The following is a 72,089-nucleotide window of genomic DNA, read 5'->3' on the forward strand; positions in this document are numbered from 1 at the left end:
AATATTTCTTCGGAAATACCTTTACAGGACCAATTCCGCAAAATAAAGAATACTATTTTTTTTAAATAAACATAAATAAAAGGTATTTCCTGACTGCGAAAAATGGGAATGTCACAAAAACAATAACAAAGTCTTACAATTTACATGAATTAGAAATCATATTAACACGAATCAGAAAATCATAAATCAAAATTGGTGAGCCGCTTGAAATTAGATTAATACAAATAGGAAATCGATTTTTATGAAGGATGCATGAAATTAGATTATCATAATCGATGTATTCAGAAAAATTGAAATAAAAAAATATAAAACCGAAATTGAAATCAAAAGTAAAAAACTAGAATCGATTTATTATGAATCCATTTTTTTGTTGGCATTGGTAAAATCAGAATTGATTTATAGAATCTCTCGATTAATTGTGGTAAGAAGCTTAATGTGATGATTATTACTGAAGAATTATATGTTCCTAAGTGGGTATGGTTGATTCTGTTTTGATTCGGTTTTCTTTCATTTTTCTGCTCCGCTATATATAATATATCGGTTTTTTTATACTATATATTAACATAATATATATATATATATATATATATATATATATATATATATATATATATATATATATATAGGTTCAGGTTCATTTGAGACCATTCTAATTTTGTGAGACCGTGAGACCAAATCTAAAAATAATTTTAAAATGCAAAATAAATGGAAAAATCCAAAAATTCTTTTTTTAAATGTTATTTTCGGAACTTGAATTAACTAAAAAAAATATTAAAAAAATATAAAAAAAATAAAAAAAAAATAAAAAAAAATCCGTTTTTTTTTTGAAAAATACGTGAAATATTCTAAATAGAATATTTCACTGACATATTCTAAAAAATAATTTTAAAATGCAAAATAAATGGAAAAATCTAAAAATTCTTTTTTTAAATATTATTTTCGGAACTTGAATTAACTAAAAAAAATTAAAAAAAATTAAAAAAAAAATTCTATTTTTTTTTGAAAAATACGTGAAATATTCTAAATAGAATATTACACTGTACATATTCTAAAAATAATTTTAAAATGCAAAATAAATGGAAAAATCAAAAAATTCTTTTTTTAAATATTATTTTCGGAACATGAATTAACTATAAAAAAATAAAAAAAAATAAAATAAAATAAAAAAAAATAAACAAATGCGTCTCACGGTCTCACAAAATATAAGTGGTCTCAAATGAACCTAACCCTATATATATATATATATATATATATATATATATATATATAAATGGATCATTTAGAAATTTAGAAGTCATAAGCCATCGCCCATATTGCCTCACCTATTTACACGACCAAGTGAATAATCTTTGTAAGCATTGAACAGCGCAATGTAACACTTCCATCCTTCCCGATTCTTTGAGCACCAACATTTGAAATAGCGGCCATTCCTGGCATACACTTAAGACATACAAATTACCAAGTTCTAAACCCACTTGTTGGAATTTAATGGTGCAAATATTGTATGCTAAAATGAAGAGTGAAATAATTTCTCATAACTTGTGTTTAAAAGCTATATAAATAAACAGGAAAGATTTAAATATATAGTGGAAGGAAATTTAGGTAAAACTTGAGACAATTTACTAAAGTATTTACTCTACTAAATGAAAAAACCGATTACAATCTGGATACATTACAAAGCTTGAAAACTAGTCATATATTTATAGCCCAACTTTGCTATTATTAAAGTGCTAAGTGACTCTACACCTAAGCATAATATCATTATTTAAATACAAAACGTATACAAATCTCCGAAAAACATGAAGGGGTATTAAAGATTTTGACAATAAAGGTTGGGCATTATTTTACTCAGGAAAGCTATCTAGCTCTCTTATCCAAGCCTTTCTATCATGCTATCTATATTCAAAAGATCATGACCAACTCTCCATTAAATCTATCCAACTATATCCTACCGAGCTATCCATCCGGTTTACATATCATACCTTATAACCAATATTTTCTCAAAATAATTTGCAGTACTACAAATTCAACATTTTAACGTTAGATACCGAGAACTAATTAAACTTCCCAAGTTGAGATGATAATATATTACATTTGTTTTGGTAGAAAACATGATTTTTTTTTATTGGAAAAAATGAATTTTCATCGGCTTTGAACACGTATAAATTTGAATATTTCTCATCTGTTTGTGTAATATTTACTTGGGTTACTTTTTTTAGAGCTAGACACGTTTAAATTAAAGTTGAGATAAAAGTGACAGTGACTCTCAAAATGAGATGGTTAGAATGGAAAAATGGAAGGAAGTTGATAGAGAAAGAAATATCGCCAGTATCACCAAGAAAACGCAAGTTTTTATGAATCGTTAAAATTACAAAAAGAAAAATAAAAATGCTAGTCTTTATAAACATAAGAATACAAAAAGTATCCGACAGCTAACATAAATCTAATAAAAGTAATTTAGTAAATTTAATTTTTTATCACATAACCCCAGTTTGCAAAAGAATGATTAGATTAGAAAAGGACATAATTTTCACTCATTTGATGGGATACACTTCTAACAAAATACATCACACAAACAAATAATAAAAAGTCACAAAAGATGGCTAAACATATTTGATGATCCTACTGCCATCTAAATATTTCCCTCTAAAATAAGAAATTACGATACAAAACTTAAAAAAGAAAAATTACAAGCAACTCGGATCAAAGAAAAGATCGACATCAAGATGATCTTGTCAGTGTTCTACTTCTTCTTCAACTACATACTTCGATAGCTGCTACCAGTGTTTGTCTTTCACAAACAGATTAATTAAACTACACTAAATTCAAAAGATTTGGCTTATTTCTCTCTTCCCACTATATCCATTAGGGAAGTTGTATGTACTTTGAATTGGTAGAGATTGAGATGGAGAAAAAAAGGATACAATTTAAGTTATCAAAAGACTCTAAGAAGGGACGACAGTGCCCACATAACCAAATCCAACGATCAAGAAAGTCACCACTTGGAGGAAAATGTATACGAAATATCGATGATTTCCATACATAAAATCATAGCATCCAATGAAGAACAAGAACACTGCAAATCCCAATTCTGTAAGATGAATCCTGAATCACTCAAAACATCAAAGAAGAAGTATTAAGATTATACAAGTACATGCACTTAATTTGGTAAGTTTTGGTATAATAAAACTCGTGAAAAGCATTAAAAAGCATCAACTTTACCTGTTACTAAGGTTAAATTTAAATGGTTTGGATATGGGATCGGGTTTGATTTGTTTAAGATTTGATTTTTTGTTCTTGACAGAATCTCCGAGCTTTTCAGTGACAACCCATTCGTTGGATCTCTTTGCATCAAGTAGACCAATGAAGGTTGCCTTAGTCCGATGCAATGACATCACGTTCTCAAAAAGAATCCAGTAGAATAATAAATGGATCGATCTAAAAGAAAAGTTACAAATTAAATCCACCTAGAACCATATAAACCATATATATAATAGTACAAAACTATATAAAAACCCTAATATAAGTGTTTTTGTACCTTGGTGTCCCCACCGAATTCAATGTGGTAATTATGCAAGGAATGTAGATGGCTCCCCATGTGGGGACTTTGACTTCGGGGACTAAAATGGTGACCGGAAGAACAATGCAAAAGAAGAAAAACGTGACCATGTGAGCGATGATTTTTCGCACAAAGAAAAAACTATAGATTACGTACACCTTCTTCCAAAATGTCACTTTCTGCAAAATAAAGAAAACATATATGATCATAAGGCACCATTTGTTATGCTTACACAATATATAGGACAACACACAAAAGGTTAAATTGCAATTTGGCATCCAATGGACTAAAGATATTTGAATTTTATAGATTTTTAATGGGTTGTCATGTCATAATTTTACTTTTCATACAACTTTATCATTTTTTTCGTTTAAGGGATTGAACTTTAGAAAATTTCAATGAGAAAATACTTTTAAAGAAAATCATTTGTATTGAAAAAAGTTTCATTTTCTCATTAAACAAATTAATGACTATTAGACTTTATATCCATCGAAATTTCAATGAGAAAATACTTTTAAAGAAAATCATTTGTATTGAAAAAAGTTTCATTTTCTCATTAAACAAATTAATGACTATTGGACTTCATATCCATCGAACCCTAACGTTACATTTTACTATGAATGATTTTAGTTTATTGGATGTCAATAACTATTTCATTAAATCTTACATTGTGGATGCTTTAAGGTTAACATAGATGTCAATAGAACAAAAATTACAATTTTTTTGTCTAATCCAAAATGATGAAACAAGGTTGGACAGAGACCAACTACTGATCTATCATATTTGCATAAAATGTGAATTTCTTCATCATTCTTATCAAAGATAGACATAGAACATTATATTTATATCCCATATAACAAAGATAACCTTACTGAACGAACCTTGTTCCTAATAATCTCAAGCACCATTTTCCTAAACAAATTGGCTGGACCGCAAGACCACCTATGTTGTTGGAAACGGAATGCTTTGAACGTACTAGGAAGTTCACTATTGACCTGTAACGTTATTCAAAAGTTAATACATAAAAAATTATGGAACACTATAACAGTAATGCACTTTAATACCATGTTAGATATGTGTAGATATTGATTTTTCTTTCATAAATGAGAGTTCAACATATATATAATTACATACAGAGGTATGTGGGACAATAACAATATAATTGTTCAAATAATTAAAAAAAAATCATTTTATATGATGACCTTTAAAATTACCTGAAGGTCACCGAGATAGAGAAATTTCCACCCCTTGAGACCGGCTCGGACTGCAAGATCCATGTCCTCGACGGTGGTCCGGTCCTTCCAACCACCGGCCTCGTTGATGGCGGCGATCCTCCACACACCGCCGGTTCCTGTGGTAAATTACGATAATGCCCCTAGGTTAGTTTTGGAAAATATGATTGTTAGTTAAAGAGTCATATTGAACTAATTTGTTACCGTTAAAACCGAAAAACGCATGAGTGGCTGATCCTACTTCTTGCTCCACTGTGAAATGGTAATCCAGTGACATTTCTTGCATTCTTGTCAATAAACATTCATCTGAATTTACTGCAAAACGTAATCCAAATATAATTAGCACGTTAATAGCATCTTCAAATAAACGTGATTCTATAAAATGTTTGTTTTTTTTAAACATCTATTTATGTAACAATGTAACTATATGTCTATATCCGAGTTTAGTTTACTAAATTAACAAAAAAAAAAGATTAGAGAAATCGTAAAAGTCCATAGATAATAAATGACAAACCTACCCCTGTAAACAAATCAAATATTCTGCAAGTATTACCTTAGGTGGTCCGTTAGCTAACGGGACATGTGCAGAGCATTTACGTCATTATACTTATTTCCGTTGGATCCTGTTTAATTCTCGATATTACTTTTCTTTTTACTATGAGACAAAGTAGGTCCGATTATTAAAGCATCTAAAAGAAGTATATACCCTTTTAATTATTCGTAAAGTACACACATCTATGCACACAGTACAAATCCACCTTACCCTTCTTCGAAAAAGGAACTATAAAAAATTCTCAATAATTAACTGATTATAAGGTAACACAATGATGGAACAAAAAGTTAAAACCTTTTTATCAACATAACTATTTATACGTCCGATTTTCTATTAATTTGTTACATTTTCATACATTATAATATGAAATAGATAAATTCAAATAATAATAATATAAATTAGTGTAAATTACCAAATCGCCACCGAGCTTGAACAAGGGCAATTTTAGGGTTGAACTCAAGGAACGGAATGGCTCGCCGGAGAAAATCCGGTTCCGGCCGGAAATCGGCGTCAAATATGGTGACGTATTTACAGTTCTTCACATAATCATGAGTTAATCCTTCTTTCAATGCACCAGCTTTATACCCTCCACGACTCTCTCTAATTTGGTACCAAATCTTTACTCCTTTGTTAGCCCATCGTCGACATTCTTTCTCAATCAAATCCTACAAAATCAGAAGTCAGAAAATTTAAGCTCTGTGATTTCAATGGTGAAATCCGGTACTATTCTGTCATTATAAACTGTACTTGATGCTTTAATAGTTGTACATTGCAGAGAAAGTAAACTAGAAACGTTGAAATCGTGGAAGATAATAAGGTCTGAAATTTGAATTTGATGAACAGTCATGGAATTTTTGTTTATGGGCTTTAGATGGTTGTACTTATGCGGCGTTGGTGAGTTGTACCTTGATGTTGACGTCGGTGGAATCATCGAGAACTTGAATCACAAGGCGGTCGGCCGGCCATGACAGGTTACATGCTGCACCGATTGAGATCTTGTATACCTGAAAAAGATTTAATCTTTTGAGTTTTTTAGAACATGAAAACGATGTAGGATTCAAGAACATGAATTGAACCTCTTTTTCGTTGAACATTGGGATTTGAATAAGAACCATTGGAAAAGATGAATTCCCACTCTCTGTATCTTCATCAATCGGTTGCCATTTGTATCGTTGTTCAGGTTTCTTCCAGAAGAGTTTTATGAGGATAATAACAACACCCATGTAAAGTCTTTCGATAAAAAGCATCAGAGTCATGGCTAAGCATATATAGACTGCTAATTGCAGCAATGGGACTATCAATGGCGTCTTTATAAGGTCCCACTGTATCCCAAATTGCATTCGTAAGTCCGCCATTTTCTCTCCTTCTCAAAAAGTTGAACTGAAACAGGGGAATGAGATGTATCAAGATTGATGAAATATGAAGGAAAGTAAGCTGTGATCTTTGTGGAAAAATGTTTATTTACACAAAATTGGATGATATTTGATTTTGTAAACAGTTATATGCTCAAATGCAGACTACTCTGTTTCCTTTCTTCTGTAATTGGCTATTGCGACATTGTTAAAAGAGAGGGTAGAAAATGGTGAAAGTGGGAGTAGAGATTAGAGAAAGAGAAGAGCGTAGCAAGTGATGCATAAAGAGAATTGAGGGTATTTTTATAGTCAATTTACAGTTTTTTACTATGTGTTCTTTCTTTTTTGGTAACCTATATTTATCAAAGGAGGAATTCAAACTTGATAAATATATCCAAGTTTTCATTTTTGTCATGGATTTCATATGGTTTAGGCCATATCTTTTTTATTATTAGTAAACCGAAATAATAAACTAAAGGGCATTTAGCCTTTTAATATCATAAATTCTCTTAGCTAAAGCTTTAGGTTAAGAGTTTAAAATTTTGTGAACGAAATGTGTATGTAGATTAGTTGATACGTGTGTAATCGTTCTAAACAAATCGAATGGATAATAATATTTGTATGGGTATTCTTTTTAACCAAATATATGGTGTGAATCTAAATAAATTTTACATTATTTAAAAATAACCTTAGCTTAAACATATTAAAGAACAAAATCACAAATAACCATTTAAATATTCGTTACTATAGATTAGTTATAATAAATTAGCAGTTTTATTGTGCTTATTAAATTTGATAAAAATTTCACAAAATTAAATAAAATCATCTCGAATATAATTCATACAAAACACTATCCATTTTGATCAAACTAATTTGTCACTTGAATATCCAATAAAAAAAAAAAAATCAAGGCCTTAAAGTATGTATAAGTAAATCCAGTTTTCGTTTTACTTAATATTTGAAGAACTATGAAACAATTACAGAAAAAAAAAAGCAAGTATATATGATCATTCATTATATGTATACTAACGGTTTTTGTGAATTTTTTTTATTATTTTATTTTTATTTTTATTTTTTTATAAGATATAATGTTAAATACAACGAAATTATAATTTGTGAATTTTTCTTTGAAATAGATAATTTTTAGGGAGAACTCTGTTTAAAATAAAGGAGAAATCTATATTTCGGAGGAAATGTAATTTGTTTTATGAGAAGATAAAGGTAATTTTAGAAAAGAAATATATAAAATCATTACTTAATGTTAAGAGTTTTTGTTTCCTAATTTAACTCATTATAATTTTTTGTTAGCAGTATAAATAAAAAAACAATCATATACTGCTTTTGTCCATTAAACTTTGGAAAATTAATTTATTAAGGTAATTATCTTTTCCTCATATCTAAGTAATTTTTTTTATCTATATCTAAATAACAAATTTTTTGGAAGTGTTTACATATGACCATTATGCCCAACTATAGCAGGTTAAATCTAATCATAATAGTCATATATGAACACCTTAATCAAGTTCGTTACCTAGATGCGTAGAAACAGAAAAAAAAATTATCTAAATATGAGCAAACCGAAAAGGTAATTGTCTTGATAAGGCAATTTTTTTTTTTTTTTTTCTATATTACCTTTTTAATTTTGATTTGGTATAAAATTTAACATAAATGATAAACATTAAAAACAACACCATTTTGGTAAATATCTTATTAAAATAAACTACTTTGTTAAAAAAACCTATAGGTTTAACAGAGAAGAAACACATCGTTGTTTTGTAGAATTTTATTGTTTTAAATATTAAATATAAAAATTTAAATTTATTAGAGACTAAAACTATTAAAGATTGAGATCAATAACATGAAGAAGAGCACCACCTTCAATGATCTTTACTCTATGTGTTATAGGAATTTAAAATATGAAAAATAGAAATAACTTTTATCTACATCAATAGTATTGCTCTTGTCTTATATATATATATATATATATATATATATATATATATATATATATATATATATATATATATATATAGAGAGAGAGAGAGAGAGAGAGAGAGAGAGAGAGAGAGTTGAGTTCAAATGTTTTCACTATCTATTGTGTGCCCGTATGATTGATTCTGGACCAATCATTTTAGTTATTTTAAGAAAGTAATTAATGCATATTAAATGCTGAAGATGTAATTAATACCTATTATATCTTCAACATGTAATATGCATTAATTACTTTCTTAAAATAACTAAAATGATTGGTCCAGAATCAATCATACATCACACAATAGATAGTGAAAACAAAATAACCTAACCCTATATATATATATATATATATATATATATATATATATATAACGATAGGACATAAAAATATAATAAGGACAACATTGTAACCATACAATATATTTTAATATTTTTGAAATTTTCATCCTTAATTATATCAACCTTTAAACTCAAAAATAAGTGTGTAAAAAGTCGCATCATTTGAGAGTAAGTTAGCATATGTAGACTCCTTAAGCCACCACTATTACATAAATATAAATTTCGTAAGAATCTGACACAGGGTGAGATAAGACTGGTAAATGAATATCAACCGTAATTAAAAAGTTACAATGACGAAAACTATAAGGAGATTGGTTGACTTTTAGAAAAAGTCACTAACTAGACAATCGTAGTACTAGTAGAAATTATGAGGCAATGAATGCCTAAAACAAATGTCATATGAGAGAGTTATGATTTTTATAACATCATAATGGTAATAAAAAAACATGTCGAAAAACAAAATTGAAAACTAGACAGAACGACCAAAAAGAAAAAAAATGTAGAGAATGAAGAGACCTACACAGATATATAAGAGTCCTTGAGAACGGAGTTCGTATGCGAGAGGTACGGAAATTCAAAGTTGAATTTTCATCGTCACGTGCACTCATTCGCAGTGTGCCACATACACCTGACACCCGATATGTCTAGATACGGGATGATGTGGCATGCTGAGGAGACGACATGTGTCATCATCATACAGTTCATGTACATTTGCGCGACACACACTCCAAAACTTGCTATAAAATTGCAAGTTTTTGCAGCTAATTTTCCTCACCCGTCTCTTCAATTCTCTCTGTAACACCCCGAATTCATGAGGTCTAGAAAGGAAAGAAAACCTTAAATTAAGGAAAGGACTTGTCGAGTAGATGGGTGACTCGACGAGTACGAGTGCGGATAGGGTCGCGAGTTAAGTAACCTACTCGATGAGTCAGAGGCCTGACTCGATGAGTTGGTCAGGTTTGGGGAAAACCCTAAATGTGGGTCTTGTACCCTATGTAAAGAACAATTTAGAGATGCACAAAACCCGAATCCGATCCGATCCGGTTTCGCTTACGTCATCAAAAATCCGATCCGGTCAAAATCCGATTCGGTTCCAACCAACATCCGAATCCGATTCTAATCCAATTTGGTCAAAATCCGATTCGGTTCCAACCAAAATCCGAATCCGATTCTAATCCGATTTGAAACCGGTTTAAACCGATTTTAGTGGGTTTTAATTGGATTTTAGGGCGGATTTGGATCCGGTTTTTAGCGAATCCGGTTTACGATCCAGTATCAAATCCGATTTGGAATATAGGGTTAGGATCCGATTGAAAATCCGGTTTTAAATCCGATCCGATCCGGTTTGGTCAAAACCGGTTTTGACCCAATCCGGTTTCGGATTGGATCCGGTTTTGAATAGTGAAACCGGTTTTTGTGTGCATCTCTAAAGAACATTATAACCCTTCATCAGCCTTCTTGATGCTCTCTCAACTCCAGAATGAAACCCTAGTGCCTCCTATGAGTTTGTGAGCCTTTGTGAGCATTCTTGAGTGTTGTGAAGCTTGAAGAAGAAGGTGAAGCCTTGGGGGTTCAAGAAGAGACTAGTAGATCCAGAAACCTCTTGCATTCTCCTCCATTTTCTAGTAAGAAAGTTTCCACCTTGATCATTATGCATGTAGATCTCTCTTCTTTTTCATTTTGGGGTTTTTTAGTCCAAGAACCCTAGCATGAGAGGAATAGACGTCCCAAGAGCTTGTGTTTTCAAATCTAGCACTACTAAGGGCTGTTATAGCATAAAGGTGCAAGCTTTATGCCATAGGAAATCCCCATGCAAGCATATGAAGTGTTCTTTTGGCCTTTTTAGCTCAAAAGGCCATGAATGGAGGAAAAGGCGGTAGCTTTGCATGGTTAGGAGTTGGTTGGGTCTAGATCTATGTTTTGGATGCCTTGAGCTTGTGTGAAATCGTCCGAATAGTGTTGGACATAGAGAGACTCGGCGAGTCAGTTGTGGGACTCGGTGAGTCAGGTCAGTTCTTGCCCCAAAACCCTTCTGTTAAGGGTATGAGTTGAGTTTGGAAAGGGACTCAGTCGAACCGAGTCCATGATGGTCATGAAGTTCATCGTACTCGACGAGTTCAAGGAAGAACTCGGCGAGTCTAAGGTAATTTCCTTAGTTCATGAAGATGGAGTCGACGAGTTATTCATACAACTCGGCGAGTCACAGACTAGGCACATTCATATGTGGAGGATGAACTCGACGAGTTTAGGGATGAACTCAACAAGTCGGTTGAAGATGGTCCCATTGTTGGACAAGGTGTCTAAGTCCATAACTATATTTGGTATGTACTTGACTCGACCCGGCATGGTCCATTTGGGTTGCATGGCATCATGCATTTGGATAGACTTAATGAGAGAAATAACACTTGTGGTTTATTAATATATTATAAGTTCTAATATATTAATAGTATTATTTAATTAGTATTGATCAAGAATTAATTTGGAATTAATTAAGTGATCAAAAAGATGACTAATTAAATATATGGGTTGATTATGTAAATCATCCATAACTTGTATAGTGGGCTAAAAGGCTCCATGGATTATCAAGTTGGGTTAAACTCATAGGATGCTCCATGGGAGTTACAAACCCATGGGTCATGGAAATGAAGAGTCATGTCACATTAGGGTTTACATGGAGTAACCCTAGATGTGACACACTATATAAGGATCATGATACACACCAAAATCGGTTACACTAAGTACAAGTGAGACCAAGCCTGTTTTTAGAGTGTCATACATTCTCTGATAGTCATTCTAAAGCATTTGGTGTTGTGTGAAGCATTTGAGGCATCACACTTGGGGTGCTAGGCTTTCAAGATTTTCAAGGAATCAAATCAACTACAAGGTATGTAATTCTAGCCATCTTTTAGTTTAAAAGTTCCCCATGTATGGTAGATAGGATTATGAACCTTGAAAATCATATTTCGCATGTATTTTAGACAAACATAGATCCAAGGTTTTCTAGGGTTACATGTACACTTAGGAGTGTTAGAATGCTCAAAACCCATCAACCATTGGTATGGTTGAAGGACAACCCATCGAGTTCTTGCTAGACTCGACGAGTAGAGTTGGGAATGTTTTAGGATTGGAGGAGTATGGACTCGACGAGTCAGGTCAACTGGATGTTGACTTTGACCAGTGTTGACTTTTGGATTATTATGGTCTAAATGTTGTTTTGGGTATTGATAGTTCGGGAAGCCGAAGGGTCAGTGGTTCAGAAGTTTCCGGTTAGCAGTCTGAAGTGTTCCGTGAGTTTTCAGCAATACGATGTGAGTCTCCTCACTATGTGCATGGGTCTACGGCCACAATGCTGGCCCATTATGTTTATGTTTATGTTTATGCTTATGTATAAAAGGAAGACCCGGGGGTTAGCCCTAGGCACTTATTGATATATGTTCCGGGTTACAAACTGATGCAGGCGAGGCCCATGGAATGTTAGGATGCTAGAGGTGTTTGTGATTCTTGCATGTGTCAATATGATAGGTTCCGGACCGAGGGTCCGATGTCGGGGAAGGCCCGAAGTACGTAAGATAATAGTATGTCTCCGAGCCGGGGGTCCGATGCCGGGGTAATCCCGAGGAAGATTCTTATGTAGTATGTTAGACTATATTTGTTGTCTTCGTGATGCTTGTATGTGCCTGGTAGGGAGGTGAGTGTAGGCGAGGTCCCGTATCTCATCACTAGCCGAGTATGGACGGGGTTCCATATCTCGATATTAGCAGAACAGGGGCGAGGCCCGTGGTAGGAAGGATGTGAGTGTGGGCGGGGGCCCGTATCTCACTACTAGTAGGAATGTGGACTGGGTTCCACTACTTCAGTAGCAGACCAGGGGCGGGGCCCAAGTTAGGCGAGGCCTTGGATCAGGGTATGGTTAGGGAATGTTTATGTATGTTTCAGTATGTTATTTGATCGTATGTATGTGTATGGCGGGAGAGGCCCATAGACAGGCAGGGCCTAAGGGAAATAGATCTATATACCGAGTAGGGCTCGATGCTAGGTGGGGCCTAATGACGGATGGGGTCCGATGGTGGGCGAGGCCCAATGCAGCGGGCGGGGGCCCAATATGTGATTATGTGCTCACGGTTGTATATGGTATGTTTGGATCAATAGATATGTATGGTATGTAGTAGGTTGGGGAACTCACTAAGCTTCATGCTTACAGTTTTCAGTTTTGGTTTCAGGTACTTTTGATAGCTGAAAGAAGAGTTCGGGATGATCGCATGGCACACACCAAGAAGTTTAGCCTGGGATGTTTACTATGATAAAATGAATAAGTGTTTTGGGAAAAATACCATGATTTGTGATATAACCCTTTTAGTGTGTTTGAAATGATTTAATGCTATGGTTTAGTAATGTTTTTAAAAGAAATTTTTGGGATGTTACACTCTCTCTATATCTTGTTTCGTGTTCCATCTCCTCGACCGACTATCGAAGTGTTAACTTGTGGTTTCTACCCTATACCAATGTTTTCATACTCACATATGACCTAAGCATCTAACCTTAGAACGAGCGACACATGTTTGGGTTGGAAACCCTAACTATGGTTTAGAAAACCCTAATGTCAAGAAAACCCTAGTTTTTGAGTTTGTTTTCGGGACCCGTGTTGAACTATTAATTGCACTTTAAGTTGTACTAGATAATACCCTACAATTAACTTAATGCAGTATTGGACTTAATGAATTAAGTCCTTAAGGGGTTAAGTGTGGAACACTAACCGTAATTATGATTTTATGTGGGAAACCCTAGAATCAGGAAGCCCTATTTTGGACAATGATCGGGGGCGCGTATTTGGTATATTGCTTGGATTATTATTATTATACCCAAGAATGACTAGGTCAAACCTTAATCGTTCCTACCCTTAGGCGGTTAAGTCCTTAATGGGTTAAGTGTCCTTACTGAACCTTAATTGTGATTTTATATGGAGCCCTAATTGTCATTTCATGTGAAGTAGTCATTGTTACAAGTGATTATGACCTGTGATCGGGGATTGACTCAAGTACCTTTGTATAGGTGATTGGAAGTGAGTTGAAGCTGGTAGAGTACCTTGTTGCTACTGTGGTGACCTACGCATATATCGAGGTGAGTCTTGCCTCACTGCACCTGTGGGTCGAAGGCACTGATGTCGACCCACTAGTTTTGGTTATCTGTTCTAGGGGGATGCCTAGGGACTGTACGTAGTCATGTAGGATAGACTAAGGAATCTTGATATAGGCTCTTTTACCTGTCCCTTGTTTGGTTGTGGTTCTAGAGTAGGATCACCTACCAGGTGTCTATCTCAACACTAATTTATATATGGTCATGCTGTAGTGATATGTTAGATATTTAGTATACTGCTATGCTGTAGTGATATGTTAGAATCTGTATCCTGGTATCGAGTATGTTGCATCGCTGTAGTGATCTGTAGAACTGTATGTTACATGTTCTTGCTCGTTATCATTTGGTGGAGTACCCTAGGGACTGTTTGTAGTCATCTAAGATAGCTTGGGGACTCTTGATCTAGGTTTTCTTACATGTTCCTTGTTTGGATGTGGCTGTAGAGTAGGATCATCTGTTTAGGTGGCTATCTCACCTCTTGTTACTTCTGGTTACACATTTTATGGAGTTTAGCTGGTAAGAGGATTGTATGATGTGAGATGACTAGTAGGTGGTAGTGAGTTGTATGATTGATGTTTGCATGTATTATGTGCATACTTGACCCTTGATTGTTTACATGTCGACATGTTATGTTTGGTTGGGTTGAGGCAGTCCTGCTTTCTGTTGTAGGCCAAAATACCTGGTGCGGGCTGACTGTAAGCCATAAGCATGGAGGCTCGGTATTAGTGGTTAGGTTGAGGCGGTAAGGCCAACAAACCCAGTATAGTTGCAAATTCCAGTTCGATGACTAACTGGGCCCGTTGCTCGTTTATTTGTTTGGTTATGTTCGGTATTTTGGGGAAACTCACTAAGTATATGCTTAATCAGTTGTTTATTATTTCAGGTATCATCAGTGTCTATGGGAAGGAAAAGGCAGGACTATAAACACTCATCAGTGGTATTGAGGATTCCGCATTTTCTATGGTACCATGATCTTAATAAATATACTTTGGAATAAAAGGTTTTCTTAATAATGCATTTATAAATTTGGAAGTTTTACTTTAATAAAAATAAAAATTTTGGGTTGTGAAAAATGGGATGTTACACGTTGGTATCAAACCCCTGGTTTGAGCGAATTATAGGAACACTTGTGTGAATCCAATCTCAAACTAGGATCATAGAGTTTTTGAAAAAGAATTTATAATACAATGGGTTGGGTTAGGGACATGGGCTCGGTCTCTTGTCATGTTCTTGTTTGATTATAGGTTTAGGATCGGAAACGTCAGCCTTGAATTAACTTTGGATTTTTCAGGAAGATCCGATGTGTACAATCAGCTAGAGCCTAAACATGAGAGTGGTTCCCAAAATACCCACACTTGTTATGTTTGCTGAGTTTTGATTTTTCTGATATACTAATTATTAGAAAAAACCATGCTAGTGGATAAGGGTCTTTTAGAAACTGTTGAATAGAAGTGCCTGAGTTCAATATTGCCTTATGATATAGGGAGTTGCTTGCTATATGCTACTTGATTGTGTGATTGCTATGTTTATGTTGATTAGTTGTATATAGTCGGGATTGAATAGCCCTAGAATGATCGACTTGACCTTACATCCTGTTCCTTGTTTGTTTATGGGTTTAGGGTAGAGTTGATTATTTGACAGTCTATCTGACCCCATATTGAGTACAACAATCATACACAAAAGCAACTAATGGTGCAGGAGCAAGGTTAATCCTAGGAGGAGTGCCTAAGAAGTTATTTGTAGATCGTAGGAGAAGTGGGTGTTAGCACACCTAGGAGTGGTTTAGTGTAGTAACTTAGGACCTTGGGATAAATTCTGAATCGACTATGGATAGGCGTGGAAGGTAGTATGGGCTCGTACTATTGTAAGCACAGGATCCATATGAGATCTAGGAGTACTTTCGAGGCTACTATGGAACTAATAGGAGTAGGTCCTGGTGTGTTGATCATTGTGTTGTGATGTATGATCTTTTCTTGGTGTATATTCATTATGGTGACTATTGAAGGTTCATGATTTGGAGTTGGCAGCACTGGGAGAGTAGGTCTGAGTGAGGAGGAGATTCGTGGGATCATTGTTGCAGAAGCGGCCGAGGCGATCAGGGAAGCTACTCCAGAGTTGTTCAGGATGGTCAAGGCTGCCATGATTGAGATATTTGATGATCGCTATGTTGCACTTTCTGAGGTTGTTGTTGTAGCTACTGCGGCTGTTGCTTCCATTGGGTCTCGAGGAGAGAGCTTTCCAGTATCGGGACTTCGATAATACGAAGCCCCCAAAGTTTGATGGTGTCTCGGACCTGATTATGGTGATGAGATGGTTGTTTGATGTGGATGGTTGTTTCTTCATGTGTTCTTGTCCGGATGACCAGAAGGTCAAGTGCGCCATGAACATTCTAGTAACACCCAAAGTTTTAAAGGCCAAGAAAGGAAAGAAAACCCTAACCTTAAGGGGGACTCGGCGAGTCCAAGCGGGATCCGGGTCGAGGAGTAAGTGACCTACTCGGCGAGTCGGCCAAGGAGACTCGGCGAGTCAGGTCTGTTCGAGGAAAACCCTAAATCCGGGACTTTGGGCGCTATTTAAGCTCCTTATTCTCTCCATTAGGGTTCCTTAGAGCCTCCCTCATACAGAAAACGAACCCTAAGCCTCCATTGTTGTGCATTCAAGCTTCCAAGCCATTTTTGGGTGATTTGAAGGAAGAAGAAAGAGGGGAATCAGTGAAGCTTCAAGGATTGGCTTCAGATCTGGAGTTTGTGGAGCCTTTCTAAGGTATTAAAGGTATTAAGTCATTTCCTTCCTTTAGATCTTCTATGGTTGTGAGATTTGGGGCTTTTTAAGCCATGATTAGTTGTCCATTTGAGTTAGAAGCCGGATCTGGAGTTGCTACTTTAGACCTAAGCCGATGTTGGTCTTGGGAAGCATAAAGTTTCAGCCCTTGAGTTGATTATGGAGCCTCCTTGCCTTAAACCCTAGTTTATGGTGTGTTTTGCCTAGATCTCCTTCTCTACACGTAAAGTTTGCAACTTTACGTGAGGAATGGCTTGGGAAGGGTAGATCTACAGTTTGGAGTCCATGCATGACTCAAAATTCCTCTGCATGTATAGAGATCTGAATGGACTCGGCGAGTCCTTTGAGTGGACTCGGCGAGTAGCATGAAGATGAGGAGGAACTCGACGAGTGGGATGAACAGCTCGTCGAGTCAGATGAAGTTGGGTAGGAACTCAGCGAGTTGGATGAACAACTCGGCGAGTCTGTTGAAGGTTGTTTTGGACTTGGCGAGTCAGCTCGCGAAACCCCAAACCCTTCAAGTTGAGACTCGAATCAGTGAGTCGAATGGAGACTCGGTGAGTTGGACAGGTTAGGACTCGGAAATCGGAAAACTCGGCGAGTCATGGACTGACTCGGCGAGTCGAGTCGCGAATAAAAGGACTCTGAAGATATGAACTCAGCGAGTCAATAGGGTGACTCAGCGAGTAGGGTTGACCTGGAAGGTTGACTTTGATCAGGACTTTGACTTTGACCAGAGTTGACTTGGTTGTCTTTCGGGGATCAGTTAGACTCAGTATTGCATTGATATTGGTAGCTCGGGGAGCGAGTGGAGCAGGAGTTCAGAGAGTGCCGGGCAGCAGCTAGGGGGTTCATCAGCCAGTTCAACCAGTGCAGGTGAGTTTCCCTTTGTATGAATGGGTCTACGGCCACAATGCCGGCCCATGTAGTTATGAGTAGAAGACCCGGGGGTTAGCCCTAGGCACAGTATGCTAGTATGATATTTGGGATGAGGTCCAATGCCAGAGGGCGGGTGCCCAAGGAATGGTTTATGTGATAGTTTATACTTGTTGTATGTGTGATACTTGTATGTGCCTGGTAGGGAGGTGAGTGTGGGCGAGGTCCCGTATCTCACCAATAGCAGAGTGTGGATGGTGTTCCACATCTCAGTAGCAGCAGATCAGGGGCGAGGCCCAAGTTAGGGAAGGAGTGAAGGTGGGCTGGGCCCGTACCTCACTATCAGTAGGAGTATGGACGGGGTTCCATGACTCATAAGCAGCAGGACAAGGGCGGGGCCCAGAGATAGGCGAGGCCTTAGGACAGGATTCGTTAGTATGTGTTTAGCTTATGTGATGAGATGTGATATGTTTATGTGCTATTATATGTTAGTGGGCGAGGCCCTGTGATAGGCAAGGCCTAAGTGAAACAGATCTGTATCCGAGCGGGGCTCGAAGCCAGGCGGGGCCTGGAGCGGCGGGGCTCGAGGTAGGTGGGTGAGGCCCAGGATAGCGGGCGTGGCCCAGTATGTGGTTATGCATGGTATGTAGTAGGGTGGGGAACTCAGTAAGCTTCGTGCTTACGGTTTTCAGTTTTGGTTTCGGGTACTTCCGGTAGCGGAGGGAAGAGCTCGGGGTGATCGCATGGCACACACCATAGATTAGATAGCTTGGGAATGTTTACTCTGATAACGAACATGTATTTTGGAAACTAATACTCTGCTTATGTTTTGAAATGATGAATTTTCTTTAAGTAATGTTTTATTAAAAGAAAGTTTTTAGTCTTAAATTTGGGACGTTACAATTCTCAGGTTGGGAGCAAGGGATTGGTGGAGACTAGTGACTAGTTATTATACTCCTGAGCAGAGGGCCGCAATGACTTGGGAGCAGTTCTAGAAGATGTTCCGTACATGGTATGTTCCCCTGGTAGAGAGGGAGAGACTGGCCTAGGAATACCTGGATCTGAGACAGACGACCGAGTCAACGACGAAGATCACCAAAATTTTCACTGAGAGGGTTTTGTTAAGTCATGAGTTCACTGCTTCAGAGCAGGCTCAGATGACTCGGTATTTGAGTATGCTCAAGAGGGACATTTGTCAGTTTTTATGTACCTGACAATATAGCACCCTCGCTGAGCTTTAGGATGCCACATGGAGATGGGAGATTGAGATAAAGGCCCGGAAGAAGGAGCATCGTCAGGCGTCGGTTCTGTCTCAACCCGCAGCGAAGCAGTTCAAGTCCGCCAGCCAGAGTTTGGGATCAGTTAGTGGGAGGCGCATATCTTTCTATGTTATAAATGTGGCGAGGAGGGCCATTTTGGTAGAGATTGCAGGCGGAGTGCGCAAGTTTGTTTCCATTGCAGCCAGGAAGGCCACATCAGAGCTTGTTGTCATTTTCTCGTTTTTTGTGGGGTGCTGGATCGTACACCCTTAGATTGGCAGTTACCTGACGGCCGTCATGGGACAACCGGATTCCCAAGGACCAATATTTAAGTTGGAAGATCTTCTATTAAACAATCGTAGTGGTATTGGTATTCATCTGTGTATTCTGTTTAAGTTTCGAAGTTTAGTTGTCATCTTGGATGATCATTTGAATTGAGTTATCTTAGTTAGCTCAATCAAATTTTATTTCTTGTTACGAATGGATTAATTACCTTTTTCATCATATTGTATGTGTATTGGGATTTACAAATGTTGTGTGGATTCTGATTCTCCTATGTATTTAGGTATTAGTGGTTGGGATCAAGTGATGGATTTTAGGTTAGTCTGGGTATCGAAGGACTGTGAAGTTATCAGATTCTAGCATATTTCAAGTGGGGGACAGTGGAGCCTCGCAACAAGAAGACTTTATGCCAAGGTCCAGTTCTCAATCGAATTTCTTCAAGTTTTAGACTTCCACGCAACTATTGAATCTTCTGATTTTGTAGCAAGATCATCATCAATTGTTGGATTTTCCGTTCAATTCGTATTACTTCTAGTGGTAATAGCATCCTTAGGGCCTGCTTATGCTTTAGACCCTAGGGTGTTAGGATCTCAGGTTGAGGGTTTCCTTGTCTATTATCGTCTGGTTGGGATTGGAAGCCCGAGTGCTGTTGTTTAGAAGATCGGGGGTGAGACCGAGTGCAGTTGTTGGTTAGTGGATTGGGGGTGAACCCGAGTGCTGGTTGTGGATAGCTTTGTTTGGTTGTTAGAGCCGATTAGGGGTGTGGTCCAGTTCAGTATGTGACCAGTTAGCTTTCACTCTGTTGGTGCCCTTTTGTGCGGGATTAGCATGCAAACATTTTTCCGAGAAACTCTTGGACTAATTAAATCCATGGATTTTTGTACATCTTGGTTGTTGTAGGGGAGGACATCATGAAGTGCATGCAAGAGCTGATTTCGAGGACGAAATCTAATTTAAGTGTGGGAAAATTGTAACATCCTGTTTAAATAAAATAAAATAACTAAATTAATTAATAAATAAATAATAAACCCTAAAATCCCAGGATGTATTTTTATATTTTTCTTTTAGCCCTAAATCCGTAATAATTCATCAGAGTGTTAGCGCAAGGAGTTAAATGTTATAAATTTTGGAAATCGGGGGTTAAAGTGTTACTTTTGGACTAGTTATGAATAGAATTTTGGAAGTTGGGGGCTGTTTGGTAATTATCGGGCTTAATCTGAACATGTTTGTGGCAGGTGGCTAAAAGTGGAAAACATGGACTTGAGTTTGAAGGATGGAGGCGGGACAAAAACCCGACCCCCCTATGTTGCCTCTCGTCTTTTATACAAGTACAAACCCCAACCCTAATAATGTTAGCAGCCTCCACCTTATCTCTCCACATATCTAGCCGCCGTCATCACCAATGTCGCTGATTTGAACCACTGAACGACCAACGTTACTCCTGCTACGGGCGAAGATGAGGCCAATGTCGTGATAATGGGGAGGTTGGAAGAATGGAAACTCGTGGATGCTATTGCCTTTCTCCGGTAAAGGCGCAACCCTCCCACCCTCTCTATTTTCTTCTGTTGCTACATTACGTCCCACCGTCGCCGCTCTGAGCGGCTGTCCCTTTTTGCTATCATTTCTCTGACCGTCGCATGCCACCAAGAGAGTATATGTGTTTGTGTGTATTTTCTCATGTGTGTGTGCTTGTTTCAGCTGTATGATGTCGTATGGAGGTTGCTTGACTGAAAAAAAACGAATAAAACCCACCAAAACCACCGTGAGGTGGTGGCTGCCACCTCCTTCCGCTGTCTGCCACCATCTTGGTGGTTGTATTGGGCATTTTTGTGTTCTTTTTGGTGCTAGTGTGGGTTGTATGATGTAGGAGATTTTATGTGTGTTTGGTTTTTGGATTTATCACTCGTGAACCACCACTGCCGTCGTGAGTGAGTGTCTGCCACCATGAACCGCTGCCGACCACCACTGCCCGAGGTGGCATTGGGTGGTACCCGACTTACTAAACACTAAGTGACCTAAGCATCTAACCTTAGACCGAGTGACACGTTTTTGGGTTGGAAACCCTAACCATGGTTTAGAAAACCTTAATGTCAAGAATACGCTAGTTTTAGAGTTTTGTCAGGACCCATGTTGAATTGTTAGTTGGACTTTAAGTTGTACTCAATTATGCCCTACGATTAACTTAATGCAGTATTGGACTTAATGAATTAATTCCTTAAGAGGTTAAGTGTGGAACACTAACCGTAATTATGATTTTATGGGGGAAACCCTAGAATCAGGAAGCCCTATTTTGGACAATGATCGGGGGCGCGTATTTGGTATATTGCTTGGATTTTTATTATACCCAAGAATGACTAGGTCAAACCTTAATCGGTCCCACCCTTAGGTGGTTAAGTCCTTAATGGGTTAAGTGTCCTTACTGAACCTTAATCGTGATTTTATGTGGAGCCCTAATTGTCATTTCATGTGAAGTAGTCACTGTTACAAGTGACCATGACCTGTGATCGGGGATTGACTCAAGTACCTTTGTATAGGTGATTGGAAGTGAGTTGAAGCTGGTAGAGTACCTTGTTGCTACTGTGGTGACCTACGCATATATCGAGGTGAGTCTTGCCTCACTGCACCTGTGGGTCGAAGGCACTGATGTCGACCCACTAGTTTTTGGTTATCTGTTAGTAAGGGGATGCCTAGGGACTGTACGTAGTCATGTGGGATAGACTGAGGAATCTTGATATAGGCTCTTTTACCTATCCCTTGTTTGGTTGTGGTTCTAGAGTAGGATCACCTACCAGGTGTCTATCTCAACACTAATTTATATATGGTCATGCATTTCTTGGATTGTTGATATTTAGTATACTGCTATGCTGTAGTGATATGTTAGAATCTGTATCCTGGTATCGAGTATGTTGCGTCGCTGTAGTGATCTGTAGAACTGTATGTTACATGTTCTTGCCGGTTATCATTTGGTGGAGTACCCTAGGGTCTGTCTGTAGTTATCTAAGATAGTTTAGGGACTCTTGATCTAGGCTTTCTTGCATGTTCCTTGTTTGGTTGTGGCTGTAGAGTAGGATCATCTGTTCAGGTGGCTATCTCACCTCTTGTTACTTCTGGTTACACATTTTATGGAGTTTAGTTGGTAAGAGGATTGTACATGTCGACATGTGGTGGTTGGTTGGTTATAGGCGGTAGTGAGCTGTATGATTGATGTTTGCATGTATTATGTGCCTGCTTGACCCATTATTTTTTTACATGTCGACATGTGGTGGTTGGTTGGGTTGAGGCGGTCCTGCTTTGTGCTGTAGGCCAAGATACCTGGTACGGGTTGGTTGTAAGCCGTAGGCACGGAGGCTCGGATGAGCGGTTGGGTTGAGGCGGTAAGCCCAATAAACCCAATATAGTTGGGCATTCCAGTTCGATGACTGATCGGTCCCGTTGCTTGTTTATCTGTTTGGTTATGTGTGGTATTTTGGGGGTAACACACTACGCATATGCTTATTCAGTTGTTTCTTGTTTCAGGTATCATCGATGTCTATGGGAAGACGAAGGCGAGACTGTACACACTTATTAGTAGCATTGATGATTCTGCATTTTCTAGGATACTCTGATCTTAATAAATGTATGTTTGAATAAACGGTTTTCTTAATAATAGATTCATAAATTTGGAAGTTTTACCTAAATAAAATTGAAAATTTTGGGTTGTGAAAAAAATGGGACGTTATAGAGGCCCCCACGACTAGAGTTAAATGAGACACTATTTATCAACGCATAGATAGATTTTCAGCTAGCTCTCGACCTATAACCGTTAATTCTTAAGTGAGCATGAGATATATGTATAGATCTATATGGGATTGACACTACCACGTATGGTTGTTAGTTATAACCCGACAACAATTTGAAGCATGCATAACTTTCTAAACACACAGCGACGCTCGATGAAGCGTCGTGGATTTTCGAGATGAACAGTCATAGCTCGATCATAGGAACTCATCGTAACTTTGTCAAACTAAAAATAGCTATCATAAACTACTACTAGGAACTAATCTAATTAAGTAGTGATAGTACACACCAACTCGACGAAGGGATTTTAGATCAACCAACATCTAACTATCTTAGACTACCACTAGGAACCTACCTATGGAAGTAGTGATAGTACTCACAAACTCAAGGAAGTGAGTTTAGGATAAAAAAATAACTAAAGTACCTACATACGTTTGGTAACAATAAAACCTATGGAATCACCCAAATTATGCTGACCTCTCAAACCACATGTATTCTCAGGAGAATGATTTGCCTGAAGGAGGAGATAACCCCGGTGATGCAGCCTAAAACTTATGTGATTTGCTTTTGTATTTTGTTTTCATAACTTACCGGTATCTCGAACAATTATGTAACATATTTTATTTAATGAATGAATAGCTATGTTGTTTGGTACATCCTGTGTATTATTCAACACATATCTTGGGCTGAATCCCAACATTGTAACGACGCACAGCTTGGTGGTTGTGCCGTCGGTCAAGGGTGTGACAGATTGGTATCATAGCTATAGATTATAGTGAACTAGTATTTCATTAGGAAATACAACTATAATCTAGGACTACACTCTAATTAGATTTAACCCTTTAAACCTAATAATAACTATTAATATTAATTACCCTAGTTCTTGACTAATTACGAGAGAGGTGACTAGTTTGAACTATCGCTTGGGTTGCTGTATTTTAGAATGGCTATATGCTAAAATGATCCTACCCTCTGGTACTTCTCATTTGGCCTATCCTTACTTAATAGTCTTGGAGTACAAAACCCTAAAATACACCCAACCCAACAAATATTAAGAGCGATATAGATATGCTCATATAAGTATACCTATTACCCAACAATACGAACCCACGAGGTCGCAACTCAGGATTTTAGGTCAAAAACCATATTTAGAGTTAATATAGTACAACATTCGTACCACGACAAGACCTAGTATACACAACTAAGTTTTATTATGGTTCGAAAAACGCACGACCAAACTCAGATATAGTGGTTGACAATCTAAATGCTTGAGGACTTCTAGATTGGATGCATAGGAAAGGATTTTATACTTAGAGACTTCTACGTTTGGGGATTGCTAACTCCACAACATCTACAATCGAGGATTTTTCCACCCTAGGAACCTCTAACTTACGACATGGTAGGGGACTCAGGAGTTACGGGTACTATCTATTACATACTTATAATTTGATATTATATAGTATTTAATTGATCTTCACATCTCTTATAAATATCTCTCTTTGATGTATTATACAGGTTTATCGAGAGAATGGAAAACGATGGATCATGGAGGACAGCTTCCTCATTAGAGGAGGAGCGTGAAGTACTTGATGAATCAGATCCTATGGATACCTCGGAGGACGGTGATGACATAGATCCTGATTATATTCCACCTGAGCACCCGTCAGAGCTTCTCAGTTCCGAGTACGAGCCCGATGAAGACGAGGAGGACACTACCACCTCAGTAGAGACCTCACCATCCTGCCTCACTCCTTCCCATTAGTCTTACATGACACCCATGGGTACTTGGGTGAAGCATACCCTGAGGAAGGCTGCTGCTACCTCCTCATGGAAGAGGGCAGCGTCCCCACCAGCATCACCACTGCCAGCAAAGAAATCCCGTGGAGACGCCATTTGGATGCCCTAGATACGAGCCTAGGAACATGAGGAGGATATCAACTCACGTTTCGAGGTGGTGGATTCATCCATTATACCTCACCTAGCCCCAAATACTCTTATCGACTATGCCATCTCTCTTTTGGTGCCCTGCACCGCCCATCACTTAGACCGCATTGGAGCGATGGACACTGAGCTTTTCTTATTAAGGATGGCCTTGATATAACTCACATAGCGGGTCTAGTACTTGGAGGAGGAGATATAATTGATGATGATGAGGACCTTATTCGTGCAGGATCAGTTGTAAGAGGAGGCCCAATTCCATCACCAGGTGCTAGAGGAGGTGATCAACCACACAGATCGATTAGAGCTCCCGTTTGAGAGGGTGGTGTCTCAAGTCTCTCTTACTGATATCTGGCTAGAGTTTGTATATAGACAATTAGTCCAGTTGATTCAACTTCTTATAGTGTACCGTGGATTTTAGTTTTATTTTGTTTTGGCTCTAGCATGGAGGGCAGCTTCCTCATCAGAGGAGGAGCGTGCAATACTTGATTACTCAAATCCTGTGGATACCCCGGAGGATGGTGATGACACGGAGCCCGATTATACTCCACCTGAGCACCCGCCAGAGCTTCTTAGTTTCGAGTACGAGCCCGATGAGGACGAGGAGGACACTACCACCTCAGTAGAGACCTCACCACCCTGCCCCACTCCTTCCCATTAGTCTTACATGACACCCATGGGTACTCGGGTGAAGCATACCCTAAGGAAGGCTGCTGCTACCTCCTCATGGAAGAGGGCAGCGTCCCTACCAGCATCACCACTGCCAGCAAAGAAATCCTGTGGAGACGCCATTTGGATGCCCTAGATACGAGCCTAGGAACATGAGGAGGCTATCAACTCACATTTAGAGGTGGTGGAGTCATCCATTATACCTCACCTAGCCCCAAATACTCTTATCGACTAAGCCATCTCTCTTCTGGTGCCCTGCACCGCCCATCACTTAGACCGCATTGGAGCGATGGACACTGAGCTTTTCTTATTAAGGATGGCCTTGATATAACTCACATAGCGGGTCTAGTACTTGGAGGAGGAGATATAATTGATGGTGATGAGGACCTTATTCGTGCAGGATCAGTTGTAAGAGGAGGCCCAATTCCATCACCAGGTGCTAGAGGAGGTGATCAGCCACACAGATTGATTAGAGCTCCCGTTTGAGAGGGTGGTGTCTCGAGTCTCTCTTACTGATATTTGGCTAGAGTTTGTATATAGACAATTAGTCCAGTTGATTCAACTTCTTATAGTGTACCGTGGATTTTAGTTTTATTTTGTTTTGGATCTAGCATGATAGCTAGGAGGGACATGGATACTTTTCTTTTAGGTTAGGGTAATAGGAAAAGCTTACCCACGCATGTTTTTGTAATCTCCAAACTTTTCCTACCCTAACCACACCCTGTTTTGTTGACTTCGTGATGATATATAATATATATTGTACGTACCTAGTTGCATGAAATCTGTGATGTTATTGTTTTTTCCATTAACATTAACACTAACACACCATGACCTAACCATGAGGGTACGAACTTACTAATTCTGAAGAATTAAATCACATGTCGACACTAAATTTACGAATATGGAAATGAGACCCCCAAGAATTACCAGATCTAATCAAGGTCTTGAAGTTGACCAGGATGCTCAGTCGGCTAAAATTAACCCACCCCTAGACCACATGACTATTGAGGAAATGATTGAACAAATGATAACCGAGGCACTAGTCGCACATTGATATCACACGAACTCATGAATGGGAGGAGAATGCTCCCAATGAAACGAGAAAGGTGCACAAAAAGCATGCGCCTACAAGGACTTAATGAACTAGAAACCTAGGATGTTCTATGGGAACGAGGGAGTTGTAGGCCTCACATGGTGGATCGAGAAGACTGAGTCTGTCTTCAAAGATCAACTCTTGTGTTGAGGAAAGCAAAGTCAAGTTCACCGCCTACACATTTGCAGATGTGGCCATATCTTGGTGGAATGGCTACGTGAAGACTCTATGCCTCGCCAACGCCAATGCTCTATTTTGGGAGAAACTTAAGAAAATGATCATTGAGGAGTATTGTCTTTGGAAGGAGATGCAACAATTAGAGCAGGAGATGTGGAGCTTGACCATGAGTGACGTTGAAATCTCAACCTACACCAATAGGTTCAACGACCTGACTACCCTTTGTCAAAACTTTGTGACCTCTAAGTATAAGAAAGTGGAAAGGTACTTATGGGATTGGTTCAACCCATTCAAGGGTTGGTCATGGACTCTCGACCATTGACATAAGATAGTGCTAAAAGATTGGCTTATAGCCCGACAAAACAAGAAACAAGACGAGGCACATTGGTCAAGGGAAAACAAGCGCAAATCTTGCAACAGATTCAAGGGTACCTCCAAGAAAGCTCCCAGCAAGAGACAGGAGACTGCCAGGGCCTACACCATTAGTTCGACCCTGATAATGGTTACAAACCCCATATCTCAAGGACAGTACATGGTAAAACACCCGATGTGAAATTCGTGTCATTTCCACCATTTTGGAAACTACATGCACTATAATAGGTGCAATCGCAGAAGGCATACTAAGAAATATTGTCGTCACCCCATGAGTACTCCTACTGCCATAACAAACCCAGACATGGCTGCTTTTCCAGATAATAGAGCATGCTTTGAGTGTGGTATTGTTGGGCATATCAAAAGGAACTTACCAAAGCTGAGGAACGAGGGAGGAAAAGCTCGAGGAAGAGCGTTTGTGATTGGCATGAAGGATGACATTCAGTACCCCACCGTTGTGATAGGTACATCCTGTTAACGGTTTATAAACATCTATAATATTTGATTCTGATGCTAAAAGAAGTTTCATTACACCTAAGTTTAGAAAACTTTTAAGCCATAAGTTTAGGAACTTAGACGAGCCTTATATAATAGAAATGGCTAATGGAGAATCTGGTAGTACTCAGGAAATACTAGAAATCTGTGTTTTAACTCTCAATAACCACTCCTTTTATGTCAACCTCATGCCTATGACCATTGGTAGCTTCGATGTCATAATCGGCATGGATTGGTTATCATCGCACCGAGCTGAGATCTTATGCTACGACAAGGTATTACGACTACCCTTACCCAACGGGGAACCTTAGTAATCTATGAAGACAAGACTAACAAAGGCCTTAGAATCATCTCTTGCAAGAAGGCGCATAAGTACCTTTACAAGAAATAACGTGCTTTCTTGGTCCATATCGTAGATAAGAGGGGCGAGAAGAAGGAAATCAAAGACATACCCAAAGTATGTGGTTTTCCCAATGTATTTTCGGAAAACTTGCCCAGACTATGTCAACACGGAGTGGAATTTTGAATTGACCTAGTCCCAGGGGCAGGTCCAGTGGCAAAATCACCCTACCAATTAGACCATTCAGAAATGCAAGAGTTTTTCGTTCAACTCCAGGAGATTTTGCATAAAGGTTTTATAAGACCGAGTTTCTCACCCTGGGGAGCCCCAGTGCTATTGGTCAAAAAGAAGGACGGAACCTTCAGAATGTGCATCGATTACCGAGAACTGAATAAGTTGACGATCAAGAATAGATATCCACTCCCAATGATTGACGTTCTGTTCGATCAACTACAAGGATCCAACTTCTACTCGAAGACTGATTTGAGGTCCTAGCACCATCAACTTCGAGTGCAAGAAGAGGACATTCCGAAGACGGCATTCAAAACACGTTATGGCCACGACGAGTTCCTAGTTATGCCTTTTGGCTTAACTAATGCCCCATCAGTGTTCAAAGATTTAATGAACCGTGTCTGTAAACCCTACCTTGAAAATTTTGTGATCGTAGGCATTGATGATATATGGATATACTCACGAATAGAGGAAGAAAACGGTAAACACATTCAAATCATTTTGGAGTTGTTAAGGAAGGAGAAATTGTATACAAAATTCTCGAAGTGTGAATTTTGGATCATAGAAGTAAATTTCGTAGGAAACGTGCCCAGTGGTAAGGGCATTCACGTAGATCCTTCCAAGATCAAAGTCATAAAGAATTTGGAAGCACCCACAACGCCAACAAAGGTGCATCAATTTCTAGAATTGACAGGCTATTATAGAATATTTATAGAAAATTTCCCAAAGATAGAATAACCCCTCATGACACTTACACAGAAAGATACAAAGTTCGAATGGAAAGAACAACAAGAATATGTGTTTCAAAAGTTGAAACACATGTTATGTAGGGCACCAATTCTTTCACTTCTGGAAGGAACCGAAGACTTTATTGTCTATTGTGACACATCATGTCAGGGCATGGTATGCATATCTTATGCAATAAGACAAAGTGATGGCTTACGCATTGTGCAAAATTAATACTCATAAGAATAATTAGACCACCCATGACATGGAATCGAGAGTTGTAGTTTTCGCCTTAAGGATCTAGCAACACCACTTATATGGTACAAAGTGTGTTATACACATAGACCAAAAAATTCTTCAACACATCTTCAATCAAAAGGAACTCAACATGAGACAACAAAGATGTATTAAGATACGACTACGAGTGTGAGATTCGATACCACCCGGGCAAAGCAAATGTAGTAGCCGATGCCCTAAGTAGAAAGGAATGATTCAAACCTCACAGAATGAAAGCGCTCACTCTAACTATCTAATCAAACCTTCTTGCCTAAATTTGAGAACCCCAAGTAGAGAAACTTAAGGAAGAAAACAAGGCAGAAGAATGCTTACACAACATGGAGAAACAATTCGAGTCCAAAGAAAATGGAACCTTGTGTTTTATGGACTGAATTTGGGTACCAAAATTTGGCGACATTAGGAGTTTGGTACTGGATGAAGCTCACAAGAAAAGATACTCAGTTCACCCAAGATCTGATAAGATGTATCTTAACTTAAAGAAAAGGTATTGGCGGTCGAACTTGAAGGCAGGAATCACCACCTACGTGACAAAGCACTTGACCTACGCTAAGGTCAAGGCAAAATACCAAAAACAATCGGGTTTACTGCAACAACCCAAAATTACCAAATGCAAATAGGAACCAGTTTCCATGGACTTCATTACAAAACTACCCGAAACACCTAGCAGTTTCAACACGATATGGGTAGTAATCGATTGTCTGAATAAGTCCGCGCATTTCTTACACATTAAAGAAACGAACAAAATGGAGAAGTTAGCTAGGAATTATGTCAAGTAGAAAGTCTGACTACATGGCATGCCAACATCGTTCATTTCAGATAGAGACAACCGATTTAAGTCCTGGTTCTGGAAAACAATACAATGACCATAAGGAACCTGAATTGATATGGATACCGGTCTATCAACCGCAGACAGATGGTCAGAGCGAAAGGATCATACAAACCTTGGAAGATATGCTCAGAGCATGTGTCATGGACTTTGGAGATACACTGGATACTCACCTGCCGTTAGTTGAGTTTTCCTATAACATTTGTTATCACACAAGTATAAAGGCTACACCATTTTAAGTAGTATATGGTATAAAGTGTCGGTCACCGTTGTGTTGGGTAGAAGTAGGTGACACCCAACTAGCAAAGAAACACGCAGGGAACATGTTGTTAACTGGACCTGGGATTATTCATGAAACATCGAGAAGTTCGTGAAATTCAAGGAACGGTTGAGAACAGACTGTGATCGTCAAAAGAAGTACGCCGACTTTCGACGAAAATCACTTGAATTTCAAGTTGGAGATAGAGTCATGCTAAGGGTATCTCCTTGGAAAGGAATTATAAGATTTGGAAAGAGAGGAAAAATCAATCCGAGATACATAGGACCTATTGAGATCCTTGCCAAAATAGGCCCAATAGCCTACTGACTCGCTCTACCGCAAGAGCTCAACAACATACACAATGTCTTTTACGTTTCAAGCCTTAAGAAATGTCTCTCTGAAGACACGCTAGTTGTACCTCTTGACGAAATCCAGATCGACACAAAACTTAACGTCGTCAAAGAACCAGTCAAGATCATGGATTGCAAAGGCAACAGGCTTAAGCAAAGCCGCATTCCCATAGCCAAGGTACCATGGAACTCTAAACGAGGATCAGAGTACATGTGGGAACGCCAAGATCAAATGAGGTACAAGTATCCCACTTATTTACATGCTAAATTTTGGGACAAATTTCTTTTAACCCGGGGAGGAGGGGAGGATGTGACAACCTAGAGAACATGTCACAACCACCATTAATATTTAACGATAAGACGTAAAAATATAATAGGGACAACATTGTAACCACCCGATATATTTTAATATATTTGAAATTTTCTTCCTTAATTACGTCAACCTTTAGGTTAAAAAATAAGTGCGCAAAAACTCGTGTCACTTTGAGAGAATGTGAGCATATTTAGACTCCTTAAGCCACCACTATTCCAAAAAATATAAATTTCGTAAGAAGCCGACACAGTATAAGTGAGATATAACATTTATGGTAAATGAATATCTACCATAATTAAAATGTTACAACGACGAAAACTACAATGAGATTGGTTGACTTTTAGAAAAAGTCACCAACTAGAAAATCGTAGTACTACTTAAATTAGGAATTATGAGGAAAGGAACGCGTAAAACGGGCGTCGTGTGAGAGAGTTATGATTTTTATAAAATCATAATGGTAATAAAAACACGTCGAAAACGAAATTCAAAAGTAGACAAAACAACCAAAAGGAAAGTTGTAGAGAAAGACGAGACCTACACGGATATATAAGAGTCATTGAGAATGAAGTTCGTATACGATAGTTACGAAAATTTGAAGTTGAATTTTCATCGCCACGCTCCCTCGTGTACCCGACACCCAATACATCTGAATACGAGATTATGTGGCACGTTGAGGAGACGACATGTGTCGCCGTCATACGGTTTGCACACAGTGCGTGACGCACACTCCAAAACTTGCTATAAATAGCAAGTTTCGGCAACTCATTTTCCTCACCCCTCTCTTCGATCCTCTCTCTATCTCGTTTTGCGTGTGAATGCGCCGATCGACTCTTAAAGTGCTAACTTGTGGTTTCTACCATACACCAACGTTTTCATATTCACATGTGAGTTTCACGGCCCAATTTTCCAAATCTTTCAAGGGGGAGGGGGGGAATACATGTCTAAAATATAACTTTACATAGTTACACTAATTGTAGTTGGATAATTATGCTCATAACATTATGATGATATTATCCACGGTAGATATTCTACCCAAACTCTTTAGCAAAAATTATGCCTAGTTGTTATACCGAACTAATATGATAGATAAGATCATACCTAGTTGTCATGCTGTCTAGTTGCCTAGAAACGCTGATACTCATTATTATAGCCACCCTTGGATAAGCTTAATACCTAGTATTACTCTGCCCAATTTCTTTGCAACAAGATACACACACAATATATATATATATATATATATATATATATATATATATATATATATGTATGTATGTATGTATGTATGTATGTATGTATCAGATAAATAATAATAATAATAATAATAATAATAATAAGTAAACCCATATGAATATAACGCGAATAACAACGCGGCCGACTAGGGGAGGCCCCCACGACAAGAGTTAGATAGGACACGATTCATGAACATGCGGATAGATTTCCAGCTAGCTCCCAACCTATAATCATTAATTTTTAAGTGAGCGAGAGAGATATGTATAGATCTATACGAGATTGTCACTCCCACCTATGGTTGCTAGCTATAACCCAACGAAAATTCGAAGCAGACATAACTTTCTAAACACACAGTGACGTTCGATGAAGTGTCGTGGATTTTTTGGATGAACAATCATACCTCGATTATAGGAACTCGTCGTAACTTTGTCAAACTTAAACTAGCTATCATAAAATACTACTAGGAACTAATGTAATTAAGTAGTGATAGTACACACAAACTCAAGGAAGTGAGTTTAGGTCAATCAATATCTAACTATCTTAGACTACCACTAGGAACCTACCTACAGAAGTAGTGATAGTACTCACAAACTCAAGGAAATGAGTTTAGGATAAACAAAATAACTAAAATACCCACACATGTTTTATAAAAAATAAAAAATGTGGACTCACCAACATTATGTTGACCTTTTAAACCACATGTATTATCAGGAGAATGAACCCGTCTGAAGGAGGAGATAACCCCGATGATGAAACCCGAAACTTATGTGCTTTGCTTTTGTTATTTGCTTTCGTAACTTACATGTATCTTGAAAATTTATGTAATATCTTTTATTTAATGAATAAATAGATTTGTTGTTTGGTACATCCTGTGTATTATTCAACGCATATCTTGGCCTGAATCCCATCATCCTAATGTCAAACAACCTAACGTTTCCGCTGCCGGCCAGGGGTGTCACACACATACACACACACACACACACACACACACACATATATATATATATATATATATATATATATATATATATATATATAGCTATTTGATAATTATGTTATCAAAAACGGTTTCCAACATGTCGTGACGAGTTTAAATGCCCATAAATGATTATAAATATTGTTTTAAGGAATTTAACTGAATCTATTAATATTGCAAACATTATGATCGACTACCTTAATAAAAATGAAAATTGAATTATATAGGTAATTAATTACGTGTTTGTTTTTTTTTTCATATTTGGATAACTTCTTTTTCTAAATATCTAGGTAACGAATTTGTTGCAAGTGTTCACATATGACCATTGTGACTTTACATCTAGTTATAATGATTATACGTGAACGCTTTCAACATGTTCGTTATCAAAATACATAAAAAAATTATTCAGATTTTTAAGAAACTGAAAAATTAATTACCTTGATTAATAAGTCAAACTTCCCTTAAACTTTTTACATGCCAAAGGCCATATGCAAAGAAAATATAACACTAATCTTATCTTACTCAACTTCTTTCATTTGAGAATATATATATTGAATGATATCTTCAAGAAAAAAATATCTCAGAAAAATAGAAAATGTCAAAGATATATAATTATATATAGAAAAAACGAAGTGAATAGTATATTTTGGGTTTTAGAAATTGCAATAATATTTTAGGAATTTTTTTTTAAAGTTTTCCCACAATTTAAAAAAAAGTCGATGTGCATTTATTTATTATTATTTTAGAAATGGTTTTCAGGACAAAATGCACTATTCTATTTAAAAAACAAACTAAAAGATCGGCCCCAAATGGAGTTGAACCGACATAAAGTGCATACCCGCAACAATGTTATTATAGTAACTAGATCACTTCTCTATCAAACCACAATGTTGAAAGATCCGATCCACAAAACAAGTGAGTGAGAAGATGAATATCATAATGACTAAAGAAACATGCACATGTTATATACAATTCTGAGATATCAAAGCCACCAAAATCATGTTTTATACGTAATGGACACAAGATTTTCTAAAAAAATCATAATAAAACCTACAAGGTCGTGCTTCTTATTCAGTACGATTCATTTGACACAAAACTGTCCTCAAAAGAAACCCATGAAAACCTTAATAGAAAAAATGTCATAAAACATGAAAAGAAACCCCAAGTAAACATTGGTACAATACAATGCCTTGAAATGTTAGGTATTTCCTAGAAATATGGAAAAGCCAAAACAATTATTTTATAACCTCACAATAGAACTCATAATAGAAAACAAGATTGTTCCAACATTAGCCGAGACATAAGCCTCACATAACTTCATGAATGTTCTAAAAATCACAAGATTTAGCATTCATAATACACTAAATAAAGGTACCATCAAAGTAGTAATTAAAATCCAAAGCAAAAAGGATCATCAATATTGCAACAACAAAAATACACGTCGGTATTTGTTGTAAAAACAATATTTGATATAATGTTCAGGATACAAAGAATTTATTATACTGTTAATTACACTTGAACATATAGAATCATAGACAAAGTGTAATTAGTAGTACAATAAATTATGTGTATCTTGAACATTATATCAAATAATGTTCATTAAATAAAAAATATAAATAAATAATTAGTTATTTGTTATTTATTACATTAAAAATTTAAATAAATAATTATTTATTTGTTATTTATTTTTTATGGTTTGTAAATAATAAATTTATCACTTATAAATAACAAATAACTAATTATTTATTTATTATGGTTTGTAAATAATAAATTCATCACTTATAAAATAAATAATATATTTATAAGTGATAAATTTATTATTTACAAACCATAATCAATAAATAATTAGTTATTTGTTATTTATTAAATAAAAATATATAAATAAAGGGCTGATTTATTAAATAAATAAAAGAGTTTATTTGTTAAAGGCCGCTAACTAATCAATACATTTATCCTATATAACTTAAGAGGTTTTTTGCTGATTTATTGTAATGAGAATGATACAATGCCCCATGGCATGCTTAATTAAGCTCTATTTGGAAATAATAGCTTCTAGTAATATTTGTTTTATGATGTGACGTTCAATTGTGAGAAATTTTTCACTTGGTTGTTGTTACATGTTGTATTTGGTCATTTAATGACAACTTTTGTTCTTCCGTACTTATTAAGTTCCTAAGTAACGGACGATTTTTGTGTGTATAAATGAGACATTATCACAATTTTTTCATTGTTTGAATGTTTTTTTGTATTTATCTTGGTTTATGTTCTTGAGTTTAATATGTGTTAGGAAGTAAAGCGGATAACTAGCAAAACCAAAAGCACACAAGACACAATATTTATGTGGTTCGGTCAAGGTGACCTACATCTATTGACAGGAGGGGATGTATTCTTTATTTCAGAAGTTCTCAAACAGAGTTTACAAGTACAAATTCACAGAGATTTGCCTAACACTCAAGAATTCAAGACATACAAATGACTTAGCATGCTTCCCTATTTATACTTGAGGGATCAAACCTAAAACCCTAATAGGCCAAGCCCATTGGTTCATCGGCCCATGAATGGTGACAACCAATCATAATCCGCAATGCATCAGCTTCTGGAACATTCATCCATGACATACAACACATGGGTATCAGCAACGCACATGATGGAGCACCATGAGCCACATTTGTAACATCTAGTTCCAAATAGGCATCACTTATGAGTTTATCAATTAAGATTTTAAGTATGAAAAGCTTTGCCACGACGTGAGCATGTGTGTGTCATGGCTTGGAGGTGCATGTGGATGAACGCACATCTTATTGGTTGTCACAACGTAACAACATGTTGGTAACGACATGACATCCCTTGTTGGATATGGGCATTAATGGATTGTTAGTGGCTATTAAGTCCAATCTAGACATGAAATGGGGCCCAAGACTTCCGTCATGGTTTGTTGTTAGATACTGGTCTAACAATATGGCTATGACTATTGTTATTTTACCTATGGCTATAACTTTGGTGTCAACCACCATCACATCCATGACTATTGGTAAAAGGGGGTTATTGCAGGATTGTCGACTTGGAGTAGGGATACTAGAGTTAAGTGTTATAGAGGAATACGTGATGGATGTGGTGTAGAGAAGACCTGACCTTACAATAGAGGTGACTTACATGGCCTTTCATTATTCTTCTAGAACAAGTTTGGTGCAGGCTTCATAGAATGGAGGGGGAGGATTAGTTTTTTTTTAATAGAGGTAGCAACACTATCATAACTATTATTAACTTTGGTCATTAGTCGTAAAACCAATCGATGTCCAAACACAAGTGTGCCTAACATTAGATAGTAGATCGGTAAACATCTTTAGTTCTTGAAAGTTAGAGGAGACATAGGAGAACTTGTCAAGACAGGTGTTGGAGAATTGATTTTCCAAATAGATAGCCTTAGAATTTTTGTTGACTTAGAATATGTTTTGGCGTCGCTCCATGGGTCTTTATTGGTAAAATCAGATGCAAGTATGGTGTAAAGAAGATCATTGAAGATAGTGTCGTAGATCCATATATTGAAGAACAATAGAATGTAATTAAGACCAAGTATTAGCAAAGAGGGTGGTGGTGAGGGTTTCCTTTTCAACATTAATCGAAGGTTCGAAAAAGATAATATGGTTAATAGCTTGATAGGCGTAATTGTGAATTCTAAGTAATTTGACCAAGATGTGTATCGACTTTTTTTTCCTTTTCGAGAGTTATAAGAATGATGTTTTTTTTAATGTTGGGGATTGTAACTACATGGTATTTTTGGATTTGTGGCTGTCAATGAATACGATGGAATAAGCTAAAGGTCTAATTAGAGAGCTCAGGGTAAAATCGATTAGGGTTAATAACCTGATATGATGTGAGAATTCAATCTCTTAAGTATCCTCATTCCCATCAAATCACCATATAAAATATTTGTGATCCTTGTTTATGGTATAAGATATATTCTTGAATTAGATTTACAAAAAACGAGGATTGTATAACATAACATATATAAGTAACAGAACAAAACAACGAAAAAGCAGCTTGAGATTAGTCGCAACTAGGACATCACGAAAGCAAGTGGGAAGGGTGTTACAAGCCAAAGTTTTTGGGTTGACGGCCAAGCCTACCCATCACTTAATTAGAATTTCCTAGGCTAAGCCCCTTAGTTTTCTTGTATCATAAAAGGTGTCCTTTACTTTTTCATGTCTACTCATATTATGTGTAAGGCCAAGTATAAACGCCCATATTTTTTGGTTTGTACTCACTTCATTTTAGAGATCAATATCTACTAATAAACATGCTTTAGGTATTGAATTCCTCTCTATGAATACTTAGTGATGATATTATCTATTAGTGCTTCAAGCCTCTCTCCCAAACCCCATGGCTTACTCGACCCTTACAAAAATATTCAAGTGCTACACTGATTTGAAATTTAAACTCTGATATAAAGGTAACTATATTATGCATTTTAAACTATTTGTACACCTATAAATTAAAATTCATAGCCTGAAATTTTCCAACATGCAAAGATTAGAAATTTGCTATAAAAAAGAGATCAAAACGAGCTTCATGTTCTCTAAGATTGATTAGCGTAGTTTGATCGATCTACTTTAGTCATTTCGAATAGTAACAAGATCAAATCTAATTTCCTTATGTAATACTTTTCTTAATAAAAATTGCATGTATGGTAAACTATTTTAGTATTTTATCTATCTTTTCTAATATACACTTATGACACATACACAAAATCATTGCTTTTAAAAATGCATTTTCTAAATAGATATGGATTGATGATATGTTTCTTTTGTGTGTAGTTTACCTATTTAATGCAAGAGAGTTATATAATAAAATAACTAAAATTTACAAATTACAATGATATAACAACAAACTACTTGGTTAGTTTATTTTTATGCAGCTGCACCCTTGTATGATAATGCATTATTCTACAAGGTTACCCTGGAAAAGCTATAGAATACACTTAAGGGCTTTAAGTACAAATAGTAAAAGGGGCCAAATGTAAGTTTACAATATTCCGCAACTAATTTGGTCACAAGCTTGGCTTGTTTAATTAACCATTTATCGAGCCATTACGTTCGAACATTACAAAAATAATCACTAATCTATATGCCGATGAACAACTTTCGTCATCCAATTTCAGTTTTTTATTGTTTGTTTAAGATGCTTGAATTAGTTAACGTATTTGGTCTACGTTGTAAAAGGTTTCCTGTAAAGTTATTTATTTCAAGAATAGTTGAAATTAATAATGTAGAAAATTCATGTGAAAATAAAGATTTATTTCACTACACAAGAGGGAAAATGAAAACATTGTAGAAGCTACATATTGTTCAATATAGAAATTGATGGGAATGTTTCGGAAGATCATATAATAGGGTTTCATGGTGTATTTAGTGAAAATAAACATGAAGTTCCAGGGCAATAGATACATAATGTAAAGTAACAGTCTTATATATCATCTTCTATCAATTTTTTTCCAATATTTTGTGTAGTGGTGTATGCTCCATGCAACCCTCCACCCCCACACATACATTTGTCAATTTCCTTAATTTCATGCCCTCCTACAAAATACCTATATATGTTCCTCATTCATCGGAATGAATACAATTGTTTGTATTTTTTGAATAATATACCATTATATTTATAAAGAAAAGGAAAATACCTGTTTGAGTATGCAACCAGCTGTGTAGCTATATAGAGCCCTCTGGCTTGGAATGAAGCCGGGTCCAAGAGTAATGTGAATTATCTTGGGCCTGGCGACGTTTCAAGTCAGAAGCTCTAAACTTTTATTATTCAAATAAACTTGATCCTTCGGTTCCAATGCATGTGTATTGATTATTTTTTGTAATTTTATTGTTGCAGAATGAAATGGAACGAAGGGAAGAAGAAGAAGAAGAAGGGTTGAAGGATATGCCTTTCCTGATGTATCACATATATATACCACCTTCCAAATTTAGATAAACCATTAGCTTATAACCAGATGTTTGTGGAGGGGGTTTAATTGTAAATGAAACCACAAATAGATGGAGTTCCCATTCATGGCCTAAACTTCTTTAAACATCATTATTTGCTCCTTTAAATATACTTAAAATCATTGTTATTTATTTATAGTTTTCAAATTGTTATATTTTATCCCAACTCTTATAAATTTGAATCCAAACATTAAGATAATGCTCCTAAACCTAATTATGCATGGGATTTAGTTTCTGACCTAAAGCAATCATATTCTTAAAAAATTATGTTTTTTTGTTGTGTTGCTTTTGCATGGCTGTTGGACGTTGTTGTTGTTTTTTATTTTTTATTTTTTTTAATGTTTATATAGGTTTCAAAAATATCTTTTAAAAAGGAGTTATTATAAGGTTATTCTTTTGATAAAAAACAATTTAAGTTGATTTAACCAAATTCGTAAATGGGGTGTGATGTTTTAATGTAAAGTTCAAGATGCTGAAATGTAAAAGTTGAAGATGCAACATGAGGATAACCCTTGATCACTCAAGATCTTTGTTATTAAATCTCGAAAGGTATGAAAGTCACACTACGTTATAGTTTATATTTAAATAGAACCGATTACAAGTATGGAAATTGGATAGTGTGAGTTTGAAGAGAAAATATCCAAAGTGAACGTTTGTTTGTGTTCTTAGATCTAATATTTATACATTTAATAACTAACTTGCTTTCCTATAAATCTTTGTTTGTCATCTTATCCTAATTTGACCGCAAAAATAAGGGAGAATAATTTGCAAAATCATTTGATCACATGTGGTTGACTTGGTCTTTGGCTTGTGGTTTATTTCTTGTCCTGTTCAACAATATTAATAAATAAGACTTGCCAAGATATTAGACAACTGAAAATGCAAGATCAAGATGTCACATAATTTCCAAGTTGCAAGATAGTGACCAAGATCTTAAACAAACCAATACATGTTAATTAGTAAGATAAAAGAAAGTATTACCCATAACAACTACCCTAGAAAACTGCATCACAAGATCTTGGAAGATAGAGTTTCTTTCAGGATCAAACTTACTGATGCGACACAATTATCCGAACTGATCTTATTTGTTCAGTTTCTTGGGGAATTTTAAAATTTGAAGGGTCGAGACTTACGTTTAGAATTAGTTATAAATTAGCTCTTAGTTACTAATTTCACATGCTTGAAATGAGAAACCCATTCCTTTATTTTTTTATTGTCTTTCTTTTTCTCTTTCTTTTTCCATGCTAGGGGGCATTAGTTTTATTATGCTTTGGATATTTAAATGGTGTTTATTACTCTTCTATTATTAGTATGATTTTTACTTCAGAATAAAAGTATACGCATTTTAAGTGCGACGTGCTAAAAACCATAGTAATTTTTTTTTATTTTTAAAAGATATTTCCATAAAATTCGTAAGGTATTCAATTCATTGTTTCAAAACATAACCATATAATACGAGTATCAATAATATCTCTAAACATAAATCAATCGGATGATGTGTACGATCACGCTTTCAACTTCCTCCGATCCTATGAACTACCTAAAACATTTAAATCCACAACTATCAATCAAAGCTTAGCGAGTTCCCAAAGTACGGCACACAACAATACACATACTATGCATGCACACATGATCCTACAGTGTGACTGAATTGTCTTGCAAGGCCTAAAATACACCTAGACCGCTCTCCTTGGGCCTATAGTCTGACTGGACCGCCTTATAAGGCCTACTGTACACCTGGGTAACTTGGCCTACAATACAAAGCAGGACCGCCTCAACCCAACCACAATATGATGACATATGCAAACAAATAACAATAACCGACAAACACAGTTAATCATAATAAATCTACTAGTCTAACAGATCACTACAATATACCAAAATACTATACACAAGGATACATACTGCTATACAAATTATAGTGAGAAAACTCACCTTACAAGCTTGCAGACAAAAACACAGTTCTCACTGAACAAAGACTGGTGCTACGAGTCACCTATACAAAATTAGAAGATACATCCTTAATCTACCGTCTAAAAATCCTCAAGTTGACTAAAAGTCAACTTGGTCAAAATTCAAAAGTTAACGGTCAAAGTCCATAATGAAAAGTCAAATTAGCCAGCTACTACGTCGTGGCCAAGCATTAGTCAGGTTGGGGTAGCCTCGTAACAAAACAGTTGCGGTACTGTTGGGTAGCCAAACCACCACGTTGTGGGACCGGATCTGACCAACTTAATGAATTAATCTCTTAATCCTACAATCTACACATTCGTACTTTCCAGTAGGCTTTCTTACACCCAAAAAGTCATAAAAGTCGTTGATTTATATACATGCATGTCTTTCCCAAGCTAGGTCATAACAATGGTGAAAATAGGTTCAGAATCTCATGCATGAAGAAAAAACGAACTAAACCTCAAATCTTGATCACTAAATCTCAAAGGGACCTCAAGGATCCATAAAGTTTCCAACTTTATGGAATCCATCCACTCAAAATCTCCCAAACATGGAGAAAAAACATAAAATTCTAGATCTAAAAGCATAACACATAAATATTAGAACTTGAGGACATAAAATGGTCCAAAATATATGTTGCAAGGTGGTGATGGAACTTGATTGTTGGCTCTTTTCTCAAGGGACACCTTATTCTCCTTCAATATCACCAAAAAGCGTCAATAACTCAATAATAGAGTCTAGGGTTTGATTAGGTCAAAAGGGAGGTGGTGGAGGATGGGGTGAGGTAACCCTAGCCATCGCATCCCTTATGTTAAATATGACTTGAACATTTACATGATTCTCATGGACCATTTGAGTTCAATGGAGCACTTGGAACTCATTGGAGAACTTGGGGTTCATTGAGCATGTAACAAAGAAATGGATCATCTGAGAAGGGAATGAATCATCTGACAAAGGAATGGATCATCTAAGAAGGGAATGAATCATCTGACAAAGGAATGGATCAAGTGCCAAAGGAACGATTCATTTAAAATGGGATATGGAGCATCTAGAAGAGGTTTGGATCATTTAGGAGTGGAATGGAGCAACTTGATGCATATTTTCTCCTTTTGATCAAGTTTTGGGCTAAGTGGAAAGCATGTTGAGCCATTGGCAAACATGGCACACCACTTTGGACCGTGTTGTGCCACTCTAGTAGATGTTGCCCTAAAGTGGAAGAAGTTGCACCGACTTGGAAGATCTTACGCCACTTAGAAGGAAGTTGCACCAAGCTCAAAGGATGTTACACCATCCTTACACAAGATGGGCCATCATCATGCAAGATGCACCATTTTGGTTCCTTCATAAGCCATGGTATCCTTGATAAGCCACATATGCTATGAAGTCCTCTATGATGCTCAAGATTGTTCAAGGATGCTCAAAAGTTGAAGATGTTGGATGTTGGGTCACTAGTGTTCATGATGTGCCACCTGTGCATCATGACGCTCCACTATGGTTTATGGTGCTCCATCATGTGCGTTGCAGATACTCACGTGTTGTATGTTATGGATGAATGTTTTAGAAGCTACTACATGGCGAATTATGATTGGTTGACACCATTCACGGGACTATGGGCTAATGGGTTTGGAGCATTAGTATTTTAGGTCTGATCCCTTCACTATCAATAGGGATGTATGCTAAGTCATTTCGTGTATCCTTTGTATCATTAGTGACCAAACCACACAAATATTGTGTCTTTGTATGCTTTTGGTTTTGTATGTTATTCAAATTACTTCCTAACAAGGGTCATCAGAACTTGGCACATGGCTTCAAATTTGCTTTAAGTTTTTACAAGTGTCATCTGATTTCCTAACAAGTGGTATCAGAGCTACGGTTGGTGTTTAGTTGATTGAAGATAACACCTCACAAATTTATTTGGAGTAGATCAATGGTCAAATGATATCACTTTGTCGAAGGTGAAAATGGAGGCTCTTATGGTTCAACAAGGATGTGCAACGAAACTGGAAGGAGAAGCATAATTTCCAAAGGACATGGCAGATGAAAGGAAGGTGAGAATTCTAGCAAGTGCGCGTAACACTATTCTATTTATTTTGACATATGAAGTACTAAGAGAGGTCATGGATCAAACGAGTGCATTTGGGCTTTGGGAGAAATTGTGTGACAAGTATCAAAAAAGTTCCCCGATGAACATGTTGTATCAGAAGCAACGTTTGTGTACTCTTAGGATGACGGAAAGCACCCAAGTGAAGGATCAATTAGGTAACTTCAATAGGATCATCTTGGATTTACAAGGCGTGAATGTAACGATTGAAGATGAAGATTAAGCACTTATCCTCTTGTGTTTACTACCGAATTCTTATGAGAATTCCGTTGATACCATGTTGTATGGTAGGACAACCATCACTATGAATGATGTGAAGGATTATTTTTATGTCCAAGGAATTGAAAATAATGTTCTCAGTTAGAGAAGAAGTTTCCAGTTTCGGTTTGTTCACATGTAGAGGAAAAACATCAAATAGAGGTAGAGGTAACAAAGGGATGTTAAGCTCTGAATATAAAGCCAAAATCAAATGTTAGAGATGCAAGGAGAAGGGGGAAGTTCAAAATTGATTTTCCATTGCTAAAGAAAGGGAATAATGGTGTTGGATCAAGCAACAACAATGATGTTGTGGTTCAAGGAAATTCTGATGAAAGGGATGATGGTGAAGTTTTGATTGTATGTACAACTAGTTCTGCTGATGCTTGGGTCTTGGACTTTGGATCATCCTTTCATATGACATACAATCATGACTGGTTCGACTCCTTCAAATAATGGAATGGCACATTCAAGACGGGTGTCGATTGGGTGATCAGTATCAAGGGTAGTGGCACAGTGTAGATCAAGATGCACGATGGTATAATTAGGAAATTGGATTGTTGGTTCGTCCCAGAGCTTCAAAAGAATTTGATTTCCTTATGCACTTTAGCGAAGGATGGATTGGAATATTCTTGAGAGGGTAACTGGGCTAGAGTCTCTAAGGGTTTTCTTTTAGTTATGAAGGGAACGATGAATCCTCATGGGATTTATATCTTGGAAGGCTCTACGCTTAGGGGGACTATGACTGTATACCAATACTTGGATCAATGTGACAATGAAAGAAAATTGTGGCATCATAAGTTGGTACATATGAGCGAGAAGAGGTTGTTTGGTGGAGATGAAACTAGAAATTATAAACATAGTGAAGTATGTGTTCAAGAGATACAATGAAGGGTGAAGTTCGGTTCAGTTCAACACTCAAGCAAGGAGATCATCAAGTGTGTTCACTCGAATCTATGGGTCCCTTTCATGTGACGTCTCATGGTGGATGTTAATACTTTTTCACTTTTATCGATGATTACTCAAGGAATACCTGTTGAACTTTCTAAATACAAAGGACGAAGATGAAGTGTTTGTGCGGTTCAAGGTGTGGAAGATGATGGTTCAGAAACAGACCGGGAACCATGTCAGGTCACTCAAATAGAAAATGGGTTGTAGTTCTACAAGGTTTCATTTCACAACTTCTACAAAACAGAAGGTACAGTGATGCATCACACTATACGATTAACACCACAACAAAGCGGAATGGCAGAACATATGAACCAAACACTGGTAGAGAATGCTCAGTGCATGCAATTATCTCCTGATTTATCGGAGCAATTCTAGGAGGAAGTAGTGAACAATACTTGCTATCTAGTGAATAGATCTTGATTAGATTTGAAATCGAGTTTAAAGATCAATTTACGTAAGAATTAAGAAAGAAGAAATACGATGAATATGAGAGTAAATATAATAGTTGATCAGCTCATATTATGCTTTTGATTTTACAGAGTACAAAGGAATTCTCTGTAAAGAATATGTGAAAGTTAAGTACTCACTCAGTACAGTCTCCTATTTATAGGAGTACAAAAGCATAACAAAATACTAAGGACTAGACATTCAGACTATTCATTAAAATGCCTTAGTAAATATAACATTACATCCGAAGATTCTACTTACGAAGATTATGAGATCCTTCGTAACCATACCACTAACACTTCGACTTATTACAACATTTATACCCTAACAATCTCCCCCTTTGGAATAAAGGTCGAAGTCTTCATGAAGTTAGTAGTTGAACAGCATACATCAGCACTCTTCGGATTTCCATGTACCAAGAGATAACTTTCTTTATCTCCTTCTTGTCTCCTTCTGAATTCTTCTTGCAATGATTCATACGAACAATTAAGTTCGTATATTGCGAATTTGTATATCTTTCCACTTCAGAGGTTTGAAACAAGAATCTCTTGGCTCTTCCAGCTTTATCTTTTCCTGCGAAGACTATCCCCAATGGCTTTAAACATATTTCTCCGTCTTCATACTTTTTCAACTCAACCTGCTTCTTCGTAGGAGCCATTGGTGCTGTAATGTCGATGTCTTTAACAATAGCAAGTTCGACATCAGTTTGAGCTAAGCATTCGAAATAATTCTCCAAGAAAATTTTTATGTGCCTACACCCAAGACTGAAAACATCTGGTTCTGTTTCTTGGAGAAAAGAGAAGGACTTGTCTTTAAGAATCAGAGCAACATTGATGAGATCGTAAGTGTTCATCAATGGAAAGTCCGCCACAGTGAACTCTTGTATCTTTCCACTTACTCTTGTCACAACATATTTCAAATTCTGAAACTTTCCTTCGAAAATAACATCCCTTTTTATGGATATCACCTTCTTAATCTTCGCCAAGTACCAAACTTCTTCTTGAGCCTTTTCTAACACAGCATGAAATCTTATCTTCATCTTCTTTCCCTCTTCGACATCCATAGACTTTGTCTCTGCTTTAAACTGTGGCATGACGAACATCATCTCGTTGATCGGAAAGTCAAGTTGACCATAATCAGTATTTGTCACCACAAAACTCTTCTTCGGAATCTTTTCAAACGAATACATATGATTGAACATCACCCTTGATTCAATAGTTTCGTAGTTGAACAATTTCGAAGGATCTCCCTTATCATCATTCGAACCTTCAAGAGCTCTTTGTCGCATAATACTTTCCACATGCCTCATTCTTTCAACTTCAGCTGCCACCTCAGCTTTCTTCTCTTTGTTAGTCTTCTCAACCATGACTCCTTTTCCTTTGTCTTTAACATTCGAAGGAGCTGCATTCTTTGACGAAGATACATTTGAAGGAACTACATTCTCAATTACAATACCTTTTGTAATAGGTCTTGAAATTGGAACAGTTGTAGTCACAGTCGAAATGACTGGAGCAGCTGAAACTATTGTTGGTTTAACCACAACTTTCGAAGGATAAACTTTTCCGACCACCTTCGAATCTTCAGATATCTTCTCATGTTCCCCAGCCTTTGCTTGACCAACCTTTTCTCCCCCTTGCACCCCTGTGACAGCAGGTGGGGCATCTGATACGTTCAGCAAAAGGCTTGAAATTCGAAGTAATGGAGTAAGGTGTTTTTGAAGAATGGCTTCGAAATGAATGAATTTCTGAGAAAGAAATTCTTGAGAGATAATTGGAGAAGATGATTTCGAAGATATTTCTTTGAGTTCTTTCAACAGCTTCACCAACTCTCCAAAATGTTGTTCTTCTGTGGCTGAAAGAGAGATCATCTGAGGATTTACTTGTTCGAACATCTTAACACATTGAACAACCGCATCACAAATGATATCGATCTTCTGATGTGCTGATTCATACCCCTGTTGAATATGTTGAACTTCCTTTGTCATTTCTTCACGAAGTTCACGAATCTGCATATTAACGTCTTCTCGAACCTTCTTCACTTCCTGTACGAAGAGCACATGTCTCTCCTTCGTAACAGTCTTCAAATCCTTTACTTCTTTCAGAAAATCAGATCTCATAGAATTGATTCTATTTTTAGTAGAACTATCAGTTTGATCAGTCTTCTCAAGAATGCAGCTTTCAGAATCACGTATTAGCCCTGAAGTCTTCGAAATCACCCTGCTTTCCATTTCCTTCATAAGAGAATCAACTTCCAAGATATTGATTCCAACACTTCATACATCCGCTTGAGATTGCAAGATAGAATTCAATTTTGAATTCAATATCTTGAACTGCTTCATCGTCATCAACATATGGTCAGGAAAATCTTCTTCAGCTTTATCAAAGGAAAGAGCTTCGAATGTTCCTCCAAACCCTTTGTTATCAGTTTCCTCATCAATAGCCATGGTTTCAGTAACAGGTGATGATGGATTTGGTGGATCAGTTGATTGTGTAGAGAATATGGTGGTGAACGGTTGATCCATAATAGATTGGAATGTAGGAAAATCAGTTGTTGAAGTAACCTATGGTAGAGACGTTGATTCAATGAGCTTTATATCAGCAGGCTTCGAGATTTCAGTAGACTGAAGGATTTCTTCTTCTTTTGGAATTTCATCTTCGGGAGTCTCAGGCACTTGATCCACTTCTTCGATACGTTGGGTTTTCTTCAAAAATTTCGCCATATATTCAGCCCTTCGCTTCTTAGAAGATGGAGACACCGGAGCTGGAATTTCTCGAACAGTAACCCCTTGATGAGTAACCTGAGTTTTCTTTACCAACTAAGATTTTCTTTTGATCTTTATTCTTCGAAAAACCCCCGTCTTCGAAGGAATCGTTTCTTTAGATGGAGAGGCTTCGATAACCGGTGTATCAGCCACTGAGGTTAAAACTGGAGACACCTCTTTGACATTTCGAGATGTAACGATCAGCTCCTGATTCTTTTGTTCTGCTTTTACCCCTTTTTCCGAAGACCCACCCTCTGTCTTCTTTGATTTCTTTGACTTTTTCTTTATTTCTTGTTGTAACATCCCAGTAACAACGGTTGTGTCAATAGATTGTAAATATGACACCAACACATTATTCGTGGGATCCACCTTCTTGAGCATAGCATCCGGAATGCGAGAAACTGTGGTAAAAATAGTCGGATCATCATGTACTTCCTTCGGACTCCCATACATATGAAAAACGGCTTTCTCTTCGTAATCCGGAACTTCGATTTTCTCCTTCTGATAGACATATTAAACTATCAGACTCCAATATCTTGCACAAGAAATTCCCTGCTTAGCACTGGTCTTCGAAATACTTGTGATGAACTCTGTCCATAACTGCTCAGAATAATCAACCTGCAAATCGTAGTATAGCCTAGCTACCATTGCATAGACCTCCATCCTTCCTTTATCCAACCCCACAGTTCTTCCAGTAAGACATCTAAGAAAGATGCCAAACAAAAAATTCCAAATTGTTGGTAACCCCGACTTCTTGAAGTCACTAATATGATTCAATGGAGGTTGGTGACCCATCTCATTGAACATATACACCACTTGTGAAGAAGTAAGTTCATCAAACGGACCAGAATTCGGAATTCCCAAAATCTTGCAAAACAACCGCTTTGAGACCCTCATTCTTGTATCTGTGACCATTGTGAATTCAACACACCCAGTCTCTTTGTTGTATGATGCCGTAGAACCTGCCTTTGATAACCAGGACATTGGAGCAGCAAATGAGTCAAACATTGCTTTAGACAGAACAGAATTCTGTAAAGCAACCACAAGCATGTGTAGTTCTTCCGGATATTTTGACAAATCCGATTCGACTTGGTAGTTGGAACCCTGGATCTTCAGAATTGGAACACTGATAATTTCATCTGTAGTTGGTGAGGAAGTAGTCGCCATTGAAGATGATTTTGAGTAAAGAACTTATGAAGAAGATGAATTGCACAGAGAGTTTTTGTGTTTCAGAAAGTTTGATCGCGTAAAGTGTTATGGAGTTCTGATTTGCCCTTTTATATGTAACCCTAGAATTTTGAATTTGAAGCGGGATGCATTAAATGCTTGCTGACATGGCGCCTTGAAAAACGGAATGTACTCATCAAAAAGTAACAATCGTAACTGTCAACACGCCTTACACGCTTATCATACACCATGCGTCATCAAGAGATAGGACTGTTTGGTAGTCCCCAAAAGAATTGTAACCGTCAGATGCCTTCGGAATAGAGGTTAGGCTCTTTCACTTTGAGGTTTAAAAAGCGAAGTCATTTGCCAGAATTTCGAAATCGTCAGTTTAAGTTGGTGTTACTCAAACCTCAAGGATTTCATGTGTGCTGTGTTCCAAAAGAAATTAGATGAGAAACAAGGATATAAAAACTTTTGAAAACTTGTGATGTCAACAATTTCTTTTGACACTAAAACAATATTATCCCAGGCAATGATATCTTCGAAAATTATCAAGAGAGATAATTAACAGCTTGTGTGGTTTCCCGTGAATTACAATCGATAACTTGTAAAGAAGTTTCAAAGGGTTTCTTTTATTGGACACATGGGGTGGCTTCGAAAATTTTGTTACATATCAACCTTAAAATAAGGTGAGGAATTGTAAACAAAATTAGTTGTATGACCAATGTACTCAGTGACAACTTGGTTGCGAATGATATTCAAAGTAACTATGATTTTGAAAATATACTCACACGGAAATCGTATTCATAAAAACATTTATGCTGGATCTTGTTGGGAACAAACATCGTAGTTTTCAAATGTTGATTAAGATCACTCAAAAGAAATGAATAGGATTTGGAGTATAAAAGGTACTGAAGCAAAAGCTTCGTAAGATCTGGAACATGGTTCCCCGTCAATTCCTTAAGGTTTATGATATTTTGGGTTTCACTTCTATCACGGACTCATGATATTAGATCATAAACACAGATTTGTAATTTGTCTAGATTTTGATTGGTTTGATCAAAAACCTCAAGGACAAATTTCTTCGAATATTTGGAATGTAAGAATTGTTTGGTTTAAAAAGATTGGATAAGAATCGAAGAGTACCTCTGTTATATTGGACAAAACAGAAAACTCTTAACTCATTTAAGAAGAGTAAGGTAGCTCTTGTTGATTTATGCAAATACAAGCCTTGTTAGGAAGAAATTTTCATGAGATAATTTCATCAAGGCTTTCATTTCCCATACATAGAATCATACGAGGCTTGAGACAACATGCAACAGCATGCTTCTAGGGACATCCTAACTAATCCAAAATGTATAAAGATCATACCTTTCCTTCAAATCCAAACGCATGAATCCTTCGTATTTGAAACTTGACAAAACTCACAATACACATGTTAAAACTAATAAATGAATTTTTTTTTTTGGTATTTTTGTAATTTTTTTTAAATTAACGACAAACTAAAACAAAATCTTTTTGGATTGTTAATTTTTCAATAAAAGAAAATATTTTTGATTTTTCAGGTTTTTCATAAAACAATTAACAAACTAAAAATCTAACCTTAGTTGAAATGCGTACAAATACGAAACATTCAAACCGTTGACTTGAACAATAACCTCTGATTATTTATTAAAAACTCCCGAATGCGAAGCGTTCGAAGCGTTGACCATGAACAGTAACCTCTGAACACTGAATCATTCTTTCCGTCCATACACCAAATGATTCAGACCCATCACTCTTCGCTTTTATCAGTTTGAAGAGAATTTCCATCAATCATTCCCAATCCATCTAAGATCCGAAGAAACGATTTTTCATCCAAAGCCTTTGTAAAAATATCTGCCAATTGGTCCGTTGTTTTTACAAAATGAACCTCAATATTTCCTTCTTCAACATGATCTTTGATGAAATGATATCGAAGAGCAATGTGCTTGGTCTTCGAATGCTGCACAGGATTATGACAAATTCTTATTGCACTTTATGAATCACAATATAAAGGAATCTTTTTCATATTAATTGCATAATCTCTTAATTGACTTTGAATCCAAATTATTTGTGATGTACACGCAGCTGCAGCAACATATTCAGCTTCAACGGTTGATATTGAAACACATGTTTGCTTCTTCGATTGCCAGCTGACTAGCTTTCCATCTAGCAATTGACACCCACCAGTTGTGCTTTTACGATCAAGACTGCATCCTCCAAGATCCGCATCCGAATAAGCTTGTACAAAGAACCCTGTTTTCGAAGGATACCACAATCCTAACGAAGTAGTACCTTTCAAATATCGGAAAATATTCTTTACTGCTGTGAGATGTGGTTCACGTGGATTTGATTGATACCTTGCACAATTACAAACAGAATACATAATATCAGGTCTACTTGCAGTTAAATACAATAAATACCCAATCATGCTTCGATATAAAGTAATATCAACAACAGATTTATCTAACGAAGGAGTTAGCTTTATGCCCGTTGCCATTGGTATTCGTAACCTTGTGCTATTTGTCATTCCAAACTTTTCCAACAAATTCTTCGTATATTTCTCTTGATTAATGAATATGCCTTCCCTGTTTTCTCTAATATTCAAACCCAAAAAGTTATTAATTTTGCCCATCATACTCATTTCAAATTTGCTTTTCATCAAATCTTCGAATTCTTTAGATAAAGCAGGGTCAGTTGAGCCAAAAATTATATCATCAACATAAATTTGAACAAGCATCAGATGATTTCCAATTTTCTTTCGAAATAAAGTGGGATCAACTGAACCTTGTTTAAATTTAGATTCTTTCAAAAATGATGTTAGAGTTGCATACCATGCTCTTGGTGCTTGTTTTAACCCATATACAACTTTATCTAAAATATAAACATGATCAGGATGCTCTGAGTTTATAAAACCTGGAGGTTGTTCAACATATACCTTTTCTTCGAGTTCTCCATTTAAGAATGCACATTTGACATCCATTTGATAGACATCAAAATCTTTATGAGCTGCAAAAGCCAGAAAAATACGAACAACCTCGAGTCTTGCAACAGGGGCAAATGTTTCTTTGTAATCAATTCCTTCTTGTTGAGAATATCCTTTAACAACAAGTCTGGCCTTATTTCGAATAATGTTTCCATCTTTGTCAGTTTTGTTTTTATAAATCCATTTAAGTCCAACAACTGACACATCATCAGGTTTTGGAATTAATCTCCAAACCTTGTTTCTTTCGAATTCAGACAATTCAGCTTGCATAGCAACAACCCAATCAGAGTGTTCCATTGCAATCTTAACTGTCTTTGGTTCAATTTTGGAAATAAAAACATGAAACATGCAGAACTCTTGATGATTGTTCAGTACCTCATTTCGTGCATGAAGTTGTGCTTTTGTCATGATTCCTGCTTGTGGATCACCAAGAATTTGATCTTTTGGATGATTTCTTGTCCATTTATCCAATGGTGGATAATTAGGATCAAAATCCAAAAGTGCATCTTCGAACATTACATCTGTTTCTGATCCATTTATAGAAATAGAATCATCCGCATCATCAAAATGTTATTCTTCAAGAATTGGATCATTCTCTAGTATGAGCTCCCCCTCGATGATTGACTCCGTTTTGATATTTTGCTCTGGTTCACTGATCGGTTCTTCTTCAAGAATTTGCTCCTCTTCGACACTAACATTTGTTGACATGTTATCTCGTTCACTATAACGCTCCCCCTCAACAAAAGTATTTGAATCCAAGTGCTCCCCCTCCACTGGATCATCAGCTTGTGCATTTGGGTTTAGATTCAAATTTGAAGTTGAATCATTGTTATACTTCGAATTTTCTGATGTTTGATTATCAGTTGCATTTCTTTCTGCATCAATTGCTTGATCTGAAATACCGAAAATCGAATCATAATGAACATCATTCATTTCAATTGAATCATCTATATTTGAAGAATTTTGCAAAATAGGATAATTCACAAATTTATGATTAGACTTTTTAATGTAATGATCATCAAATGTCAAATTAAAAGTTTCTTCCACTTTGCGAGTTCGCTTATTTAACACTCTATAAGCAACTGAATTGTGTGAATATCCCAAGAAAATTCCTTCATCTGCTTTTGTTTGAAACTTCGAAAGATTATCCTTGAGATTCATTATGAAACACCTGCATCCAAAAACATGGAAAAATTTGACATTAGGTTTTCGATTATTGATGATTTCATAAGGAGTAACATTAAACCGTCTATGAATAAATGATCGATTTTGAGTAAAACACGCAGTTGAAACAGCTTCAGCCCAAAGATATTGAGGTAAATTCGAAAATGCCAACATTGTTCTTGCAGCTTCACATAATGATCGATTTCTTCTCTCAACTACACCATTTTGTTGTGGTGTATAAGGAGATGAAAAATTATGCGAAATTCCTTTTTCCACCAGAAATGTATCGAAGACATGATTTTTGAATTCAGTTCCATGATCACTTTTAATTTTTCGAACTGTCTTCTTCAATGAAACTTCCATCTTTTTGATAAAATCAATCATCATTTGTGGAACTTCGGATTTTAACCTGAGAAAATAAACCCACGTGAATCTTGAAAAATCATCTACTATTACCAAAATGTACCTTTTCTTGTTAAGAGTAGCAACTGTTGAAGGACCACATAAATCTATATGCAGGAGTTCAAGGGGTTCAACAATCTTCGAATCTATTGTGATTGGATGACCTTGTTTGTGTTGTTTCCCTACTTCGCAAGCTGCGCACAAACTGTCATTATCATATTTAAGAATGGGTAAACCTCTTACCAGATCTTGTATGACAAGTTTGTTGATGTTTCGAAAATTGAGATGTGATAATCTCCTGTGCCATAACCAGCTAACATCAGCAGCAGCCTTTGAAAGTAGACACACAGCAGGTTTGCCTACAATAGGAACAATATCCAATGTAAACATATCACCTTTTCTTTTTGACTTAAGTAAAACTTCCTTAGTCTTGACATTCGAAATGACACTTCCTTCTTCATAAAAAAGAACTTGATTGCTAGTGCCCACAACAAGTTGTGAAACACTTATCAAGTTGTGTTGCAAACCTTCAACAAATGCAACTCTGTTGATAGTGAAATTTCCATTCGTTATCTTCCCATAACCCTTGACTTTGCATTTATGATTATTACCAAACTTAACCACTCCTCCATTTTCTAGGCTTCGAAAATCACGCAAGTTTTCCTTCTTCCCAGTCATGTGACGTCAGCAACCGCTATCAATATACCACTTGTTATCATATTGCTCGTCACAAAGTACCTGCAATCATTGGAAAATTTTAGGTACCCAAGCTTTGTTGGGTCCATTCAAATTAGGTTTGTGATTCAATTGTAAAGTACAACCATTAACCCAATCATATACTTTGGTTTTAAAACTGTCTATAAATCTAACATTTTCATTCGAAGGGTCAGATATATGAGTTTTTATTCTATTCAAAATTTCACTAATTTCACCCTTCGCATCTTGAGTTTGTGATTTTTCCCTTTTTGCTCTTGTGACCGGCTGCCAAACTTTAACTGATATATTTGACTCTTTAGATGATAAACTACCATTCGTTGAAGGATTAGTATATTTGTCATACGCCTCATGTATCTGTTCTTTCAAAAACTTACTTGATTGGTATATCTTTCCTTTTCCTTCCAACCAATGATCAATATTTCTCTTTGTTGTTATTCCCTTTGCATATGAGACTTTGTCAGCTTGATTCTTCAAAGGATTATAACATTTTGCTGTATTTGGAACATAATCAACTTTTGGTTTTGAAAGATATGATTCATGATAAGATGTCTTGTTTTGAAACTTTGAAGTTTGATTTCCAACCTTTTTCTGAAAAAAAATTCTTGGTATTGTAGATTTTATTTCATTTGAAACTTTTGAATTTTTATTTGAAAACAAAGCATTTTTCTCTTCAAAAATTTGAGATTTTGATTTTTCTTTAAAAACTTTTCTTCTTTTTGAAAAATTTGTAGATCTCATTTTCGATGGTTCAACAGTTTGCCAAAAAATTGTTTTCCTTGCTTGACGTTTCGAAATATTATTTTCCTTTGAAAAATTTTCAACTTGAGCTTTAAATTCTTTTGAATTTAATTTTATCACTTTGTTAATTGTTTTAACATCAGTTTTAACATCTTCGTGCTTTGAAAACATATTTGTAGTTGGGACAACTTCCTTCTTTTCAACTTTTGACTTTTCAATCCATACTCTTTTTGGTTTATGATGTTGAAATTTATATGAATTCTTTGTAAGATTATTTTCAACTGTACTTTGATTTGAAAAGAATCCTTCATTTGATGTTTGCATATTGTCTTCCACAACCATCTTTTTGAATTCAGGTTTTATATTTTCAACATTACCTGTTGTTACGAAGACTTGATTTGGGAACACAATATCATCAGTGCATTTGAAGATTGGATAAACAACAGTATTCGATTCAAGATAATGAGCACCTTTTTCACTAAGAATTTTCTCAAATTCTTGTGTATCCAAATAGACTTGATCAACAACCACTCGAGGAATTTCAATTTCTTTCAACCTTTGACTTTGCTTTGAATTTCTATTTTCTTCTTCATTGTCACTATCATCCGTTTGACTCTCATGTATTTCCACATATTCCATATCACAAACTTTCAAAGTTGAGGGTTTATTAGTTTCAGTTTTCATTAATAAATCGTCACATTTTTCTTTCCCTTTAAATGAATTTCCAACATTTATGACAGACAACTGTGAACAATCTACATCTTCTAAATCACTAATTTCACTAATATTATCAGAATTTTCTTCAATATTAGCATTATTAGTTTCACTATTAGATGTAGAATTCTCAGTCTTTTTCAAAATTCGAAGTTGTTCTGATTTAGTTAAGGTTTCATTTACAATTTTTACTAAATCATTAGCATCAAGATAATCTTCGACTTTTGCAACTCCATATCTAAACCTATCATCTGGAACTTTGTTGAAATCAGAAATTTCTTTTTCACAATCATATGAAATACTATAAACCTTAGCTCTATCATAAGCTAAAAATGGTAGTAATTTTCTATGTTGTTCCTTACTTATTTCACACGAATGATGTAACTCAGTTAATTTTCCATACAATCTTTTGCTGAATTACAAAAAACATTTCTCTGAGCTAACAACAAGTTTATTTCTTTTCCTAATTTTTCTCTATCCTCCATGATATTTGAAACGTGCAATTCTAAGTAATCAATCCTAGTGACTTTTGAATCCAACATTTTTCTCGTCTCTAGTAATTGATCACTTAACTTTTTTGCTTCATTGCTTGCAGACACAATGTTGAATCAAAGTAAGTAACAGTTTCATCAAAAGATACTAACTCAGAATTATATGCAGAAACTGGAATGTTAAAAGATTCAAGAATTTTACGTACCTTGGTAGTCATAGGCGACTTGTCAGTAGACTTTGAAACGAAGCATTGCCCACACACTTCGTCAGTCTGTTCATCATCTGAATCCTCTTCCATTTTTTCATACATAGCTCCATGAGTTGGATTTTTCATCTCTTCATCATCTGAACCGAAGACCATATTTGATATGTGCCATCCGATTCAGTTTCTCCATGAGCCATCAATGACAAATTCTTCGCTTTCTTCTTTACTTCCTCCAGTTTCTTAGTGTAGTAAGCTTCATCCTTTGTTTTACTCTTCTTTTCTTCCTTCTTCCTCAACAGGCAATCTACTGCCAAATGATTTTCTCCCTGTATCACCTTTCAATAGCATCTTCATTTGCTCCATCTCATTCTTCGAATTTGTCTTCATTTCTATTTTCTTTTCATCCAGTTTGTTTTTGTTCTCAAAAACTACCCTTCGAATCCGATGACTTCTTTGGATTAAAAGGTTTCTTAAAAAATTTCTTTACTCTATTGTTTGAGTAAAAAGCAACAGCCTCATCATCAGAATTCATCAAAAAACCTTCTTCTTCATCAGACTTCAATTTTTCACTTTCTCTTTCTGAAACCTTCGAAACTAGAGCCAAAGGACCACCAAGACTTGCTATAGCTTCTTCAGCTATTTCATTAACTTCTTTTTCATGAGATTTTAATTGATTGTACAAGTCATTCAAAGTCGAAGTATCAAAACATTGTTGATTTTTCACCATCATGCTCACACTTCTCCACTCCTTTAGAAGTCCCATTACAAATATCAAATTGTACTCCATTGGTGACCCTATTATACTATAACGATTACAACGATAGATTAACTCGTTGAACCTATCATAGTATGCTTCAATAGACTCATTTTCTTTCTGTCTAAAATCTTTGAGTTCTACCAGGCATTGTTTCATAGATGTGATCTTCGTCTTTTCACTCCCTTGAAATTTGTCTTTGAGATTGTTCCAGATTTCTTTAGCTGTTTTGCATGTTCTGACATAATTGTACACAACAGGAGGCAACGCACCTCTTAATTCCCTCATGCATTTCTTCTCCAGACGTTTTAAACGATCGGTTTGATTATCAACTTCTGAACTGCTTGAAGACATGCCGATTGGCTGAACTTATGCAGGTTGATTGATTTCTCCTGAGATGCATTTCCATAATTCTTCATCCAATCCGTTCAAGTAATCTTCCATACGATCTGCCCACTGATCATAATATTCTGGAATAAGCATTGGAATTTTTGTGGATGATCCAAGCAAATGAGAAAATGATGTCATCGAATTCAGATTGAATGACGCCATTGTTGTACGGACAAAAACTTCAAGATGATACTAAACTTTTGAGAATTTTGAAAATCAAATTGTATAATTCAATTTAGAATTACACACCGAACACTCGATTAACAAATATTTTTGCAGAATCAAATCCTAGATTGAGATCTAGATGAAATTTTCAAATTCAAAAAGGAAGGAAACTTTTTGAATCAAACAGTAGATTCAAAAACCTTTTTGATCGAATGAAAATCAGATCACAAAAAGGATTCCTGCTCTGATACCAATTGATGAGATTTGAAATCGAGTTTAAAGATCAACTTACGTAAGAATTAAGAAAGAAGAAATACGATGAATATGAGAGTAAATATAATAGTTGATCAGCTCATATTATGTTTTTGATTTTACAGAGTACAAAGGAATTCTCTGTAAAGAATATGTGAAAGTTAAGTACTCACTCAGTACAGTCTCCTATTTATAGGAGTACAAAAGCATAACAAAATACTAAGGACTAGACATTCAGACTATTCATTAAAATGCCTTAGTAAATATAACATTACATCCGAAGATTCTACTTACGAAGATTAGAGATCCTTCGTAACCATACAACTAACACTTTGACTTATTACAACATTTATACCCTAACAGATCTCCATCAACTATAAGTAATTGTAAGAATACTTAAGAGGTGTGGTCTGGGAAACCGTATGAGAATTCTAGTTTATAAATTTTTGGATGCCCTACTTACACTCATGTGAATTATGGTAAACCGGAGCCAAGGGAAATGAAGTACATATTTCTAGGATATACTTCTGTAGGGAAAGGTCATCATCAGTGGTGTACAAAAGAAGGATATACTCCAAAATTTGTTATTAGTATAGATATGAACTTTGATTCTGCTATGTGTAACCGGAGAGGAGGTGGTACAAGGGTTGAAAGGGAACAACCAGGGTGATAGCCAAAAGTTGGAGTTTGAAAATAGAAACCCCACACAATTTTGTGATAAATGAGGAACATTAAGAAGGCATGGAGCAACATAGATGTAAGGAATCCCTTGAAAAACCTAGGGAATAAGTGCTTGGTGATGCTAATGCCGGGAAAGACAACTTGATGAAGCTTCTAGACAATGAGCTTGTAATGAACGGTTTAGGAGCTGAAAAGAAGATAACAAGGATGGAGAGTCGGAGGGATAGAAGCATGGTTATACATTTGTCACTACATTTAGAAAGTCTTGCAGTCGTACTATCAAAATCAGTCCAAATGTGTTGGCACTTCTTTGGCGGTTTGATGCAATCAGATAAAAGGTCATTGGGAAGTGTTCAAGTGTATCTTGCAACACTTGAAGAGAATGCTTGATATTTGTCTGGTGTATGATTCCAGTTTACGACAGATGGACTTGGTTGGATTTATAGACTTGGACCATGAAAGTGACCAGGAGATAATAAGATTATTGACAGTTGGTGTCATTTAAAGTCTTCTTTTGAAGGTGGAGAAACCTATCATGTTTTATGACAGGTTATGCATTGAAAAGTATGGTTCCAAGGAGAATCCAAAAGACATGGTAACAATGACATTTGGGCCAAAGATAAGTTCAATCTTTTCTTGGACTTGGTTGATGTTCACATGTGGTAAGCCCCTTCGGAGCTTGATAGCATGTGACATCCCCATTTTCTCGGCCAGAAAAGACCGATTTTGTTTATGCTTTATAAAAATCAGAGTACCTCTTTTAATAAAAATGTTGCGGAATTTATTCCCAGAAAAACACGATAAATACGTTATCAAAGCATTTATGAAGAAACGTATTTTATTCATTTTAAAACATTTGGGATGTCATCGTCAATACAGAAACAAAAGCATAAACAGAACTTACATTTATTTACACTAGTGATCTATATCTCCTTTATCTCTCAGTGTAATGTCACTTCATATCGACACCTATGATATAAATAAACTGAGTGGGTCAGGTTGGGAAACCTGGTGAGTACATAGGGTTTTCAACCCACAATAATATAATTATTATGTTTAAACAATCAAACAATCAACCCAATTACCCATCCCCATTATCTTCTTTAGTCCTAAGGAATTAGCACGAAGTCCATCATTGCCACGGTTTACACAGCGGTCACTAAGTCTGCATAGTCGCCAGGGTTTAGGCATCAAGTCTGCATGATCACCAAGGTCTAGGTATCAAGTCTACATGATCACCAAGGTTTAGGCATCAATTCGGCATGATCACCAAGGTTTAGGCACCAAGTCTGCATGGACGCCAGGGTTTACAGTACACTGGGTGAACACATCGTTCACAACACCTACAGGTTGCGAGCCTGCTAGTGTTCCACTGGACCGCCTAGAATAGTCTGTGGTTGTCATCCATACTCTGCTGAATGACGGGGCCATCATTTGGAAAAAAAGGCTTCTCACATTGTCCACCTCTCATCCTCACCTCACGGTCTATTTCACCTTTCAACTCATCATCCAACTCATACTCCATCTATTACATCTACACATGTTTTACCTCAACATTATCATAGATATAAAATACATATACAGTTTAAATCATTTAAAACATGTATAAAATCATTCATCCAACATAGACAGCAAGTATTTAGATAATATGCACACATAACACGTAATTTATATAAAATACTTCATATCTATGTGTAAGATGAAAGTAACTATGCACTCACTTGAGAAGGTGGTCACTCGGTACTCGGACAACGCTTCGTTTACTTTAAAATAATTTCCTTTGACGAAACCTAGTATTATTACCACTAGATTTTAGTCTAATATTTACCGTGACTAATTATTAGTCTTATTATTATTACTATGTAAGCATTTAAACAATACTTTCCAACCATTATGTACAAACAGCGGCCAAACATAAAACATCGGATGGCAGGACCATTTTGGCGTATAGCACTTCTGAAATCCAAGAACCCTATGCGGCCCTTTAAACCAGATTCCCCGAACCGCGAGTAGTTAAAAAGATATTATAACGACACTTATATAAGTCATAATAATAGCTCAAATATTTATTATAAGTTCATAATAACAATATTAATTTTAAATATAAGATATATTAAAATAGGGTAATCATAACTTACTTACAAGGGGATTTTAGCTAGGAGTCGGGCTCTGCAGGGGCAGAACTTCGTCGCTGAATCTTTCTAAGAAAGATTCGTGCAACGCTTCAGCGCTCACCTTACTATACTAAAAACTACAGAAAGAGAAGTCAAATCACGAGGGACCGAAATGCTCAGGAGATAAGAAGAGAAATACTTTTGAATCAAGAGAATGGTGCAAGAAATATGAGAGCCCAAGGCTCTTATTTATACTAATTGAATTTTCAAAAGCTACCCTCTAGAATTACTTAATGACCTTTTAGTTATATAAACAACTAAACACCCCTCTATAATAGTATTTTAAATGGATTTAATGATATTTGTACTAAACTAATGTCGAAAGAACTCAACATTAGTCTTATAATGACCGCATCGTCGATACCTTTGTAATGATATATACATATGTATATATATATATATATATATATATATATATATATATATATATATATATATATATTTATATATATATATGTGTGTGTGTGTGTGTACATATATATGATTTATATTTTATTTTAATACGTAAATATGCTATTATAATTTGTAACTTGTTCATACGAACTCCATTTTTGACGTTCTTTATATCCACGCGTAGGTGGAGACGTACTCTACAACTTTCGTTTAGACTCCGTCGGCTAATTTTGAATTTATTTTTAAAGTTATATTTTTAACAGACCGGGACAGAATTGGTCCGTTAAAATCTCATAACTTCTTCATCCGATGTCCATTTTCGTCTGTCTTTTTATCGTTACGCTACTAATAACGAGATCTTCGATTCTCGTTTAGGTTGTGTCGGCTAAAAACCGCTCAATCTAATACGTGAACTTCGTGCTGTACACCACTAAGCCGAAACTTCAAAAAACCATAACTTCCTGATAAAAAGTCAGATTTCGGCGTTCTTTTTATGCACGCTCTCAGGTTAACATATTCTATGACTTTCATTTATATTAATAAGGCTAAAAGAAGCTCTATCATAAATTCACTATTTACGTCTTCGCGGTGTCGTGCCAATTCCGTCGCTAAACTTCGATGAGTCATAACTTCTTCGTTATCACTCGGATTTCGGCGCTCTTTATATGTATAGAACCCTTGAGACATATTCTAAAACTTGGTTAAGATTATTTATTCTAAATAATCTTTTGTCAAAAAGTCATTTTTGACCCCTATTATCTCTAAATTGACTAGCTCGGATCTACGGGTGTTACATAGCAAGAAGGGAGAAGAAGTTATTGTTTAAGGTGGATTTCGGAGGATGTTCAAGTCAAGGTGGATATTGTGAAATGTGACTTGAGCATTTGGAGCGTTCTCACGGAGTATTTGAGTTAAATGGAGCACTTCGAACTCAATGGAGCACTTGGGGTTCATGGAGCATGTAACAAAGGAACATATCATCTTATAAGGGAATGAATCATCTAAAAAAGGAACATATCATGTTCCAAAGGAATGGATCATCTAAAGGGGGGGGGGGTATGGAGTATTTGGAAGAAGTTTGGAGAACTTGGGAGTGGAATGGAGAAACTTGACGCATAGTTGCGTCATTTGATCAAGTGTTGGTCTAAGTGGCAAGCATGTTACACAATTGGCATACATGTTGCGTCACTTTGGACATGTTGTGCCACTCTGGTGGATGTTGCGCCAAATTTGAAGAGGTTGCACTGACTTGGAAGATCTTGCAACACCTTTGAAGGAAATTGCATCAAGATTGAAGGATGTTGTGCCATCCTTGCACAAGATGGGCCATCATCATGCAAGATGTGCCATCTTTGCATGTTGCGCAACTTTAAACATGCTGTTCCACTCTGGTAGATGTTGTGCCAAAGTGGAAGAAGTTGCACCGACCTGGAAGATCTTGCACCAACTTTGAAGGAAGTTGCGTCACTTAAAAGGAAGTTGCTTCAAGCTTGAAGGATGTTGCGCCATCCTTGCAAAAAATGGGCCATCATCATGAAAGATGTGTCATCTTGGTGAAATATGCACCATTTTGGTTCCTTGATGAGCCATGGTATCCTTGATGAGACGCGTATGTTATAAAGTCCTCTATGATGCTCATGGTTGTTCAAGGATGCTTAGAAGTTGAAGATGCTCAAAGAATACACCATGATGTGCCACAATGATGGATGTTGGGCCACTATTGTTCATGATTCGCCACCTGTGCATCATAATGCTCCACTATGGCTCATGGTGATCCATCATGTGTATTGCTGATACCCATGTGTTGTATGTCATGGATGAATGTTCCAGAAACAACTACATGACAGATTGTGATTGGTGAACACCATTCATGGGCCTATGGCCCAATGGGCTTGGCTCATTAGGGTTTTAGGTTTAATCTCTTCACTATGAATAAGGATGTTTTCTAAGTCATTCGGAGTGACTTTTGTATCCTTAGTGAGTAGGTTGAATCTCTGTTGCTTGTACTTGTAATCTTTGTTAGAGAACTCTATGAATAAAGAATACTTTCGTCTTTCCCGTGGACATAGGTCACCTTGACCGAACCACATAAATACTGTGTCATGTTGTGCTATTGGTTTTGTGTGTTATCCTCATTACTTCTTAACAAGCGTCATTAGATGAAAATGTTGGATTAGTGTCTAAGTCTATAACTATATTTGGTATGTACTACACCCGGTTGTGCATGGTCCTTTTGTGTTGCCTTCACCAAAGCAACTTGACTGGGTGAATATTAGAGAAAGAGGTTATTATGGTTCATTAATATATTATAATAATAATATATTAAAAGAAAAATGATATTTATTTAATTAACATTGATCAAGAATTAATTAAGAATTAATTTTGTGATCAAAAGAAGTTAATTGAACTAGGGGGACTAAATTGTAATTATGTGATAGTTAGAAGGTTGGGCAAGGAATCCCTAAATGATAGGGTGGACGAATTCTAAGGATAAGGCCTTAAGAATTCGTCCATAATGGGGATTCTAGAATTATTTTATGGGCTGCTTGGTGGCTAAGTAACCAGATAAGGATAATGAGTGAAAACCTAATTCCTACACCTATATAAGAACCCCTTGGGCATGAGAATTCGGCTACACCTAACCCTACAAGTCCTAGAGACAAAATTCTCCTCTCTCCCCTCTCTCTCTCTCTCTCTCTCTTGTTTCATCTAATTGCTTTTGATGTTTGTGATTCATTAGAGGCACAACATTTGAGGTGCTAAAGTTCTCAAGGCTTCAAGATCTATAATCAAAAATCAAGGTAATCATCTAGATCTGTTTTGTTTCGAATTATATACACTAGATCTAGGGTTTGCAAGTCTTGGATGAATTGCATGTGTAATAGAGAAACCTAGATCCAAGCATTAGGGTTTGCATGATGTGACATCCCGATTTTCACGGCCAGAAAAGACCGATTTTGTTTATGCTTTGTTTTATAAAATCAGAGTAATCTGTTAAAGATAACGGTTGCGGAATTTGTTCCCAAAACAAGACATGATAATAACTTATCAAAACATTTCTCAAAGGGGATGTATTTTTCATTTAATAATAAAACCTCGGGATGTCATGTTCCGATACAGACATATAAGCATAAACAGAACTTACATTTAATTACACAATTGATTTATATCTCCTTTAAATCTCTCTGTGAAATATGTCTTCGTATTGATACCTGTGATACAAAGAAAACTGAGTGGGTCAGGCTTGGGAGCCTGGTGAGCATATAGGGTTTTCATCCCACAATGTTATATCATATATTTATAAATATAGAACATTCAAACTTGTACAATTTCACCGTATAAAGGCAACTCTTATCCCACCCCATCGATCCTCACAACGACACGATCTAAACTCTCGTATCTAAAATTTACCTCTTTACCTGATCCTTACTCTCGGATCTAAAACTATCCTCTTCACCCGATCCATACTCACGGATCTAAAACTAACCTTTTCACCTGATCCATACTCACGGATCTAAAACTACATGATCCATACTCACGGATTTAAAACTAACCTCCTAATCTGATCCATACTCCCAGATCAATAATTATATCCAATCCATACTCCCGGAATAGGGACAATTAATTATACCTTAATCCTGATCTGATCAATACTCCCGGATCTATAACCATGCCCAATCCATAGTCCCGGACTAGGGACAATTAACTTAATCTTAATCCATATCTGATCCATACTCCCGGATCTATAACTGTGCCCAATCCATACTCCCGGACTACGGACAATTAACTTAGTCTTAATCCATACTCCCAGACTAATAGCAAGTTTATCTCTTTACCTGATCCATACTCACGGATCTAAAACTAACCTCTTGATCTGATCCCTACTCATGGATCTAAAAACTAACCTCTTGATCTGATCCATACTCACGGATCTCATCTACCCATGTCCTACCCAACATATTTGTAGATATAAAATACATATATAGTTTAAATCATTAAAAATCTATATAGTTCATCCATTCCACCAATACCTCAAATAAACAACAATATATAAACACATAGCACGTATTTCGTAGCAAATACTTCATACTTATGCGTTAGAAGAAAGTAACCACACACTCGCACATATAAACAACAATATACTTAATACACTCAAACCATACTTGTATTATTATCGTGTTTATGAAAGGTTGTAGACACTCACTTGATCAGAAGATGATCGGACAACACTACGACTTGCAGAAGTTGTAATCCTCAGCAGATCTAGAAGATCTCCACAAAAATCGAACTTCTCGCGGACAGAGCTTCGGCTCGGGAACCGCACTTCTCGGGATCTTCGGGATCTCGGGACTTGCTTTGGGGCTCGAGAATAATACCGGGGCTTCGAGGTATTTCTGGCACGCAAACCGATGCAAAATGGGAGAAAGAAGAGAGAAAATGAACAAAACTCTCGGCTACCCTCGCAAGCCTTTTATAGAGGCTGAGCCTCGCACGTACGCGGGGCGTACTGGTCTGAGAAACGTCACTGCTTACGTATCCGGAGCCACTTGCTGCGATGTCGACACCTTCAGAGTACACAGGGCGTACACGAGTACGCGGCGCGTACCTCGGATCAGACCGGTGACTCCTTCGGATAATGCTTCCGAATTAAAGATTAAAAATAAATACAAATTATTTAATAAACTTCGGAAATTCATATCTTCTTCATACGAACTCTGTTTTCGACGTTCTTTATATCCACGCGAAGGTGAGACTACGCTCTACGACTTTCATTTAGACTCCGTCGGCTAATTTTGACTTTTATTTTTATTATTTATTTTTAATAGGCCGGGACAGAAAATTTCATTATAAATTCATAACTTCTTCGTTTGACGTCCGTTCTTGCCTAACTTTTCGTCGTTTCGCTACTAACAACAAGATCTTCGATTCTCGTTTAGATCGCTAAGGCTAAATATCGCTCCAACTTAAATTCACTTTTTACGTCGCGCTGTGTCGTGCCGGTTCTGTCGCGAAACTTCGACAGGTCATAACTTCTTCGTTATAACTCGGATTTTGGCGTTCTTTATATGCACGGAAACCTTGTGACATATACTACAACTTGGTTAAGATTAATCCTTCTAGATAATCTTCCTTCAAAAAGTCATTTTTGACGCCTATTGCCTCTAAATTGACTAGCCCTGATCTACGGGCGTTAAACATGAGCACATAGGATGTTCTTTTGGCTCAAACCCATCAGTGGTGTCAGGGATTTGTTTGGTTTCTTTTGTATTGATGCCTTGCTTGTTCATCCTCTCTTGAAAATCGAGTTTTTGTGTTCTCTGCTTGACGAACTCGGTGAGTCCTAATGTGGGCTTGACGAGTAGGATAAACTCGACGAGTCCATAAGGGGACTCGGCAAGTCGGAGCGTCAGACAGAGGGATTTTCGGGATTTCTTGCTGTTTTGCTTAAGGATAATTACCTAAATCATTTTTGACTAATAAAATCTGAATTTTATTACTGTTTTATGATTATCCTTACCAAATTAAAAGATAATTGCCAGTTGTTTGAATAATAAATTCCTTATATGATAATATTTGATTATTTGAATTAATTGTTGAATTATCTTGTAAATCAAATAGATTAGGTCAAATTTAGATAATCATTAAATTAATTTTTTAATTTAAATTTTTTGCTATTTGATCCTTTGTGTTTTGAAAAGTTCAAAACTTGCCCTCAGTTTTGAAATTTAAATTTTTGATTAAAAGTTTAATTTTGAACTATTTAAATTTCAAACCCTAGGATTTTAAAAGTTTAAAATTCAACGTTATACTTTATGATATTATAAGATATATATATATATATATATATGTGTGTGTGTGTGTGTGTGTGTGTAAAACTTAAATGCTAGTCTTACCGTTAGTAGGCTCATTCACGAAGTCGATCTATAAGTGGGTATAAGGTTATGACCTATAAAATGGTCGTTTAATGGGTGTCCGCTCTCACCCACCGTTTACTTGACTGGTGGAGGGTCGTTAGCCGAACGGGTAGGATAGGGAAACCCTTTCCTCATTAATAAGTATAATGAATTATAAAAGTAACTAAATGTTTTTCCAAAATTCCCAATCTTAGTTACTTTAGGCAAATGTGAAATTGATGCAATTCCATGAAATTACACTTTGTACCCTTGCTAAGACGTTAGTGGAGCGTGTGTGGTTAACCGGAACACTAATTGGGTTCTAAGCAAAGGTAGCAAACGGTGACTCATTGTTTGTCATAGTTCGATGGAGCATGTGGTTAACCGGTACATCGAATAGGTGACTGTAACAATGAGAGAACCACGTATATTTGCATGGTTATTCACACCCGCTTTGTGATCCTCGGCATCCCAGTCACAAACTTGAGGGGCATATCGAGATTTAAACATGCCATTGAAAGTTTCAATGAATCTCAAAAGATCTAGGAGTTTCAATACATTTAAAACTTAATATCTTTTTTTGTTTTTAATGGTGGAGAATTTGTGAATCGTCATTCACTTACCTTCAAATTATTTGCTTGTTAGATTACGACATCCCTCTTCTAATTTGTGAATAATGTTGTTGGATCCTAGCCCTAATTTCTAATTTGGGTGTTTAATTGGGGATTCATTTCTAATCAAACTTTGTTCTTTTTCCTTTTCAGATGTCAAACGTCAACAACAATGCCTCCAGCTCGAATTCCTCCGGCTCGTTCTCACTCATGAACTTGTGTGGGAGAGTGATCTTTGACGGGTCCAATTTCAATGATTGGATCCACAACATCCGAATGGTCACTCGTTACGAGGACAAAGACTATGTCCTCGATGAGAAGCTAAAGGAAATCAATGTCAACACTGCCTCTGCTGAAGAGATCGCGACCTTTGAGGCCCATGAGCGTGATGCTACAAAGGTCCATTGCATCATGCTGGCGACTATGATTGCAGAAATCCAGAAGTCCTATGAGGACAGGTTCTTGGATAAGGTGTCTAAGTCCATAAATTATTTGGTATATACTTGACCCGACCCGAATTGGTCCATTTGGGTTGCACTTCACCTAAACTATTTATGGATAATTTTATGAGAATTGTATATTTACGATTTATTAATATATTATAAGTTATAATATATTAATATAAAGGCATGTTATTTAATTAGTTTTAATCTTGAATTAATTATGAATTAATTTAGTGATTAAAAGGAAGACTACTTAAATCATGAGCTATTATATTTATATGGTGTAGGCTAATACTCATTTGTTAATGGGCTAAGCTTATATGGAAGTCCATGGATTATCCAAAGACATGAGTTATTAGGGTTTCACCCTAACCATGCACACTATATAAACAAGCTTATGTTGCATGAAATAGGACCTCTAGTGTGTGTGTAATAGTGGTGGCCGATTTCTAAGTGTTAGTATACTCTCTCATACATTTTCCAAGTTTGTGATGATTTGTGATTTCCATTTGAGGCATTCACATTATTGGTGCTTGGCTCTCAAACTCCAAGGAATCAACTCTCATCAAAAGGTATGTAATTAATCTAGTTCCATTTATGTTTAAAAGTACCCCATGCCATGCTAGATAGGTTATAAACCTTGGAAAATAATATTTTGCATGTACCTTAGACAAACATAGATCCAAGGTTTATTAGGGTTGCATGTACACTTAGGAAGTGTTAGAATGCTCAAAACCCAACAGTGGTATCAGAGCCTAGGCTTGTTTTCTTGAATACTTGATGCAAATTGCTGAAAACTGTCGAAAAACTACATTCTGCACAGCTGACTCGCCGAGTCCTTCATGGTACTCACCGAGTCCATGTGTATACTCAACCAGCTCGTCGAGTCTGTTCATGCACTCGACGAGTTGGCAGGCCTGAGTGCAGATTTTCGAGTTTTGATGTTGGAATTGGTCTAGAATCATTACCTTAAACTGTTTTGAACTTATAAAACCTGTTTTTGATGTGGTAATGATGATGGTGGACCAATTTCAAAGTTATAATCAAAGTTTCAAGTTTATATATGCTTATATGATTCTTGAAAGTTGTTGATTATGAATGTTCATGAACTTATGAGTTTTGATAGATCATAGGAATTATGTGCAAATTGTTTGATAGTATAATTCTTGATCTTTATGACATTGAATGAACTCCATAACTTGTCCTCAAATTATGGAATTCCAAAAGTTTTTCCTTTTAAATGTTTTTTAAGAAGTCATAAGTTACACTTTTGAAGAGTTTTTTTTTTCTAATAAATGTTTTTGTGGACTCCATAACTTGTCCTCAAGTTATGGATTTCCAAGAGACTCTTCATTAAAAGTTTTAAACACTTAATTAAAACTCATAAGTTATGAATATCCAAAAGTTTTTGAATTGTTCAAAATTGTCCTCAAGTTTTGGAATTTGAAAAGTCTCACACAAACTTTAATTCCATACCCTAGAAGTTTTAAAAGTTAAAATTCAACCCTTATACTATTATAAGATTAATGGTTAATATTATATATATATATATATATATATATATATATATATATATATATATATATATATATATATATGTGTGTATAAGATTAAGTCATTTTACCGTTAGTAGGCCTCATTCACGAAGTCGGTCTATAAGGGGGCTATAAGGTTGTGGCCTATAAAATGGCAACTTAATGGGTGTCCACTCTCACCCACCGCTTCCTTGATCGGTGGAGGGTCGTTAGTTGAACGGGTAGGATAATGACTTTAAATCCTCATTAAAAGTATAATGATTATTATAAAGTAACTAAATATTTTAATTCCCAATCTTAGTTACTTTAGGAAAAATGTGAACATGGTGCTAGTCCATGGAATTCACACTTTGTACCTTACCAAGTCGTTGGTGGAGCATGTGTGGTTAACCGGCACACTAACTTGGACTAGTAAGGATCATGAAGGGTGACTTAATGTTTTTCATAGATCAATGGAGCGTGTGTGGTTAACCGGCAGATTGATTAGGTGATAATATTAAGGGTACCAAGTGAATTAGTATGGTTATTCACACCTTGTTTTGTGATCCTCGGCATCCCAGTCACAAAACTTGAAGGGCACAATCGAGATTGAAACATGCCATTGAAAAGTTCAATGAATCTCAAAAGAATCTAGGAATTTTAAATCCAATTAAAACCTAATAATTCATTTCGTTTTTCATGGTGGAAATTAGTGAATCGTCATTCACCTACCTTTCAAATATGTTATTACTTAGATTACGGCATCCCTCTTCTAAGTATAATATATTGTGATTGGATCCTAGCCTTAGTATTTCATATTGGGTGTTATATTAAGGATTTTGAATCAACTAACTTGATTATCTCCCATTATAGATGTCTAGTTCAGACAACTATGATCTTCCAAAATCTCTTGGAACAAGCTTTCCTCTTAAGGATGATGTCCCTCAACATCATGTTTCTCTTCCTCCACCTCCTCTATTTATTCTCCCTAACCCACAAGTTTAAGGTCACTCAAGCCCTATTGGCAAGCATAGTCTATGTGTGCTCACATCTTGGAGATAAAGTCACATATTGACAAGCCGGGAGACTTGGGTGTCAAAGTCTTTTGAAAGTTGGATGTTCAATCACTTTCTTGGTAACATAGTGAGTCCCTTTGGGACTACTATGAGACAGACTATGACATGAACCTTAGTGATCTTATCTATTTTCTTGGTGCTGTGGAATCAGCAATGATTTGGAACACTAGTAAAGCAAATTTGTTAGAAGATCAACTTCCCAAACCTTAAATGGACATTGACAGTGGTAGCATTGGATATCTAGAAAAGGATTTCTCTTCCCAATGGAAAGGGATCGGCCATAGTCAACTCGGTTGACCAAATGGTAAAGAGAAAAACTAAGTCTGAGATAGTCTCATGTGCCATTACCAAAGGGTCCATATGTTTTATTGCCAAAGGGAGGGACACTGATTGCGAAGCTGCCATATTTACCTGAAAGATCATAAGATTGATCAAGTCAAGAAGTTTGACTCTACTTCAGTTAAAGTCCACTGTCTAACTCTATTAAGTTCCTATTTGGAGATTCTTATTACATAATGTGAATGGGTCACATGTTGATGTTTTTAAGAATCAAAGGAAAGATAAGAAGCTTAACGGAAGTATATGTTGATTATGATTGCGAAGATGGGTTTCGATCTCATGGTTCGGTGATCATAATTTTTGAGCTGTTGCTTGAGAGTTATGATATATTACTTAGAAATAGATAACAACAAGGTTTTCATATGGATTGTAAGGATAAGTTTTTCAGCAAAGTTTTTAAAAATAAAAAAGGGGTTTTAATTTTATTTATTTTAAAAATATCCTTACAATGGCTTTTGTGAAAAATTGTTGCTGATATGTTTCCAGTAATAGCAATATTGGAAAGTGGATTTGATTATTTCATTTGTGGTATTGTCTGAATTTACCAAATGAGGAAAGGTTCTCATAACCCAAGTTTCAATTGGACCGAAACTTGGAATCATACAAATTGTATTGTATGATGGATGAGAATTTTCATCTTTGGAAAATTAAGACTAATTCCTTGTGTGAACAAGGATAGGACTAAAGAGATCGAGTACACATGATTGTGCACTGGTCAAGTCCACCACAAAGATTGATAAGACTATTCGTCATGATTTGCTAAAACTTAGTAACTATGGTTATACTTACAAGTTTAAGTATGATTTTGAAGCATTGAAAAGTTTTCAATGTGTGACAGAACGAATGGGAAAGAATCAAATTAGGAAGAAAGATAAAAGTTTCTCAAATCTGAAAAGATGGGAGAGTACTTTAGTATCGTGTTTTATGATCATC

The 72,089-nt window shown here is 36.3% G+C and overlaps 1 protein-coding gene across 3 annotated transcripts; it reads right to left on the bottom strand.

The window, feature by feature from the left end:
• Positions 1–2,506: 2,506 nt before the first annotated feature.
• LOC145058592 (glucomannan 4-beta-mannosyltransferase 2-like) lies at positions 2,507–39,290 on the bottom strand. 3 transcript variants are annotated; one of them, XM_079006475.1, is made up of 10 exons: positions 39,087–39,290; positions 6,421–6,724; positions 6,250–6,348; positions 5,757–6,009; positions 4,996–5,106; positions 4,774–4,910; positions 4,441–4,554; positions 3,539–3,738; positions 3,223–3,438; positions 2,507–3,105 (listed from the first exon to the last, which is right to left on the bottom strand). In XM_079006475.1, exons 2-10 carry the CDS (start codon positions 6,697–6,699, stop codon positions 2,946–2,948), a joined length of 1,569 nt encoding a protein of 522 aa, XP_078862601.1. In that variant the 5' UTR covers positions 6,700–6,724; positions 39,087–39,290; the 3' UTR covers positions 2,507–2,945. The 3 variants fall into 3 exon arrangements, with proteins under 3 accessions (XP_078862601.1, XP_078862599.1, XP_078862600.1); XM_079006473.1 differs by lacking the exon at positions 39,087–39,290 and adding an exon at positions 6,810–6,984; XM_079006474.1 differs by lacking the exon at positions 39,087–39,290 and having other exon boundaries at positions 6,421–6,985.
• Positions 39,291–72,089: the final 32,799 nt, after the last annotated feature.

The sequence above is a fragment of the Lactuca serriola genome, chromosome 6, assembly GCF_051521515.1.
Source record: "Lactuca serriola cultivar US96UC23 chromosome 6, Lser_US96UC23_V15, whole genome shotgun sequence".
In the NCBI taxonomy this organism is placed as follows: domain Eukaryota; kingdom Viridiplantae; phylum Streptophyta; class Magnoliopsida; order Asterales; family Asteraceae; genus Lactuca; species Lactuca serriola.

Coding starts and splice junctions, on each gene's coding strand:
- LOC145058592 (XM_079006475.1), bottom strand. CDS start 6,699: ATGGCGGACTTACGAATGCAATTTGGGATACAGTGGGACCTTATAAAG. Junction 6,349..6,420: donor CAATGTTCAACGAAAAAGAG/GTTCAATTCATG, acceptor AATCTTTTTCAG/GTATACAAGATCTCAATCGG. Junction 3,106..3,222: donor AAATTTAACCTTAGTAACAG/GTAAAGTTGATG, acceptor TGAGTGATTCAG/GATTCATCTTACAGAATTGG.